The sequence below is a fragment of the Sardina pilchardus genome, chromosome 23 (assembly GCF_963854185.1).
Source record: "Sardina pilchardus chromosome 23, fSarPil1.1, whole genome shotgun sequence".
NCBI lineage: Eukaryota > Metazoa > Chordata > Actinopteri > Clupeiformes > Clupeidae > Sardina > Sardina pilchardus.
In genome coordinates, this window is record NC_085016.1 from 26,485,839 (window position 1) to 26,546,786 (window position 60,948).

Here is a 60,948-nt window from a genome sequence, read left to right on the forward strand (position 1 = left end):
GTGTATTATTGCAGTGAGGACTTTTATTTTGAAACAGTTGTGGACAGAGGAAACAGTTAACAGGATCTGTAGTCTTAATGAGATTGTATGCTTAAAGCCTGAGACAGAAGGTGCCTCTCATATAGCGTTTACGCGTCCTCTCTCGCTCCTCACTGATCTACATAAAGAATGATGGAGCGGCAACAATGGGATAGTCTAGCCCTTCTTCTATCTTTCTTTATGTAGATCATTGAGGAGCGAGGGAGGACATATAAACGCTGCTTGAGAGGTACCCAGAGTAAATACTTTAAAAGTTGTATGTAGATAGTCTAATTAATGTTGATAGACAGAATGTTTAATGGATGTTGATAGGCAGATTGTTTAATAGATATTGATTGACAGTTTAATGGTGGATGAGTGAATGGTCTGAAGAAGATGAATGGATAGAAGGTTGGATGGAATGTGCCTTATATTCTTGTTAAGAGAGACACTGATACAGCTCTCTGAGAGTAGTTGACACAGGTGTAATCAATTTAACTGGCTAGTCTTAAGAGAGCCAGAGTGTACTCTTAAAACCTGAGACAGAGTAAATAATTAAAAAGTTGAATGTAGATAGTCTAATTAATGTTGATAGACAGAGAGTTTAATGGATGTTGATAGACAGATTGTTTAATAGATGTTGATAGACAGTTTAATGGGTGGATGAGTGAATGGTCTGAAGAAGATGAATGGATAGAATGTTGGATGGAATGTGCCTTATATTCTTGTAGAATGGAGAGACACAGCTCTCTACTGAGAGTAGTGGATACAGATACAGGTGTAATCAATTTAACTGGCTAGTCTTAAGAGAGCCAGCCTGAGACAGAGTAGATTGTTTAAAAGTTGAATGTAGAACGTCTAATTGATGTTGATAGGCAGACTGTTTAGAATGGGTGGATGAGTGAATGGTTTGAAGAAGATGAATGGATATAAAGTTGGATGGAATTAGGAGGACTTATTTTGATACTGTTGTGCACAGAGGATACAGGGGAACAGAATATGTAGTCTTCAGAGAGATTGCCTGAGAGAAACTGACAGTTGGTGCCCAGGTGGCTGACCAGCTGGAGTAAGATTCTAATTGCTGCAGTGATGTCATAATGAGCAATGTTAAGTCTATGGGGGAAATTGTAATAGTTTTTAACTAATAGTTTAAAAAGTATAAAAGTTACAAAGTTGAAAAGTCATAGCACACATGTCCTAAGTAAGACCTACGTAACGCAGTTTGAATGAAGTTTCTACGTTAAACGGTTCTAGCTGATTTGCGTGCGTTAGAAGAAGAACTAGAAAAGCAATTCCAAGGAATTACCAGTGCATGAAAATGCAGAAATAGATAGATAATATAGATATGGTTACTAAGGTGTAGCTAGGGTAAACATGGTGGTTGCATAGTTTACAGAGAGTTGATAGTGTGAAGGTAGACTGTTTAAAGATGGAACATTCCAGTTCTAACTTAACTAATGATTTCTATTCATGTTAAAATGTTGATTAGCTAACTTAGCTAATGATTTCTAGCAGTTGTGCTAAAAATGCTAATTATGCTAGCAATGCTAACTTTACTAACAATGCTAACCAGGTTGATTAGCTAACTTAACCAATGATTTCTAGCAGTAATGCTAAAAATGCTAACTTTGCTAACAATGCTAAATTTGCTAACAATGCTAACCAAGTTGATTATCTAACTTAGTTGATGATTTTTTGTAGTTAGGCTAAAAATGCTAACTATGCTAACAATGCTAACTATGCTAACCATGCTAACTAGCTAACTTGCTAGTGAGGACTTTTATTTTGAAACATTTGTTGCTAGGGTATCCATGGTGGCCACTATCAGGAAACAAGAAGTTACTGCAGTATAATCATGTTGGTTGCTATGGAAACGGTCATAAACGCTTAATTTTAATGGTTGCTATGTTGGTTGCTAGGTACATGGAGGTTTCATGTAGTTGACTGGAGGTATAGTGGATGATAACTGACAGTTGGAATGGTTGAACAGTTAAATAGTTGAGTAGTTTCAATGGTTAAATGATTTAATTGTGTATTATTGCAGTGAGGACTTTTATTTTGAAACAGTTGTGGACAGAGGAAACAGTTAACAGGATATGTAGTCTTCTGAGAGACTGTATGCTTAAAGCCTGAGAGAAACTGACAGTTGGTGCCCAGGTGGCCGGCCACCTGGCCTAAGATTCTAATTGCTGCCGTGATGTCATAATGAGCAATGTTAAGTCTATGGGGGAAATTGTAATAGTTTTTAACTAATAGTTTAAAAAGTATAAAAGTTACAAAGTTGAAAAATACAAAGCAGGCATGGCATAAGCAAGACCTACGCAACAACGTTTGAATGAAGTTTCTACGTTAAACGGTTGAAGCTGAATTGGCTGCGTTAGAAGAAGAAGTTTAATAATAACTAGAAATGCAATTCCAAGGAATTACCAGTGCATGAAATGCAAAAATAGATAGATAATGTAGATATGGTTACTAAGGTGTAGCTAGGGTAAACATGGTGGTTACATAGTTTACAGAGTTGATAGTGTGAAGGTAGACAGTTTAAAGCTGAAACATTCCCAGTTCTAACTTAACTAATGATTACTATTCATGTTAAAATGTTAACTATGGTAACAATGATAACCAGGTTGATTGGTTAACTTAGCTACTGATTTCATGCAGTAATGGTAAAAATGTTAACTATGCTAACTATGATCACAGTGCTAACCAGGTTGATTAGCTAACTTAGCTAATGATTTCTAGCAGTTATGCTAAAAATGCTAACTATGGTAGCAATGCTAACTATGGTAACAATGCTAACTTAAACTAACAATGCTAACCAGGTTGATTAGCTAACTTAACTGATGATTTCTAGCAATAATGCTAAAAATGCTAACTATGCTAACAATGTTAAAATTGCTAACCATGCTAACTAGCTAACTTGCTAGTGAGGACTTTTATTTTGAAACATTTGTTGCTAGGGTATCCATGGTGGCCACTATCAGGAAACAAGAAGTTACTGCAGTATAATCATGTTGGTTGTTATGGAAACGGTCATAAACGCTTAATTGTAATGGTTGCTATGTTGGTTGCTAGGTACATGGAGTTTTCGTGTAGTTGACTGGAGGCATAGTTCATAACTGACAGTTGGAATGGTTGAACAGTTAAATAGTTGAGTAGTTACAATGGTTAAATGATTTAATAGTGTATTATTGCAGTGAGGACCTTTATTTTGAAACAGTTGTGGACAGAGGAAGTAGTGAAACAGGATCTGTAGTCTTAATGAGATTGTATGCTTAAAGCCTGAGACAGAAGGTGCCTCGCATATAGCGTTTACGCGTCCTCTCTCGCTCCTCAATCCTCACTGATCTACATAAAGAATGATGGAGCGGCAACAATGGGATAGTGTAGCCCTTCTTCTATCTTTCTTTATGTAGATCATTGAGGATCGAGGAGCGAGGGAGGACATATAAACGCTGCTTGAGAGGTACCCAGAGTAAATACTTTAAAAGTTGTATGTAGATAGTCTAATTAATGTTGATAGACAGAATGTTTAATGGATGTTGATAGGCAGATTGTTTAATAGATATTGATTGACAGTTTAATGGGTGGATGAGTGAATGGTCTGAAGAAGATGAATGGATAGAAGGTTGGATGGAATGTGCCTTATATTCTTGTTAAGAGAGACACTGATATAGCTCTCTGAGAGTAGTTGATACAGGTGTAATCAATTTAACTGGCTAGTCTTAAGAGAGCCATAGTATCTTAAAGCCTGAGACAGAGTAAATAATTTAAAAGTTGAATGTAGATAGTCTAATTAATGTTGATAGACAGAGAGTTTAATGGATGTTGATAGACAGATTGTTTAATAGATGTTGATAGACAGTTTAATGGGTGGATGAGTGAATGGTCTGAAGAAGATGAATGGATAGAATGTTGGATGGAATGTGCCTTATATTCTTGTAGAATGGAGAGACACAGCTCTCTACTGAGAGTAGTGGATACAGATACAGGTGTAATCAATTTAACTGGCTAGTCTTAAGAGAGCCAGCCTGAGACAGAGTAGATTGTTTAAAAGTTCAATGTAGAGCGTCTAATTGATGTTGTTGATAGGCAGACTGTTTAGAATGGGTGGATGAGTGAATGGTTTGAAGAAGATGAATGGATATAAAGTTGGATGGAATTAGGAGGACTTATTTTGATACTGTTGTGCGCAGAGGATACAGGGGAACAGAATATGTAGTCTTCAGAGAGGAGCCTGAGAGAAACTGACAGTTGGTGCCCAGGTGGCTGACCAGCTGGGGTAACATTCTAATTGCTGCCGTGATGTCATAATGAGCAATGTTAAGTCTATGGGGGAAATGGTGATAGTTTTTAACTAATAGTTTAAAAAGTATAAAAGTTACAAAGTTGAAAAATACAAAGCACATATGGCATAAGCAAGACCTACGCAACAAAGTTTGAATGAAGTTTCTACGTTAAACGGTTGAAGCTGAATTGCGAGCGTTAGAAGAAGAAGTTTAATAACTAGAAATGCAATTCCAAGGAATTACCAGTGCATGAAAATGCAAAAATAGATAGATAATGTAGATATGGTTACTAAGGTGTAGCTAGGGTAAACATGGTGGTTGCATAGTTTACAGAGTGTTGATAGTGTGAAGGTAGACAGTTTAAAGATGAAACATTCCAGTTCTAACTTAACTAATGATTTATATTCATGTTACAATGTTGATTAGCTAACTTAGCTAATGATTTCTAGCAGTTACGTTAAAAATGCTAATTATGCTAGCAATGCTAACTTTACTAACAATGCTAACCAGGTTGATTAGCTAACTTAACCGATGATTTCTAGCAGTAATGCTAAAAATGCTAACTATGCTAACAATGCTACATTTGCTAACAATGCTAACCAGGTTGATTAGCTAACTTAGGTGATGATTTTTTGCAGTTATGCTAAAAAATGCTAACTATGCTAACAATGCTAACTATGCTAAAAATGCTAATCAGGTTGATTAGCTAACTTAGCTAATCATTTCTAGCAGTTATGCTAAAAATGCTAACTATGCTAACAATGCTAACTATGCTAACCATGCTAACTAGCTAACTTGCTAGTGAGGACTTTTATTTTGAAACATTTGTTGCTAGGGTATCCATGGTGGCCACTATCAGGAAACAAGAAGTTACTGCAGTATAATGATGTTGGTTGCTATGGAAACGGTCATAAACGCTTAATTTTAATGGTTGCTATGTTGGTTGCTAGGTACATGGAGGTTTCATGTAGTTGACCGGAGGCATGGCTGATGATAACTGACAGTGGGAATGGTTGAACAGTTAAATAGATTAGTAGTTTCAATGGTTAAATGATTTAATAGTGTATTATTGCAGTGAGGACTTTTATTTTGAAACAGTTGTGGACAGAGGAAACAGTTTAACAGGTATATGTAGTCTTCATAGAGAATGTATGCTTAAAGCCTGAGAGAGAGAGAGAGAGCTGCTGCAGCTGGCCTGGCCACCTGGCAGAAGATTCTAATTGCCCTATTATGATGTCATAATCACAATGTTAAGTCTATGGGGAAATTGTCATTTTAATTAATTAATAGTTAAAAAAGTATAAAAGTTACAAAGTTGAAAAATACAAAGCCCGGATGGCCTAAGTAAGACCTACGCAGCGCAGTTTGAATGAAGTTTCTACGTTAAACGGTTGAAGCTCCATTAAGTGCGTTAGAAGAAGAATAATAATAAGAAGTTTTGGAATAACAGTACAGTGCATTTTCATGCACTGTAATCAGCTATTACAAGAGCTATGTATAACAGTGTATAATGGCTTCTCTATGTAAACATTGCCACACAAAATATAACAGATAATTGCAGAGGCAATGTAAAGTTTTGTTTTGTGATTTCCCAAATTTAAATGTGGGATAATGTCCCAATATCATCTCTGACTGGAATTTATTGGAAATTAGATGATTGCACAAAGAAGTGTGTCAAAAAACATAGAAAATCCCTGAATTTGGACTATGTAGTTTCCCATCGGTCACAATTGTGACGTCATCATGTTCACTCATGCTATGAGAACGCTGAACAAAGTCCACATATTTCAATTGCATCCCTCCATACTAGACACCTTAAAGATTATGTGTACCAAAACTCTTTGCCCTATGTTTACATAAACATAATTTTCTAAGCTTTAGTTTGGGAGCTTTTGGATGGAAATTTTCTGGTCAGGATGCAACCAAATGCACATAACCAGCTCTGATCATGTGACAGATTCCACTACACATTTGGCACTGCACATATTTAACTGAGACCCTTTCACATTTCTATTTTTGGGGAAAATGCATTGATAATTCATCCAGTGACATTTTTAAAGGCACAGGAGCAAGAATCTTTTTTTTTTTTTTTTTTCGTTCACAATTGCAACTATTGGGATTACATGCTCACCATGTTGTCTTTAAATTCATGATTCTGGAGCTTCTGCTCCAGGACCACAATTTCTTCAGTTGTTTGAAGGGGTAGACCCTCAACCTGGGTGACGGCAGTCCCCTCCCGGTGTTGCAGAAGCCGGAGGATGGTGGACTGCTGGTCCAGCACCATTTCTAATTTCGTTAGTACCTCTTTCAGTACTACTATGGAAAAATAGATTGACTGTATGTTAAAATAAAATACAAACACCTCAAACCCCTAGAACATATATTCATTTAGTTTTTTTTAGCAGACACTTTTTATTCAAATGACTTACAATAAATTAAATTATTGTCAACATTGTCCCCGGGTACAACTTGGGGTTGTAGTGGCGGAATAATATTGGGAGCACTTAGACTCTGCACAGTCATATCCTCACTCTAAAGTGAAACTGAAAGTGCAAGAGTGAGGATATTACTGCACCACACAATATAGTTATCCCTCTTACCTGCTTAGAAATGCACCACGTTTTATTTTGTCTCACCATACTTTGTGTGACTACTCGTGTAGGCCTAACTGTATTTTAAAGAGAAACAATGCAGGATTGCCAATTTCTTCTCCGGTTTCGGTTTCGGTTTCGTTTTTCGCTCGTTTTATGCTTGCATATTTCTCTGCAGAGCTTCCCCGACAGCTTTAGCGTGTATATTTATACATAGGCTATATATAAATAAATTGCAAGCGTGGTTCTTCTTGTTCCTTACGCGTCTCAGCCTTCCAGATGTAAACAAGGAGCGATTGCCTCCTGAACAAACTGCAAGGTTGCAATAGCGGATAAGGACACTGGGGGCGGGAGGAAATATTACTGTTTTTGATAAAACTGGTCAGTCAAGCAAACAACGATTTTTAAGCGATTATGACTATGAAAAAGTTGCATAGGGTCTCTTTAATAGGGAAAACATGGAGGTGTTTGGTCGCTTCTAACTTCATCTCTGTTTAGATCCTAATGAATGCATTAGGCTGGCTAAGTGCTATCAAAGTTGCGCCGCGCACCAGAGCCAGTGAGTGCACGCATTGAAGCGTGAGAGTATCAATCGTCTTAATTAGGGGAATAACGTAGTTTAATATGAAAAAAACGGTGAAGTGTTCCTTTAACCATAAACTTAACCATAGCCATGCTCCTTTCCTCTTATGTCCCCCTGACGTAGGGAGATTTCCCTCCTATATAATTCATTCATTCAATTCACTCTGCTCTCTGCTACCTACAGTACAGTACTGCCCTGCTATGGCAAAAGACCTTAACTGGCCAGAGTGTGAAACTGAGAAAAATGACTTTAAAGTTATCTTAATGTCCTGACAATTGAGCTATAGGTATAATATTGTAATTTTCACATGTTATGGTGTATACCTGTATTAATCTATCTACCAAAAAATATTGATCTCAAATTTGACCTTTGACCCTTTTTTGGCAGTTACTGTATTCTGCATTAGCATTGTCCACAAAATGACAATCATTCTAAGACAAAAGACCTTAACTTCTATTTTATAATAACAATGATAACTTTCACTCAAAAAATAAGCAGTATTAACCCTATTGTAATCACAGTGATACAATGGCTTCACATTTATTAACATAATGTGAAAATGATAGATCGATACATTTTGTTTCTGTATTTCATATTCACATTTGTACCACACAGGCAGTCACATGATTGATTCACAGACTTTCTCTGACGGGTGTCAGAGTTAATAATTAGAGTCTTGAAGTTTTAATGCATAAAGAGCATCTTCTGTTTGGATATCAGGCACTCACTTAGACTCATTGTCTTGTTTATTTGAATAACCCGTACACTAGAAGAGCAAATATATTTCAGAATCATCTCATTGTAACATCTTAATGTTGAAAGCCAGTCTGCTGAAAACATAGTAGGAATGAATATTTCTTGGGATTTTACTACTATTTGTGTTATTATCATATATACAGGAATACATTTGATTATGTGTGTAGGTCTTATTAGAAATTATGATGATGTATGTAGGTTTTAGGAAAATTCTGAATAAACACTGAATTGATACATTTTCCTGGATAGAATGGAAACTTGCTGTGGAATGGACATTTAGAACCATGCAGAAGTTCTCCCACACAAATGAGGTAAGATTAGGATGTGATTGATTGCCTTTATATGGCTGCAAAGGAAGAAAGGGAATAAAAGAGTCTGACAACAAAGTTGAATTGTTGCTATTTAATCAATTTATTAAAATGGATAATGGAAATTAACAAATGGTTAGAGGAGTTGAATGAAAATGGTGTGTGTGTGTGTGTGTGTGTGTGTGTGTGTGTGTGTGTGTGTGTGTGTGTGTGTGTGTGTGTGTGTGTGTGTGTGTGTGTGTGTGTGTGTGTGTGTGTGTGTGTGTGTGTGTGTGTGTGGTTAAAGAGCTGTGTGAGTCTGCAGAACGCATGAGGCCTGATTGTTCCCCTCCCTATTCTTCATCCTCATAGTTGTCTCGCACAGTTAATGACCTCCAGAAAATGCTCCTGGTAGCTGGCATCAGGGGAACAAGATTCTGCAGAATCCCCTTCTTTTTGACCTCCTTAACACCCAGGTCTTGAGATCTCAAAGTAAAGGGTATGCAGGTGTTGAACTTCCACCTCCATGAACTCCTCTGCCCTATGAGATGTCTTGACCCACATGGACCTTGACCCACGTCGTAGCTGAATCACTTTTAGGTCCGCCAGTCTGGGCATTTTCTTAAGCTTTGCTAAGGAATGGCCACTCACCCAGTCCCTGATGGCCTCGTTTTTGAGGTCTATGACCTCCATTTTCTTTGAATTTGAGTTTTTCACAACTGACGTGAAAAAAAGTACACCACTCCTCCTGGTCTACGTTTCATCTCTTGTTCCACGCCATGATGCACACTGCCAGCACTCAAGTGTGACCAGGCTCAAAGAACTTTAGGGTGACATCTTCAGTTGATGTAACATTGGAGTTGAACAAACACACAAGCGATGAAAGAAGGCACCAGTTCTTGTTTTGGGCACTGCAGTTGTCAACCCAGTAGATGATGTGTTTGCAGTCCCTCTCTTTTTCCAGCGCCACCACATATGCAGATGTGATCTCCTTTGCACTCCGCCCCGCAACTCCTTCATGCCAGACAACAGAATTTTTTTTCTTGCATCATTTATTTTCTTCTCTTCTTTCTCTATCTGTCTATCTACCCATCTACTGTATCTATCTGTCTATCTACATGTATCTATCTATCTAAAGAAAGACTGCAATGTTACTCTACTTGTATGTCTTTGCCTCTGTATATTAATTATGCTATGTAAATAAACCTGCTTTGTTGTCATTAGATGGTGTAATAGAAATTAACATAATTTATGGGTACAAATACCAGGAAACTGCAAACAAGTACAAATAAGTCAAAAGACTAGAAGGGTGGGGAACCATTCATTTGCCTTCAATTTCACGTAGAATTGGTGTTTGTAAATTTGTCAAACACACACAGACTTTTGTTCACATTTTTCTTGAACTGATGAGGAATGTGTTGTAGAATCTGAAACACCTTCAGCCTCTGAATAGACCGTTCCACGTGGATTCTTGCCCTGGAGATGAGTCTGTTGTTGTTTGTCTCTTCTTGGGTGAACTGCCCATTGACCAGGAAAGATGGTATGTTCAAAGAAACCTCTGGCAGAATGTCGTGGATTGTGAAGCCCTTATCAGCTATAACCATATCGCCTGGTTGCAGTTGTTGTAGAAGCCCACAGTCTGCAGTAATAGCCTTGTCTGAGGCTCGCCCTCCATACAGGTCACTGGCGAATGTTATCACTCCATTTGGAGCCACTCCAATCAGGGCCTTCAATGTAGTACGTCCTTTATACTGGCTGTACAAATGACTTTGTGTGTCTAGAGACTCTGAGTTGGTAACAGCAATCTCTGTACAGTCCAGAAGAAAAAGATGCCAAAAACAGGATGGTGGCTGCATCTGGCAGTCCCAGGCATGCAAACTGGTCAGGGGTGAAAAAGGTGAGACTCTTCTCCGAGGAAAAAAAAAAAGAATGAATATTTGTTGGACCAAACCAGGTAATCAATAAACTTGCTTGAGACACACACTATTTCAAACATTCAAATATTATTATATAAAATAGGGTAGATGGCTTTTAACTTTTCAAATTGTTTTTAAACGTTTTAATATGCAGCCTAGGCTACTACAGATTGTGGTTTAGGCTATATTGTGCTAGTGTGTTTAACCAACCAATAAAGTTATGTGAACTGTCTTCATATTACATGTTAAACTGTAGGCTACCTGTAGGCACAGACTGATCAGGGTCGTCCTGTAACTCGACAATCAAATGTAAATTTAATTTACGCATGGCTTACAAACTCGTAGTGATCCGGGTGTTAATGAAAATTGTTGCAAGTCACACACATCACTCAAACGGTTAGCCTACGTGCGTTACGTGTGTGGTCTGAAGCAGTCGCAACTTTTTGGCTACGTTACTATAGCGAATCATTGTTGCATATCTTTTGCGTAGGGTCTATGCTCAGTGTGCTTCGAGTAGGGCCACAGCATTATCATGTCAATCAACTACGTCTCTGGACAAAACAAACCAGCCCAGTTTATGAGCATTTAATTCAACTGTCACATTAGCCTTTGATATACTGATGAAGTTTGCCTACTGTATTTGCTTCACCTTTTGCCGATCTAGATGGTTATCAAACTGCACGCATTCTTCATCAAAAGAACTAGTTATGTCAACATGTTTGTCTAATTTCGCTAACTTTCATCGTTAGAAGAAAACAACTTATGCTACGTTGCTACACTAATCTCAGCGTCTTTTTCTAATAGAAGTTAAAAGTTTTAACTAGCCCACCTGTGAAATCCCTCGACCAAAGCCATCGATATCTCAAAGTTGGGAGAAACGGACAGGCGTCCACGAACTTGGAAGTGGGCGGGGTTGGACTGAGCCACCAATAGAAATCCACTCCTTCTTCTCGCGCACATGACGTTCAGTGTTCAAAAAACTTTTCAACCAAAACTAGTGTTTCAACCAAAACTAGTGTTTCAATCAAAACTTTTCGATCCGCAACCATAGCATTTTAATTAACAAAACAGTTCAGCCTTTTTTAGAATTGAATGGAACACACACACACACACACACACACACACACACACACACACACACACACACACACACACACACACACACACACACACACACACACACACGCTAGTGTGCGCGCACCTTTAAACATTCTAATAATAGAGCACCACAGTCCCGCCCACAGCCTTGCCCGGAAGTACAAATCCAATACAATTTCTCCATTGACAACTGGAGAATAAGCCATAAAATCGTAACCGTCCGTTCATTTTTTCACTCGAAATTATAAGTTATATGCTTATGAGTCACATCGTAGCTGGTTAGCCTAAGGCATGGTCTAAAACTCTTTATATCCGGATTTTTCCAGAAGTCAATGGGAGAAATGAATGAGAAATTTACTTCCGGGCAAGTACCTCTCTCGGAGGAGGGGCGGGACTATTGAGCTCTATAACGTCTCCTATCTCTTAGGAGTTTGTTACCAACCAACGGTCATATATATTCATACATCAATATATTAATTAATAACTTATATTATAATCCATAACATATATAAATACAATATCCTTATAGTAACACTACTAAAAAAACCAATAAAGTAAAAGTAAATCTCCGACTGGTTTTTAATAGCTCAGGGAGTCTAGCATGCTAATGTACTAGCAGCTAACGGTGCTAATCACTCGCTAGCAAAATGCTAGCGGAGTATTTCAACTCACTGGAGTTCGTTCGAGGGAAATATAAAAAAAGGTCAAGAGGTGTAGAAAAAGATGTGGAAGTAAAAAGGTAGTTGATCGAGTAGAAATTTATCAAGAAAAGAGTTAGAATAGAGACTAATATTTTTTCAGAAGAGAGTAATTCAAAAGGCGTCTAATCAAAGTTCGGTCATTCGTTCAAGTGAAGTCAAGAGAAGTAGGAAAACAAACCCGTCACGTAGGAGATGACTACAGCATGTCAGAATAAAAGTCTTTCAGAAGTCTTTCCAGTAGACCAAAAAGGGAATGAAACATACATAGATAAAATCATGTAAACTCAGCTATTTATCTTATAAATTAAATATTTATTATATTCATATATTTATTTAACTCAGACCAGTATAATACTGTGTGGTCTTCGTAACCAACTTTTAAGGTGGGTTACACCCTCCCCCCTTAAATCACCCTGAGTCCCTTCATGGGTGTCTACAGGTCTAACTTTCTGAAAGTTATATCCTCAGAAGTGAGTGGTTATCTAGCTCATTGAAAGAGATCATAGCTTTACTAAATCCCTCTAACAGTGTGTGAGCAAAGGAGATGAGGGGGTTCCCTAACTGGGAATACTGAAAACGGCTGGGAGCTCTCTGTGATCTCTCAGATCTCCTGGTGGGAGGATCTTCAGAAGGCACTTCATCATCTGGCATCTTCATGGAGTTCAGGTACTTCAGAAGGCTCATTCTCCAAGTTCCCAAAGAGGGGGTCATCTTGAGACTCGTTTGCCATATCTCTCCAACAGTCATCAACAAACTCAGGTAAGTAATTCTCACCGAACGCTGCTCTTTCAGCTTCCGTAGCAGCAGCAGAGGCAGGGCTTCCAGCGGCAGAGACAGGACTTCCAGCGGCAACAGCAGAGACAGGGCTTCCAGCAGCAAAGACAGGGCTTCCAGCGGCAACAGCAGAGACAGGACGTCCATGGACAGGACCCTCGGCAGCGACAGCATGGACACGACCTTCAGCAACGGCGGCACCACCACGGACAGGACCCTCGGCAGCGGTAACACCACAAACTGGACCCTCGGCAGCATAGACAAGACCTTCAGGCGCGGCAGCACCATGGACAGGTAAGGCATCATCCAGGGATCCCATAGGTAAGTATCCGTCTAGCATTTCAGGTCAAGCTGGGAGAACAGCTGAGGAGTCATGGCGGCCCTTGGAAATCTTGTAGATCCTTGAGAATCTTGTCTCGTGGAGAGTTCGGGGACTTTCCGAGCAGGATGAGTCATCACTCTCAGGGTCTGAAGCTTCAGTTTCAGACGGCTGAACAGGGTGGTTCCTTGTTCGGGGTCGTCGTGTCATTCGCTTCTCAGGCTGCTCTGGAGGTTCCTCATCAGTTAATGCTTCACAAGGCAACAGCAGGTCTCTGTGGAGAGTGCGCGTTGCACCGTCGGTCCCCTCAGGTTGGACTACATAGACAGCTAAGTCATCCACTTGCTTGATCACTCTATAGTAGGGATGTTAACCGGTGACTGTTTGACCGATGGTTGACCATATCCACGTTAACCGGTCAAAGTTGTCGCTAGTCGGTTAAAAAGAATAAAAGCGATCTCTAAATTAGGCTATTATAGCAGTGGACTAAACGCTACTACAGCTAGCCATCTCATTCCTAGATCTTTTTTGTGTGAAGATAAAAAAGTATCCCTCACACATATTTAATAACTCGCCTGCTTGTAGGCTAATAAACCAATAAAAACATTTGTCACGAAGTCACAGCGTTTGGGTTCGCGCGCTCTGCCTTGGCCGGTGCGTCTTTTGCAATCTGGAGGTGTTTGTTTTATCCATTGGTTTTATCGTGTTGCAGTCTATTAGGCAACTTCCTGGATAAGATGGGTTTAGATTTGGAAACACATTACATCTACATTTCAGGAAGGGTCATCAAGGATAACAGTCAGATAAGGTAATGATGATCATCTTTATTATTGTTAGCACTTCCTCAAACTTTCTCAAGCGGCATCTCTTCGGAGCTGTCATTTTCTGAAGTGAGCCATGGCAATTTCAGTTTCAAATGAGCTTCTAACGCTAGACAAACGCCTTCATTTGCAGCGCGATCACCTTGTAGGCCTACCCAATCCATTTTGAAACGAAGGAGCCACTTACTTACAAGCTCCTTGGTTTGCGGGACTCGTTTCGCGCTGTAGGGGATTTTTAAAAAGTGACGTGAGTGAACGGGCGGCACCGGGGCTGTGTGTGTGAGCGCGGGTCAGAGAGATGCCACAGAGTTGCGAAATTGCGTGGCTGTTATTTCAAATAGCGTAGCATATTTTAAACTAATCGGTTAACCGATTTCAACCGGCTAATGAGGCTCGGTGGTCGGTCAAGAATTTTTGTAGTTTTCGCCATCCCTACTCTATAGACACTGGATTCCCACCGATCTGCCAGTTTATGCTTGTTCTGTAGTCGCATGTTTCGAACCAAGACGCGGTCTCCCTCTTTCAGAGTAGACTCCCGGACAGACTTGTCAAAACGCTTATTGTTTCGGGCAGCAACTTTCTCTGCATTTTGTAATGCCAGTTCGTAACTCTCTTTGAGGTGAGACTTCAGCTTTCTCACATACTCAGAGTGGGAGGTTGATTGAACTCCACGAACAGGCAATCCAAATGTGATGTCGATGGGTAGGCAGAACATCAGCTCATATGGAGAGAAACCAGTGACTTCATTCTTTGTGCAGTTATAGGCATGAGTGAGAGGTTTCACAAAGTCACGCCATCTGCTCTTCTCCTTCCCCTTCAGTGTTCCCAGCATACTGAGGAGTGTTTGATTGTACCTCTCCACAGGGTTAGCTCTTGGATGGTTCGTACTGGTTCGCACTTTTCGAATTCCAGTAATGGCTCAGAGCTCCTTGATGGTGTGCGATTCGAAATCTCTGCCTTGGTCACTGTGGAGTCTCTCTGGAAATCCGTAATGGAGGAAGAACTGCTCCCAAAGACATCTGGCTACCATGCAGGCTTTCTGGTCTTTTGTTGGTATAGCCACTGCATACTTGGTGTAATGGTCAGTAATAACCAGGATGTCTTTTGTGTTCTTGCTGTCAGGTTCAAGAGACAAGAAGTCCATGCACACCAGCTCCATCGGCCGTGTGGTCTGAATGTTGACCAGAGGTGCGGCTTTCTCAGTCTGAGACTTACGTCTTACACATCTGCCACAAGACTTGATCTTCCTCTTGACCTCTGCAGCCATCTTCGGCCAATAGAAGCGGGATCTGACCAGGTCAAGAGTGCGCTCAATCCCAAGGTGCCCCATGTCATCGTGCAGGCTCTTGAGTACAGCTGGTCTCAACCATGGTCTCATCTCATGAGGTAGCACAAGCTGACAGACAGGGCGGGAGTCACACTGCCGGTTCCTGTACAAGATGCCATTCTTCAGTTCAAAGCGGCTCCACTCTTTCACCATCAACTTGAGCTCAGGAGAGTCGGCCATAAGATGAGGCGTGGCCTGTGCACCTGATTCCAGCAGGGAGATGACTTGTCCAATGACAGGATCTGCTCTCTGGTGGCGGCTCAGTTCATCCTCAGAGAACATGGTGACTTGTCCCTCCAAGCAGTCATCCTCTTCAAAAACATCAGGTACAGCCTCAGGATGGAGCGCAAGGGATTCAACCAGCGTCACTGGAGAGGAGTCAGGTTCAGTACTGAAGAGGAGGTGTTTGTGACAGGCAGCAGTGATCACATCAGCAGGTAAGTTGGTCTCAGCAGCTGAGGACAAGTGGTGGGAGGTGAACTGCTTTATCCTCTGATGCATTTCCAGCGAAGCCTGGTCATTTACCACCTCATCATGAGGACGTCTTGAGAGTCCGTCAGCATCCTGATTTTGTTTCCCAGCTCTGTACTTGATGTCGAAATTGAATGTCGAGAGGGCTGCCACCACGACGTCCGTTGGGATCAACGAATTCATAGATGAAATAAATGTCAAAAAGAAATACTACAAAATATTACAAAAGAGACTCGAAGTTAATATCTTTCGACTGGCTTTTAATAGCTCAGGGAGTCTAGCATGCTAACCATCCTAGCCCCATTCAATATAATGTACTAGCAGCTAACGGTGCTAATCACTCGCTAGCAAAATGCTAGCGGAGTATTTCAACTCACCGGAGTTTGTTCAAGGGAAATATCGAAAAAGGTCAAGAGGTGTAGAAAAAGATGTGGAAGTAAAAAGGTAGTTGATCGAGTAGAAATTTATCAAGAAAAGAGTTAGAATAGAGACTAATATTTTTTCAGAAGAGAGTAATTCAAAAGGCGTCTAATCAAAGTTCGGTCATTCGTTCAAGTGAAGTCAAGAGAAGTAGGAAAACAAACCCGTCACCTAGGAGATGACTACAGCATGTCAGAATAAAAGTCTTTCGGAAGTCTTTCCAGTAGACCAAAAAGGGAATGAAACATACATAGATAAAATCATGTAAACTCAGCTATTTATCTTATATATTAAATATTTATTATATTTATATATTTATTTAACCAGTATAATACTGTGTGGTCTTCGTAACCAACTTTTAAGGTGGGTTACAATATACACAAAGTTTGAACAAAATCTGAGACGGTGCAGCAACAACCTTATCTGATTTGACACGGAATGACCCAAGAGCAAGTTTAAAGAGGAATTATGCAGGATTGGCGATTTCATCTCTGGTTTCGGTTTCGTTTTTCGTTTTCGCTCGTTTTATGCTTGCATATTTCTCTGCAGAGCTTCCCCGACAGCTTTAGCGTGTATATTTATACATATATAGGCTATATATAAATATATAAATTGCAAGCGTGGTTCTTCTTGTTCCTTACGCGTCTCTGACTTCCAGATGTAAACTGAAGACGATCGCTCATCAGAAAGTTGCAAGGTTGCAATAGCGGATAGGGACACTGGGGGCGGGAGGAAATATTACTGTTTTCGATGAAACTGGTCAGTCAAGCAAAACAACGATCTCTGAGCGATTTTATGACTATGAAAAAGTTGCATAGGGTCTCTTTAACTAAAAAGTAAGTTTGTATGATGTTTACAACGAGTTAATTCACACTGGTATGCATACCAGTGTGAATTAACTCGATGTAAACATCATACACACTTACTTTTCGTCAATGACTCGCAACTCTGAATGTCAAAGACTGATTACTTAGGATAACTGCAGGCATTGTCAAAAGGTACATTAATTATCTCTGTTTTAGTGCACAGAAATATCGCGACAAATGCTGAATCACAGCAAACACACAAAAGTCCCGGCCTTTTCTACATAATCACTCAAACTATAATGAATTCTACATGCTAATACCTTATAGATGTAAACTTGTGCACATTCAAAGGATACACAACGGATACAAAAGCAGTATATACAAAAACGCAAAGCGAAAGTAAACAATAGGCCTAATCTCCGTACGTCTTCTAAAGACTTTAAACATGTTTCAGGCACGTTACAACATATGCTGAACAGTAAAATATATTTGTACTTGCCTCACTAAGTTCTGAGCTAGCTCAGCTATCCAGCAAGTTTACAATCGCTAGGCTAGGACTAACAAAGAATGTTGATGCAGGAAACCTTTCCTACATTTATGCTGTAAAACTGTGAATACAAAATAAACTATTTTCAGTCCATTTGTCTTGTCTATAGGCTATTACCAAAGTCTTTTTAAAGATAAGTGTCTCTGCTATTACACACACAATGGTAACCACGCACATAGCAAATTGCCGCCATTTCAAAAAACAAAGAAATCTTTCTCTTAAACATAGCTTATTTCCTGTACTTCTGTCTAAACACATATTTCACTAGAACAGGTATACTTACGGACATTGCCTTCGTATGGGTAAGAAATAATTATAGCAGGTGAAAAACATAAATTGTCCGGAGACACAACCAGTGTGAATCATCTCACTGACTTCTCTCATTTGATGAACGCTAAGCAGGAAGTATTTACTAGCCTACTACACTCCAAAGTAGATTCTGATTAAGGCCAGTAGATGGCGCTCTAACATAACAAATGACTGGTAAATACTGAGTACAAATAACATAAACGAAATCTTGGTCGGCTCAGACCATGACAATATTATTGACTAAATAATAAACATGTAGGAATGAGGTATCTCACTTTATGGTCAATTATGCACACGTACGCCAAAGATAGCACAATGTCTCTCTCGCTCAGAAAGTGCACAAACATAATGACTGGTGCATGCGTGCAGGAGCGGTCTTTCTAACAGAGAGTGATTTACCCAGAATGCTCCGGTCAATTATGGTAAATAGAAATAAAATAAAATTCCTCTCAAAATAACACAAAGATGTCAAATAATGTTCTATAATCATTACGATTATGTTTCTAAATAGTAATTCATTACGAAGAGAAACTGTTACAAATCGTCCAAAACACACCATTACTGTGAAAAGTCTTGTGAGTTCGACTATATATACAAAATGAACTTGCAATAATGCATTCAACAACTAGTGTGTCCACACTTGCCTCTCGAGATCGTGGCATTGATAAGATTCATGAAGTATTGGGAATAGGTTCCGTCGCAGTCAAGGCAGACTCATTCGCTATCGTTTGCGGACCATCTTTGAAATTTAACCGCCAATTAAATATACATTGACATGGCGTCGGATCGCAAGCACCCCCCCATCTCTCTCACACACACACTGGCCACCCCCCATCTCTCTCACACACACACACACACACACACTGGCCACCCCCTATCACACACACACACACACACAGGCCACCTCCCATCTCACACACACACACACACACACACACTGGCCACCACCCATCACACACACACACACACACACACACTGGCCACCCCCCATCACACACACACACACACTGGCCACCCCCCATCACACACACACACACACACACACATTGATTGGTGATATCTTGCTCTAGCATGGGAAGTTTACCTCAGCAGTAAGGATTGCCTTTTCTTGCCGTGGAAACAGCAAATGGGCGTCGGGCACATTCAGGCTTTTCTTGAATCAGCGCAAGAACCTTCGTGTCCCGCAGACCCTTCTTCATCTGTTTTATTTGTCGCAGTCTTCGCACAATGACCTGTGGAGGAAGGAAATTACAAATTCCAATTGTAGAGCCTATGCGGGAGACATGCTGAGGGCTTGTACAACAGAAATAATTTCATATCATGACATGTATTAGTTTATTATAGATATGGCCCGCCACACTTATCATTGATTGTTCGCTATTTCTTTCCAGCAACGACGTTGTGTTTAACATTACTGCAAACTGCTTTACACTCTTCTTAGAGAACGTTTGCAATGTCAATATCAAAACAGCATGTTACATAGAGATGATACCCTTTGAAATCTCTATTGCAGCAAATCTATCGTTATATTACATACTCATAATGTTGCTCAGAACGCAGGCTAATTGGGAACGCGTTTGAACGCACACGAAAGGGAGAGAGTGTGCCAGCTGGCTTGTCATTGTTGTGGGGGCCCTTTGGCCCTTGAGCCAAAAAGTTTGGACACCCCTGGTTTAAGACATCATGTATTACCTGGTCAAAAGTACGGAGCGCTTCGTCTTCAACTTAGACCTGCTGAGGAGGATCTCAGAGGGCGGGCAGGAGTGTACACTTCCAGGAGGTCAGTGAGGTAGGTAGGGGCGTTGTTGTTGAGGGACTTGTATGCCAGGAGCAGGACCTTGAAATTGATTCCGTAGGCAACTGGAAGCCAGTGCAACTGCATAAGCAATGGTGTTATAAGGTTGGTGGATTTGGAGCATGTTATAATCCTCGCTGCAGAATTCTGGATGAGTTGGAGCCGGTGGAGTAGCTTATTTGGGATTCCAGACAAGATTGAGTTACTGTAGTCAAGGCGGGAAGTCACATACGCATTGACTAGGACTTCTTCACTCTGCTGGGTGAGCGCTGGGCGGAGCCGTGCAATGTTCCTTAGATAGAAAAAGGCATTTCTTGATATGTTGTCCATAGATACCTCTGTAATATGCTTTTCATCTCTTATGTCAACAAAATGAGAAGAAACAACTTGGCTTTATCCAATGTTCAGATTTTATCTTTTTGAGTTTATGCAAATCAGCACATATTTAATGACATCATGTCTAATTTGCATATTCAAACATTAAATTACAGAAAACTTGTAATACATTTATTTTTCATATCGAACTAAGTAATCAACTGGAGAAGTTTCATAGTGATATCTTGTTCATTTTTTTACCCTATTCACCTGTAGTATCTCCGCCTTATATTCAACACTTTGGACAAGAAAGGCTTAATAAACGAAATTGCCCAAGGGATATCACTGGGTACCCTCCTAAATCTTAGAGAGGTACCCCTAGTCTACTAGATTCTGCAACAACAAAAAAAACTTTAACCGACAAAACCAGGTCTGACCCCATGGCTGCCTGGCTATTAATTGATTTTGTGAAGACAGTACAAAAAAAAAAAAAAAAGTCTTTCAGATTTAGGATCTGGCTACGAATAACGAAAATGGCCCAATTCGAGGGGCGGCACCAAGCATGCATTTGACAAATATCACTGCACGCAAATAACACTACGACCAATGTTTACTCTGACTGATTCTGGACTTCGACGCAATTGGATAACACTACAACCAAAAACGAAAATTGTAGCGCTGTCATCATCAGTTTACTGTAGCTCGCCCACTCATTTCTGGTTTCCCCCGATGCCTGGGGTAAAAGTAACATGCATCATTGCTCATTGCAAGAGTATCTTGCGGACACAATTCAAATTGTGCTCTTGCGAGAACTATGGATTTCCAGGGTACTCCTAACCTACTGAGTTGGAAGCAATGAAATGGAAATTAAACACATCAATCATCTGTGGAACGATGAGGACTCCAGACAATTACATTCAAAACCACCTATCAGCACGTGAGAGTACGTTCGTCAATCAGACGGTCATACTGTAACTCCAAAAAGCATCAGTGTTTAAGAATTTCTGAACAAAAGGGGCGGCAATTACTATACTGTATATTTAAAATCATGCGCCTTTGGGCATTTGTGGAACTGTTAACTACAACCCTTTTGGAGGTGAATAAAGAATGCATAACTAGCTAACTAACTAACCTGCTTGGGAAGGAAGCTGATGTGAGCGATTGTACAGTATGTATGGAGAGTAGAGCTCGTATAGTGCTGTACAGACGCCACGACTGGCTTATAATTTTTTACAGCTCTACCCCTGTTAAGAGTGCCTAGCCTGGTTTGCTCTGGCGCATCTGAATTTTCGCTTGTGCATGATTGTGCGTCCATGATCTTCAAATGGGTGGAGTTAGGGCCAGCGAGGGTAGGACTATTGGAGTTGTGTATTTTCTGTGTAAATCTGCCGGCCGTTTTGCTAATCCCACCCACCCTTAAAAACACTTATTTCTTTATGAGATTAACGCGTATGTACCTAGTGGCTCATAATCCGTCCATGGCCAGCAGGTACAGTAAGTAGCTGTGCAGTATGTACACCAGGGCTCTTCAATTAGCGGCCCGCGGGCCGGATCCGGCCCCCGAGATACTTTGTAGTGGCCCTTGAAGTGTTAGCTGATGTTATTATGAGCAAATCCTTATGATCGGTAGAGACGTAAATAGCTGGTGGAAAACACGATAATGGAGGTGCAGTGATAGGCTACACTGCGAGTAGCGCCTATAAATAATGTTCTGTGAGGTGCGTTGCCGTTGTAGGCTACTTTGTTACTGGATATTATACAAAGAGGTGCCTTGCTTCGTTTTTACGCAGCGTCACCAACATGTTGACGTGCGCCAAATCCAAGCTGTTTTCCTCAAAGCATGAAGCATTTTTTGGTGCATGAAATCTCACCGGTAGTGTGCCTCTCGATCCAGTCCAAGCAGATCCTCGCGAAAACATTCGTCACTCGTAATGTAGCTATTGGAGCAAATAGGAGTCGGTTTAAAAGTTTAACTTTGGTGGCATCAGCTCTGTTGCATGCTCTCACTCGCTCTGAAGTCCTGCAGCCACTGCACCTCAGCCAATTGTACGTAACGTTTTGACCGAGTTGAACATAATATAAGTTCCATCTTAGCTTAGTTTCAACGTAAATTGCCACTACGTTGGAGTATTATAAGCTACTAACATTTTAACGGGTTGCACCACGCAAATAGTTTCAGCGTGAAACTAATACACATCCATCGCCTTGATGTCAAGTCCACTGTAAGTAATTGATTTGTGAACACGTTCATCCAATTTAAATGGTGGGAACGTTAAATGTATGTTGAGAAGAGTTACATATGCGATCGATTACGCACATTTAATACATTTAAATACTGTTTGAAACCTGTTTGTGCCCATTGGAAATTGTATGGACCTAGCAGTTACTGCGCAAAGCTCAGATTCCATTGCTGTTAATGTTATCACAGATTTCATATTAGCCATAGCAATGCAGATCCAGTGTCACCTTCCCAATGCCTACCACTGTGGTAGTCTGTGGCAGAAATATTCCCAAAACACAAATACAACAAAATAACCACAAAATAATTATGCTTTTACAAAATGCAACATATTAGCAATATAGATTCAGTGTCACCTTCCCAATGTTGGCCTACCATTGTGGTAGTCTGGGCCTGTGGCAGAAATATTCCCAAAACACAAATAACCACCAAAAAATTATATTATCAGAGAATGTCTAGTAAGGGACGGGCTCTGATATTAAGCATTACAAAATGCAACATTTGAACACCCATATTGGTGCTGTTTCTAGTTTATTGTATCTACATTTGTACGTAATTACTCATATTTCAAGCGGTATTTCTCCGGCCCCTCAGTTGTGATACTTTTCATGAACTGGCCCCTATTACAAACTAATTGAATAGCCCTGATGTACACTATATTGCCAAATGTATTGGGTCACTTGCCGTGATCTCACTGATGACTTAATTGACATCCCATTCTTAATCCATAGGGCTTAATATGACGTTAGTCCTCCCTTTGCAGCTATAATAGCTCGACTTTTCTGGGAAGGCTTTCCATAAGGTTTAGGAGTGTGTTTATGGGAACTTTTGGCCATTCTTCCAGAAGCTTATTTGTGAGGTCACACACACTGATGTTAGATGAGGAGACTGGCTCTCAGTATCTGCTCTAATTCATCCCAAAGGTGTTCTATCGGGTTGAGGTCAGCACTCTGTGCAGGCCAGTCAAGAAGAAAAAGGTGGTCACTATTGTGACCTGTGGGATTAAATTGAGTAATTGTATGACAACGTGGTTTATTTAAACCAAAGATCCTTCATTACTGACAAGATAGAGCAACGTAATGCATCTCTATGGAAGCAAAATTCGAACAGTTCCTGTCTGCTTAAAGAGGCGTGTTGCAAAGACGTCATAGTGGGATCGATCTCTGTCAGATCCGGTCAGATCGGCAAGCAGTTCAGTTCGAATGTAGCCCCCCTCCCCCTTGTGAAGACAGAACGAAGAATGATCGAACGTTTGCGCCTCTCGCTCCGCTTTAACCCTCTCTGTTTAAACTACATGGATCCAGGGTATTATGCATCCTGATAAAGTTCCCTTGGCCGTTGGAATTAAAATAGCCCCACATCATCACATACCCTTCACCATAGCTAGAGATTGGCATGGTGCTTTTTCCAGTAGGCCTATTAGCCTGTTTGATGCAAATCCATGAAATAGCTGGCATTTAAAAATAAAAATCTGCCCCTATTAAGATCAATTGTCAAATGATGATTTTATATTACTGTTTTAGCATGGTATCAAATACATGTGCTCCCCACTGTATACATATGGACACTCACTCACACACACACACACACACACACACACACACACAGAAAAACAAACAACACATACTGTATTACCTTCAATGGAGGGAGAATCATCAGTGCTTCTCTCAGTCTGAACAATGATCTACAACCAAATGATTTACAACCAAAATTCAGGTTATTATAGAGGTATTGTTGAGTGTTCATACTGTATACAGCTTGTATTCTTTGGTTGGATTTTTTACATAGCCTGCAACATGGTATACAGTAAAACCAGTGGTAGAGATGAGACAGTGCTTTATCATTCTATTACAATGATGATTAGCTTTCATTTACAAATGCTGAAATGATTTGTGGAAATGTTTTTACCTGCTGCAGAACTCATGACACACACAGAGAGGAGTAAAATGGATGTCACAGTCTTCATGGTGTCGACCGCCTTGGAAAAGTAGTTAGTAGTTCAAGTTTGGAGTGGAGTGGGTTACCTGCTAGAGTATAAGAGTCTTATTTATACAGTGTTGGGTGGGCGGCCTACATCATAAACTGATATGAACTGAATAACTGATCTGATACGGACTGATAACTTATCGGTTGATGCTGTAAACAGAATGGTAGTATTATTATGGTTCCAAGGAAATCTGGCATGTGTGCTTCCTGAAGACTATGTGATGTTATTCACATCTACCGTCACTGTTTGTGGACTGAGCAGTATTTACCAGCAGGTGGCAATTAGGCAGAGAAGCCCTAACTATGACATGTATATCAGGCCAAATCAGGTCAAAATCACTTACTTGGTCTATGAGTGTATGGCCAGTTGGAATGTATGATTGTTGATTGATATTTGATAAAGGTTGTCAGTCATTCCTTATCTGTCTGGTTTTATTTCTTTTCCTGTTCGTGCATTTGGACATCTGGAGAAATCTGGCGTGTGCGCTTCCTGAAGGCTAAGTGACGTTATTGACCTTATTCACGGAGCGCTCATTGTGTAACCCAAAAGAATGCCGGGGGTATTACTGACTTTATCATAAATGCATTTTTGCCACCTATTGGCGAATTCATAGAACACAACAATCCTATGGTACTGTATGTGTATCCTGTAGTCTCGTTCTGGTGTAAAATGGCCGTTGCGTGAACAAGGCAAATTCACCACTGCTCTCCCTGTTTGTGGACTGAGCAGTATTTACCAACTGGATCAAAATCATCACTTGAAGATGGTCTATGAATATATGGCCAGATAAATATGAATACAGAGGCCAAAAGGGATTGTATGACATTACTTATGATTCATAAAGTGGATTAATCATATCAGATGCAGAAAACCTCATCTTCATTTCCATGAGTTGCAACTTGCCACTGATGTGATGAAGTTGTGAACACACATGACTGAGGGGTTGCGGTGCAACTGTACTACAGTACGTTTGTAACACATTCTTGGGCCAAGAGGGACCAGGTTCAAATTCAACCACCAGTTATTTCCCGATCCCACCCCATCTCTTTTCCACTTGATTCCTATCACTTTTCATAATGAAGGCAAATGACTAAAAGAATATACTTAAAAATATATACTTAAAAACACACAAGTGTATCGAAGATTGAACAAACAGTTTAGGCCTCATTTCATGTTTATAACTATTTTAGAAAGGTACAACTGACTTCTGAATTATGGTAATCCGTATTTAGCACCAAAACATAAAACAGCACACTCTGATCTTTTTTTCTGTTTTAATAATGAGTCTGAGATGAGTATCTCAGTCCCTGCCTTTCTTTGGCCCTGCTCTCTCTCTCTCAGCCTGTGTGACGGGTGCTAATAGGTCTTTTTCCTACGGAAGCAGAAGCACCTGAAACAGCTGAGCCATCCAAAGCATCCCTGAGGTCAAACAAATGTCACAGATTAATACAGCCAGACAAGACGGCAGATATTTTCAAACATGTTAGGTCAGTGTTTCTGTGAGAAATGCATACCTTGTTCCTCTTTTTCTGAGGTTTGGTCTCTTGGTTGCGAGAGATGGTGTCAGGGTCAGACTGATGGTCAGGAGAGGAGATGGCAGTGCCAGACTGGAGACCAGCAGCGGTGGTGGCAGTGCCAGACTGGTCAGGAGATGAGGTGGTGGCAGTGTCAGAGTCAGTCTGGGGACCAGCTGCGGTGGTGGCAGTGTCAGACTGGTCATCAGAGGACTGGTCATCAGATGAGGTGGTGGCAGTGCCAGACTGGTCATCAGAGGACTGGTCAGGAGATGAGGTGGTGGTGGCAGTGCCAGACTGATGGCCAGGAGAGGTGGAGGCCGTGTCAGGCTGCTCTGTGGCCACTTTAGCCTTTACAGCCCTGACCTTCATAGGTGCCCTGATGATAACACACCCGTGCTGTTTCTCCAGAAGGATCTTCTCTGCCATCTCCCTGAGGACGTCCATCCATTTGGGCGCAACAAAGTCCCGCTGGCTGCTGTGGAATTCGGAGCAAAGCTGCAACACATTCACACACAAACCCATGTCAACCACAGTGACAATATTAAAACACCAGGAACAACACCACAGACAGGCAATACACAAAGTGCAGATGGCCTGCTCAGAAAAGCGCAACGATGAGAAAAGACAGCACACCCTTACCTTCACAAAGTCCTCCAGAAATCCATGGTTGACCTCCTCAGAGTACAACAGTGTTGTTCCCGCTGACTCACAGAAATGCAGCGCTTGCTGGATGTAGCCAGCTCGCAACAGCATTCTGGAGTACACTGTTCTGTAATTCTGAGAACAATGAGAGAAGGTAAACCTGGACCATTTGGGCTACTTCCTTCTATCTGTATTATTGTTTGCAAGTTTGCATTTTGGCTGGTAAATAGTCCATAGTGTAAGCATGACATGAATACAAAAGAGACATTTATTTCATAAGAAAGGAGAACAAACCTGATACTTTGAGATGAACGGCTGGTCTGTTCTTAGGTCCAGCACGTACTTATAGACCTCCCCCCTCTCGACTTCTGCCCTGGTCAGGAGTGGTCCACTATGGTGATTACATGGCCATACAAGAAATACTTATATCAAAAACAATTCTGTTATAGTTACTTTGGATAAAGTTTGTTGAGGTTTGTCTTACCTCTTGATCCACAAGGTACAATGGCGTTTGGTTATGGTTACTGTAAGTCAACTGTGTGTCACATGTATTTGTTTCAAGTTCTGATTTTACAGATCGTGTGTTTCTTGTATTTGTCTTACCTGCTGTTTTCCCTAATGCTGGATTCGGATACCTCCAGAAACATGCCACAATGCAAATGCATTATTATATCACAGAGAAATGCCGAGTTGGGCCTTCCATGTGATTCTGAAGTTGGCATGGAAAAGATAAACAATATTAATTTAAACTTTTTCAGATTAAGGTTTTTCTGACGGTGAGCATGATATAATTTATAATTATAATTATCTTTGATTCGTGTCATCTTACTCAAGGATGCTGTCATTGCTGCCATGATCTCCTTCTTCTGGTCGTTTTGGTTCAGATGGCAAAGAACCATGGCCAGATGAGGGCGCCAGTCACCCCAGCTGTTATTGCCCCACTCCTGTAAAAAGGGGTATTTCATTGAAATGTCCAATTCTCAATGTATCATATATGCTCTTATGTCAAAATGATGCACAAATGTATGGGTACAGATAATATTGTCTGCACCATACAGCAAGGCAGCCAGATTCAGCATAATTTTGCCAGTTGTTTCTTTCTAATAAAGTTTAAGTTGAGCAAACTTTAGCAGACACTTTGATGACTAGCAGCTGTGGGTTTACAAATCACACCTAGGTCCACCGACTGACAGGTGGAGACTATCCATTCACAATATTCGCCCGCAACATACACACTTACACACACATGCACACAAGCAACACTTACACAAGAAGCTGCTGGAACTGTCCCCGCCAAGATTTGAAAATAGGTCTTCATGGGGTCACTTGGTTTGAGGTGTTTAATAAGCCTAATGGAATGAATGGATGTAACAAAGACATCATGTTTAGGGAGGTTTGTCTAACTGGCAACAGGCTTTTTGCTTGATTTTTATCATTCATGGTCAGGGCTCTCTTAAAAGCACCAGCATTTTTACCTCATAATAATGGCATCGCATTCGCCTTTGGCAAAGCCCCTCAGGATGACCCAATGGTCCCAGAGAGCATCCCTCTTGGCTAATTGCTCAGCTTCCTATCAGAGGGCGAATAGTTTTCCACATCTTGACATGTTTCAATAACATTGCATGCAATTACACGTTACACCCAATCCAATATACACAAACCAGGGAACTGATTTTGCTTGTTCGTTTGCTTGTGTGTTAGTTTGACATGAAGATCTCTTTCATGTCTGTACTACCAATCACAGCTGTCGGTCTGAGAGCAAGTCTTACTTCTTTTTTGCCAAAGATGATGAGGTTGACAAGGGCCTGGTGTCCTTCGCCAGAGGAGAGAGGATTCTCATCTTTCTCAAAGGCCAGTGGATTTGACATGAGCAATTTGACAATGTCCTGCCCTGTCACACTCTAGAAACACATGAGGAATAAGTTAATGCACAATCTTTAATACATTTCTAAAAGAGACTGTAATGTGTAAAAAATCTCTCTCTCTCTGTCTCACACCCAACACGCACACACACTCGATTGCAGCCATTTCTGGTGCGGAGCAACACTTACTCTGGTCTCTCGGTACACAAGTGCCAGGAGTCCCCAGACATGGCCAGCTGCCTCCTTGTCCATCAGCCACGCGGTTCTCAGGCACCTTTGCCATTTTTTCATGGCAAAGTGATAAACACTGATGGCGTAAGTCACGCCCCTAGAACAGGACACACATTGAATCAAACTGAAGCTGCTCAATGGTTATGTATTGAATGTGATTGTGCTCTGCTGTGTAACTTACATGTCAAAAGGCCCAAGGTAGTCCTCCCAATTAGTCTTGTAGGAGAAATGCAGAGTAGGTGGAACCTGAATAGGCTGAAGAACCTAAGAAGAGTCCATCGTGTAAGTTTTTATTTCGGTGAAGATGCACAAGTGATGAAGCACAAATGCATGAATAAATACTGATGACATAAGGCCAAATGTAACAGAAAATACAAATAGGCTAATTACCTGATCTTTCTTCACAGCTCTTGGCAGCGTCTCAGGTGGAGTCTTGAAAACGCGGCTAGGGGCAACTCCAAGCCCCTGGTCACGGGGAAGGTCCACGTAATCGCAAGTCCTTAAATTCCGTAGCTGCCTGGGCACAACTTCTCCTCTTATTTTGGCCAAAATCAGCGTGTCGTTTGGAAGTTCAGGGAGTCTCGCCAGATCCAAAGAATCGAAGCGGCCCATCCTGTTTCTTCCGCAGTGTTCAAAATAGCCTACGAGTTAATTTCCTGACCAGTACAGGAACGTGGCTATTTCTTCATCAGTAGCCTATTTTGTAAATGAACATTTTTATTTGGATCCTGGTTTATATACTCTGGTGGCATTATGACGTATATGTAATGCATCGTCACAATGCATGGCAAAACAACCACCTGTTGATAAAAACAGAATGTTTCCAGGACGTTTCCAGGATATTGTTCTTGTTGTAGGCTAGCTGGATGAACTCTTATTACCAAGTGGGGCAAAACACCTGTTTTTTCATATTTCTGCTATAGAATATTTTAGTTTTGAAATCAACAGCCCTACCGACAAAACGGGGATACAGCTTTCAAACAATATATTGATTGTACAAGCAGTATGAAATAAAGTTGTGATCATGTACATTGATATACTTTGAACTTCTCTGATTGCTATTTAGTATGTTTCTCCACTAGCACTAGCTTATAGCCTGTTGCAAAGAAAACAGTTTTGATTGATCAAATAGTTTTATGTGCCTACTTACCAAAAAGGTGACCTTGAAACATAACACATCAGTCGGCTCTTTGTATCCTTGCACTTTCTGCAGTGGTGCACCAGAACGTTAACGCTAGATGCTATGTGTGAACTCGCCGGAATTTTCCGACCGCTGGGCATGGACCAACCGTAGGGACGTTCCTGTCACCTGGCCCTTGTGGCACAGTACACAGATAGCAAAATTTGTCCTGCCCACCAATGGCCCACTACCTTGCCTCAGGGTAGTGTGGGTGTAGGCCCACTTCTGGCTTGGTCCCCGGCCCAAAAGTGGCCCAATCACTGATAACTGACACAAAGAATTTGCTCTGGCCCAGGCATGGCCCACACACAGTAAAATTACTCTTATAGTTTATCTTGGCCCAGGCATGGCCCACACAGAGTAAAATGACTTATTGCTGAGTGTTGGCTCAGTGTCGGCTGGGTCCCCGGGCCTGTACTGGCCCACACACTAAATTACTGATATGCTGAGTGTTGGCTGAGTGTTGGCTGAGTCCACGGGCCTGTACTGGCCCACACACTAAATTACTGATATGCTGAGTGTTGGCTGAGTCCACGGGCCTGTACTGGCCCACACACTAAATTACTGATATGCTGAGTGTTGGCTGAGTGTCGGCTGAGTCCACGGGCCTGTACTGGCCCACACACTAAATTACTGATATGCTGAGCGTTGGCTGAGTGTCGGCTGAGTCCACGGGCCTGTACTGGCCCAGAAACTGCCAAAACGTACATAAGGCACAAATTCAAATTCATTCAATACAAAACAGCATTTTAATGATCAAATAACAACACAAAACTCACAAAACACAACAATAACAGACACAGCAACAAAGAAAAGGCATGAAGACAAAAAAACTAAAAGCAAAAAAAGAACAATAATTTTCAAACAAACACATTTCCCTTACTCACTCTCTTTCTCTCACGCACAGTCGCACACGCACGCATGCATACACAGCTATTTAACAAATTACACATTTAGAAATGATTGTAAACATATAAAATAACACACACACACACACACACACACACACACTCACACTATTTACACACTATGCCAACTCCTTGGCCAACAGCCTTCTTTTCCGGCCACCCTCCCGGTCAGCTGCCAGCTGCAGCCACCTCTTCATAACTCCCTCCACCTGGGCCTCGTCTGAACTGATGAACAGTGGATTCTTCCTCACTGCAGCTGTGGAAATATGGATAGGTGTTATGGGTGTTGTGCATGAACGAGTTCAAAAGAACGCGTTCATGGAACACGTTCATTTTTCTGTGAACGTTGAACTGAACGCAACACATTTGTAAATAATGAATTTGAACGTGAATGCGCTCAGATTACAGTATGTGAAATGAACGACGAACGTCACTGTTGAGGTCCAATTACTGTAAACGTTACGGAATTTGTTTTGTCCTGAGAAGTGACACTATATCTGCTGACATTTTATAAACAGCATGTCGTTGTCACACCGTGTCCTAATTGTAAGCGACTGTGTGACTGTCGGATAGTTTGTGTCCACATTCGTCCACACGTTCGGTCGCATCGCATTCAGTCAGGACATTCCAATTGAAAATACAGGGATGGAACTGATTTTGTCGCACGCATTCGGTCGTGTCGCTTGCAGTTAGGACACACTCGCTGCCCACGGGCGCCACTCCTAAACTACAGCTTTGCACTACGTTACTGTACATTAGGCTACTCATGATCACGTTACGCATGATGCAAAGGCCTACACATAATAAAACCGCTGCTACAGTAGGCCTATGTGAATGCAATCACGGAAAAATTCCGCACTTGTCAGTGATCGAGGGATGTATAACTTGTGGCAACGGGTTCACTCCGCTAGTTGTAGCGGAAGCCACGAAACTGTAACCAAGTCATTGCTAAAGACACATTGGGATAAGTTTATTTTCTTGTTTTGGCAAGTAGCCGTATAATAAGTGCGATAATAGGCTATAGAACGCCGGTCATTATCGGAAAATAATTTCCTTCAGGACGAAGCTAAACCCCTTCGCTGCGCGTCGGGGTTCTGTTCATCCTGTCGGGAATTATTTTTATAATAATGACCGGCGTTCTATACATTATCCCTTACTTAATGGATACAATGTGGACACAAACTATCCGACAGTCGCGCAGTCGCTTAGGACATGGCGTCGGTATCTGCGAAAACAGCCCAATTTACGGACATTCTAATTAGATGAGAACAGGTGGCTGTAGGCCTACCCTACATTCCGCATAATGCTTCATGTCTGAATGTCCGCTACCGCCAGAAACAGATTTTCATTCAAATGAACTGAACTTGAACTAGTTCAAAAATAAAAATGGTGAACTATGAACGTGAACAGTTCACTTTGCACATGTGTGAACTTAACTTTGAACTAGTTACTGAAAAGTGTGAACGTGGACAACATGGCAATGGGCACACACATGCATAATTTCAAATATTGTTTGACGTGAAAATTCTTTATTTGCCAAAATACACTTACCAATCACCACCTCTCTCACCCGGAGAGAGGCCAAGGAGGTCTTTCCATGGACTCCCCTCCAGTTCATTTGAATTGCGAGGTATTGCTGAACACCCGCTTCATTATCCGCCACACACAGTCCCGAGTGTCGGCACCCCCAATAATCCCAAGATAGTTGACCTAAAACAGATTTGAAAAGAAAAAAAACAAATTCAGCTAGTTATTCATCATAAACTATGTGACCAAAATGTATTTCTCTCCAGTCCATTAGAGATGCCAATGCTTCTCATAATCTTTATACTGCCACAGTTGTGCATGTTGTGTACTTTGCTGTTTACTTTGCATGTGTGGTGGTTGTGATAAAATGTAATTTAGTATAATCCATTGCTTTAGATACACAAACAAACAAACAAGCTCACCATCCTCTCCCTATAGTCTGGAGTCTTGAGGTTCTCCTCCAAACCTTGAAGCTGGTTGAGGTCCTGGATGGGAAGGCCTTCCAGGACCTCCACAGTCTGGCTCCCCTCTCGGTGCTGGAGCAGCCGCAAGATGGTGTTCTGCTGCTCCAGCACCATCTCTAGTTTTGTCAGTATCTCCCTCATCATACCTATGATGGAGAAATTAGCAATATGTTAACATTAGTTAGGCCTACTTGTTACGAGTTACTCATTGTGATGGATATGCTTTAACAGTACTTTAAAGGTAGCAGCAACAACTCAGCAACAAAATATGTTACATCTTTTAAAATGTTTCATTATGTAGTATATTACAAGTGAACCAGGGAGAGCACAGAGACAATTGGCTCCAGATTTATTGGTTTGACTGTAGTCCTAATCGTCAGAAAGAAATGACTTAACCTTACCAGGTTCTGATGGCCTGGACATTTGGGAGCCAGTCAATGCTAAGGAGTACAACGTATCCAGAATTAATGAAACAATAAAGAGAAATGATGAAAACATTAAATATTTAACCTTTGTGTCAGATGAGACTGCCATTGGTAGATTATTACAGTATTTGGCACAAATGCCTCTCACTCAATCAGAAAACAATTGTAGCTATGGCGAAGAATAGCTATATGTTAACACCACTAACCCCCATAAGACTTATAATCTTAAAAATACTGTCAAAACAGCAATGTGAGAGAAGGAGTTAGTGCTTCAAAGTAGGTAGCAGCAACAACTCAGCATAAACTTTAGGTTCATAAAAGTCATGGGACTTCTTGTACTTTTTCCAGCGTGCTAGACAAAATATGTTACATCTTTTAAAATGTTTCATTATGTAGTATATTACAAGTGAACCAGGGAGAGCACAGAGACAATTGGCTCCAGATTTAGTGGTTTGACTAATCGTCAGAGAGAAATGACTTAACCTTACCAGGTTCTGATGACTGCTGAGATGCCCACCTGGACATTTGGGAGCCAGTCAATGCTAAGGAGTACAATGTATCCAGAATTAATTTAATAATTAAGAGAAATTATGAAAACATTAAATATTTGTTTTTATTAAATATTAAATGTGTCAGATGAGACTGCCATTGGTAGATTATTACTATTTGGCACAAATGTCTCTCACTCAATCTGAAAACAATAGTTTTACCAAACAGTCTATTTATTCTTAGCAATGATTTTAATAGAGTGACTTGGTGCCTTGTGCAAGGGCACAACAGTGGTAGCCGGGAATCCTATGAACCCACAACTTTTCAGGGTACTGCATGCTAACAAATGGTATACATATACAGTCTATGAGGCAGTGAGAGAGCATAAGAATACACTCACAAGGCACTTCATGCACTGGCTCCCATGTCTGCAGCATGTCTGTGAAGGACATGCTGCTCGTTTGATTGGGGGAGGTGAGTTGGGGGAAATGAGGGGGGTTTTCAGGGGAAGGATTAAATGTCAGAGGAACGTGTGGGGCAGGGGGGATTTTTGGGGTGGACATCGCTGAGGGTGAGTCATCCTCTGACTCCCCTCCCTCCCCTGGGGCAACAAGCTGGACGCTTCTCCTATTTTCAGAAATAAACACAGACTTGATCTAAATTAAATGGAAACTTGTATAATGTCACAATAATAATGAGACTTCCTATACCAATTCAATGCAATGTAACACATTAAAATGTTTATGCAGACGAGATTTAATGGTTTAAGCGACATCAGGCAAAGAAAACATTACAATGTAAACTGACATACATTCTCTTTCTGAGGGGCCTCCCACACCCCTCAGCCTCAGACTGGAGGTCGGACAGATTTTCGGCCTCAACGGTCTTCGTCCGCCCTTCCTCATAGCTTTCTGTAAAATATTATATATTTGGAAAATAGTTGATTAAAGGTTTCTAATGGTGTCACTTGTATGTTTCTAGGACAAAAACTAGCAGAGATTGAGATGTGTGTTTGGAACAGTTTTTCAAATCCCCAGGGGGTTAACATTCAAACACTTCATTAGAAAGGTGGAAGCAAAAACTATTTTAAAACCTACCGGTCTCATAAAACTGGCGGATAACCCACTTCTCCCAGCTGGGGTCAGGGGCAGCCTGGTGCTTTATGGCCTGGTGGAGGGCCATGCCACGTAACGCTCTGGGCCAGTAACATTGGCCATTCTGGACCCAGAGCGAAGGCACCAACTCCACTTCATGAGTCTCGACGAACTCGACAACAGCATACATCTTTGGGAGGGGGAAAAAGCACATTAACAGTTAACATGCAAAACACATACTGTAGTTGCCACATACAATAGTCTAAATGACTAAAAAATAATAACGACACATTTAGTTAAAATCCCACTCACCACGTCAAGGTACAGGCCCATGAGTGAGATGTGAGATGGACAAGACAGTAGACAAGGTTCATGAAAAACAAACTATTTAAAAACGTCAGTGTTTGGAAGGTTGAAAAAAGTCAATGTAGTATCAAAAACAACCCACCACCTACTTTACAGTGAGGATGGATTGATATACAAGGTGTACTATATGATATGAAACATTGTAATTTTTGTATTTATTTATGTAGCTATTTTGGCCCACCACCACCCCCCCTCTTCGGAGGACAACTTTATTTTCATTAAAACAATGTATATTTTTGTGTAGCTACACAATATTTTACATAGCCTACAGACTTAGATTTATATTTTGCATTAACTATTGTCCTACCGTGACCATTCAGCCTGTAAAGCGAGAAGGATCCACAGCACAAGGGGAGTTTCATGCCTTATTGCAGAGCGCTCTGAGAGCACGAGAACCTATACATGCTGGCTGGATAAAGCCCTAATTACTACTATTACACTCATTTTACATTCAACATTCCCTGAGAGATGCTTCATTTAGTCTATCAATATAAACATAATGGGCAAGAGAAAGGAGACACCTGGGAGATACATAGGTTACATGGTGTGGTTAAAATAATATGTGATTTTGACAAGGCATGGCTTATGTGGTGGGTATGCTACAGCACAGATACATTATACCACCATTGTATTCAAACATTTTTTCAACTGTCTCTACTTATATTATAGCGGAACAGAGTAATAAACAACCACATAGCCTTGTGGCTACCAAATCCCTCTGTAATCTAGCCTATGTTTTATGATTTCCCGAAACACCAAACTGCACTGGTAGAATGTAATTGTGCTAACGCTAACTACGAACTACGATAAGTAAGAAAATGTAACACTAATGCACTAAACAATTAACAATTAACGTTTAAATATATTATACAAGAACTACAGCAACTCTACGAATCAAATTTGATCATAACACTACTACTAAACTCGAAATATGTCGATAAAAAATCCCTAAATAATAAAAAAGGCCCTGAAGCACGAGCCCCTTGTAGGTTGTAGGTTAAGTGAATTAGAAATATTAGTCCAGTAGCCTATTCAAATTCATTGAATGGTCACTAAGTCATAACAGTTCCCATTCAGGAGGCCCTGAAGCACAAGCATTAAGTCTTCTAGAACAACCCATATAATATCGTAGTCGGCCCACTCAGTCAAGTACCACTAATATGTTGGCCAGTGTATGGAGAAAGGGGTCCCAATTAATCTAAAAGTGAAAATATGGTTCTGTTTACCAGGGAGCTTAATTCGTATAAAGTGTCAAAGGGTTGCACCCCTATTTGTGATCCCAATTTTACATAGTGCAGTCCCAGGCATTTCAGACAGGCATTGGCAATGAGGTCAAAGGTCATGGTCCAGGGCTTTAGGTTTTCAGGCATTGTGCCTAGTTTCAGGTGTGGGCCAGGCTATTTATGATGGAAAAATAAATTGTTACAAATAATGGCTTCAAAAGTTTCAGAGCACTTCAGGTATGGAAATGTCATGTTTTAAGTTCTACATGGTCACACAGAACAGGAGGGAAAGCAGGACGATGACACTACATGGATTAAAGTTCTCCGTCGCTACGACGGATTTCCGTCAACCAGAGGCGCTAGAGGTCAATCATGAGATTGATGCAGATCCGGGGAGATAATAATTGGGGGGGCGTCTTGTTATACTTATGTATTTGCGGCCCGTCATGTATACATTTCTGTAGCCTAACATCATTGCTATGTATAATAGTCCGCTGACAATGACGGCGGGTTTGGTGCCTCGCTTCATCACTCAACAAGCCTAGGAAGTGTTGTCCGTTCTCTAGTGGATTTAATTGAAAGTGAAAGCAGCTGGGTTGATCTGGGTGAAAAATGCTAACATCTGTGTTAATACCTGTTTTAAAAGAACTGTTTCAGTTCATAAATGATATTTGAGTAAAAACACAAAGTACTATTACAAATATTCAGTACATCAATAACAACATTGTAATTCATTTAGACAAGCTGAGTAGCAGAAGATATAGATTACAATTAAATCCCATTTTTTAAAGGAAGTTAACACATTCATATTAAATGATATTATTGATATCTACCGTCAAAATCTTCCAAACTATTTAGATATTATTTTTTGCCCATCCTTAACTTCAACTGAACAGATAACACAGGAGGTCTGTTCCCAAAATGCAACAGCCCCAGTCAACATATTCTCAAAGATATCACATATAAAGCCTTACTGAAATGTAATCTTGGAATAAAATACAACTAAATGACAGTGGCACTAAAGGCCATACTGTTGTGGTCATGTTGCCATTTAATTGTTTATTGGTGCCATAAACCATCAAATAGATAGCTATCAACAACACATTAATCCTATGCATAGATTCTAACCCTGTGCAGAATGCATGCTCTAATTTCAGCATTCCAGTACTGATGGCATACAGTCTGCAAAAGGAAGTATTATTTTATTTATTTATATAATTTTTTGTGTACAATCCTGGTTGTGCAATGAGGTCATTGTGAAGTAAGGGATAATGTATAGAACGCTGGTCATTATCGGGAAAATAAGTACCGACAGGGCGAACAGGGCCCTGACGCGAAGCGGAGGTCCTCTATCAAGAAATGACCGGTAGAACTTTCGGAAATCCCATTCAAGTCAATGGAGCATTCTACTTGCATTGTGAAGAGCTGTATAATACTGTAGCGCCGAGGAGAAGTTAGGAGACAGGGAGGCTGAATGTCGTTCCAAAAACTCCGGTAATTTATTCTCTCAATAAATTACAGGCTAGTACACGGGCAGCAGGAGGTGTCCACTCAAAAACAACAAAGTGCTCACTGCTAATCCCTAATTTGCTAACTCAGTCACTCACTCAATCACTCAACACAACTCACTCGCACGTAATTTACTTCAACTCTGATAAAACTTAGTAAACGTCTTAGAATCCCTTATTCTAATCCCTCCCCTATCAATAACTAACCTATCTGATCCCCTAAATATTCCTCCCTGGACACCTCCCCCCAATCACAACACATCAGAACTGATTGACACATTCTATGACACAGGAGGGAGAGGGAGACACAGACGCACACACACACACACGCGCACAGACCGGGAAACAGGAGACACAGGGGAAACAAACAGAGCAGTCCAACAAGGGGCCTATAGCCTTGGCGCTACAATACTATAATATAATCTTCCGTTTTACGTCTATCAGTCCAGTTGCTACAGCATCAGCATGTTCTAATTGTCCAGCACTGACATTGGGCCCCAGACAGCCCCCGCCCCAATAATACTGTATATTATAAGGGGGCCCAGAATTACTGTCGGTCAAAGGGCCCAAATTCTCCAGTAGCGCCCCTTCAGACACACAATGCAGGAAAGCATTGAGTACCCAACTTTGTGACACCGCAAAAGGGGCAGATGAATGCTAATTGAGAAAGTAGTCAATTTTGCACCCAAGCCATGTTTTACAATGTTTACAATGATACAGCATAGAGCTCCTCAGTCCCGCCCACAGCCTTGCCCGGCAGTAAAAATCCAATGCAATTTCTCCATTGACAACTGGAGAATAAGCCATAAAATCGTAACCGTCCATGGTAGACTTAAAACCAGCAACGATGTGACTAAGCGATTATACCTGCTCATATAGATGTCAAAAGTTAACGGGGCATCAACCTTGTTTTGAGAAAACAATGTTTTATTCACGATTTAACGAGAGAGTACCACACTACCCAACACCCTACCGTGTAAAACTCTAGCCATCCAGCCTGCCACTGAAAACACTCCACAGAACACCTGAAACAAATAAATTATAATGTCAGACTATCGATGCACATGCCTGTGTTGATAGAACAATGTTAGAAATAAAACTAACCTTGCATCGCATTGCAATAGCCTACTTTGTTCCCTGTATGGCAGTGGCGGATTGATATTGAGAAACTAGTCCCTCAAAATGTAATAAATCATTGAGTTGCAAGGTTAGTTTTATTTCTAAAATTATTCTATCAACACGGACATGTATATCGATAGTCTGACGTTTTAATTGACTTGTCTCGGGTGTGCTGTGGAGTGAGTAAGACTGTTGTTAATGTCAGACTGATGTTACCGTAGCAAAGGGGAACGCTGCAACTGAAGCAAGGGGTTAAACGCGATAAAAAACGGTCTCCACCGACCTATATCACCTCGGTAAAGTTGGAAATGAGGTCCTATGTCCAAAACTCCAAACTATTCCTTTAATGTCCTGACAATTGAGCTATAGGTATAATATTGTAATTTTCACATGTTATAGTGCATACCCGTATTAATCTATCTACCAAAAACTATTGATCTCAAATTTGACCTTTGACCCTTTTTTGGAAGTTACTGTATTCTGCATTAGCATTGTCCACAAAATGACAATCGGTCATTCTAAGACAAAAGACCTTAACTTCTATTTTATAATAACAATGATAACTTTCACTTAAAAAATAAGCAGTATTAATGCCTTAATTCAAAAAATGAGTAAAAATCAAACCGCCAAGGACACCAATTTTCTTTGTGATTGAAGAATGTATCGTAAATAAATAAATGTTTTTCTTATATGCTAGGGGAAGCAAGTATTTGACCCCCTACCCCTATGTAACCCTATGGGAATTTAACACATAGGGTTGACATAGGGGCAGGCAGATTTTTTTGTGTTTCATTGCGTCAGCCAAGTAACAAGGGCAAAGGTCTGTGCAAACCCAAGCAGGCGAAGCAGGTCTTTCATCTATAGGCTGAAAGATGCAGATGGAAACCCACAGCAAGTTTGCAAACTTTTTTTCCTCTCTACCCTAGGCTATCATCCAACAAATGATAGTGCTGTCAGTGATGGGCAAAGAACTAACATCAGCCCTAGCCCCGAGTCTTTCAATCCCACCATCAGCCACTATAGGAGGGAGCATGCACCCTGCCGCCGGTATCTCCCCAGTGACACCTACCGAAAAGCTGTAAGGTCGAAGAACATCAGATTTGCCAAACTCGGAGAGGAGGAGTGTGAGATCTGTTTGCTGCAGGACCAGCACACAAAGGAAATGCATCAGAAGGACGCCACGGAAAGCTGTCCACAGTGTGACAAGTGGCAAAAACATAAGGCCGAAGCTGTTGATACCAGGCTGCACTACCATGCCGATGCAGATCAAGAATGGCCTGATAGTACGTCAGTCAGAGAATGCCTGGTGTGAAATCTGCGCTCTTCACCAGGCGCATCTGTGTTTACCACGAGACCTTTGCATCGGCGGGAGCAAAAGCCAACAAAAAGAAAAACATTTCTGTTGTCTGGCATGAAGGAGTTGCGGGGCGGAGTGCAAAGGACATCACATCTGCATATGTGGTGGCGCTGGAAAAAGAGAGGGACTGCAAACACATCATCTACTGGGTTGACAACTGCAGTGCCCAAAACAAGAACTGGTGCCTTCTTTCATCGCTTGTGTGTCAACTCCAATGTTACATCAACTGAAGATGTCACCCTAAAGTTCTTTGAGCCTGGTCACACTTTCATGAGTGCTGGCAGTGTGCATCATGGCGTGGAACAAGAGATGAAATGTAGACCAGGAGGAGTGGTGTACGATTTTGAAGATTTCACGTCAGTTGTGAAAAACTCAAATTCAAAGAAGATGGAGGTCATAGACCTTAAAAACGAGGCCATCAGGGACTGGGTGAGTGGCCATTCCTTAGCAAAGCTCGTTATTGACTGACGTCTGCCAGATCTCCTCCCAACAAACAAGATAACGTCCCGGCGATGATTCAGAGCATTTTAAAGAACGTCTTTTGTTGTCACCGCGACGTTAAAAAAGGAACAATCGAATTACCACGAGATTTTCCCTACTAGGTTTTGCGCCGTTTAGCTTTCCTCAAGTTTTTTCCTCACGAACTGTGTGACGTTTGGTTATTGAGTTATGGGATTTTAGGAGTGAAACACCTGTTTTTGTTAAGCGGTAATCAGCATACAACAATTGTTTTCAATAATGAACTTTTGAAATTATAGCATATTCATACCTATAGTTGCAACTTGTAGATTGATGATCACGTCCAGATGAATAAGCATAGTTTGAATTAGCCGGCTATTTATAGCGGGTAAGGTCTAATACTTTCACGACTATGGTGTCTTTTTCCCCTAATAAATTACTAAGTCAGTGGTCATATCTGGTAATTTGTTTCTTGTGTGTAGTACGGGTCCGCTTCTTGTGTGTGGTATGGATCTGCAATACGGGTCCATTTATGGTGTGTGGCACGGGTCTGCTTATTCTGTGTTGTACGGATCTGCAATATGGGTCCGCTTATTGTGTGTGGGCCACACCTGGCCCACAGTCAGCTACCGTAGGTCCGCTACATGCGGATCTAAAGGCTTTTATGCGGATCCGGCCCAAAGGAAATTGCTATCTGGGGAGGTTTGCTAATATTACAAGCAAACAAACAAAAAATCTGCTCACTGTCTTCTTTCTAAAAGTGCCCTCCTGCAGACGGTGGCACAACTGGTCCAAACCCTCTACTGTCTCCAGTGGCTGCTGGAAGACATCCAGGGGATCCTCCTCTACGCCCACTGGCCCCACCCGTCCACATTCGTTCAGAAGGTTCACCACCCTGGTGAGTTTATCCTCCATCATCTCCAGCTTCATCATCACCCTCCACTGTAGGCCCTCAAACAGTTTAACGACCTCTGTTAAGCATGTGTAATCACAATCTGGTGGTTACAAATGAATGCATACAAATAACCATTCCATTGCATATTGAAAGAAACACTAATTTAACAAATAGTAACACTGGGGGTATAGTCATATCCATTCAGCCATAGGCACAAGGCCAGGTGATGAAAGCACTCAGTTGTGCTTTTATTCAACAGCTTTGCTAGCAACTAATAGATGTTTAACATGTGAAATGTGTCTTTGTGTTACATGTGAAATCACACAATTACCCTTCACTAATTGCTTAATTTAGCCACTTCTGTCATTGTCAAGGACGTAAGGACAATGTAAAAGGAGTTGGGCTACTGTGCAATACATTTTTGCAGATTTACCTTCCGTTGTGATTGGCCTTTGTGTTTGGGCACTTGAGCCTGCCATTGGTTCTACTACAAAGGAGAAACAGGTGACATGACCAACCACTGTTAATTCTAAACAATGTCCTATCGAGGACTTATGTGAAACATTGCTGTCATATGCATATGCTACTGTTACCTGGCATGTTCAGAGGCTGTAGGACACTTGGAGTAACTGTCAAACAAAGACAATTAGGGAGTGACTTTCTTTAGGTCAGATGTAACATGTAGAGAGATTTCCTCTGATGTTGTTATCGTCATACTCACATGGTGGAGCCTCTTGTAACTCCAAGGGCCTTGACCTCTTATGGTGAGGGTGGGCAATATCATCATCTATGTTAAGAAACAATGGAACATTAGTTGCATTTGAAACAGGAATCGTGTGGGTAATATCATTGTGATAGTTTTAGTTACCTTCTGATGAATTGTCATGCAAATTAACTGCAAAGAGAGACAAAAAATGATGCGAACTGAAACATGTCATGGTAAGGCAGTGTACATATGCTACATGTATATATATATATATATATATATATATATATATATATACTGTATATATAAAGATGAGGTCTATTACTAGGACTGGTTGTTGGAAAAGTCCCCACCCATTGTGCATGACTACTCAGTCAAATGTGATTACTCACATGCAGGTGTCTGTGGCCTGTGTGCACTTTTTCCGCCATTGAGTGCTATAGAAACAATAATGATGACATGTCATTGACAATGCAAAAACAACACACAGCCATTCCAAAATGAGTCTTCATCCTCTTCTGCATCGTGTTCTGTTGAGTACTTACATTTATGTTTTCTTTTCTGTTTCCTTTTTGGAAGCTGGTCACCATTCTGTTTACCCACCATGGATTGTACTACAGTGCAGAAAAGGTCACATCACCAACTACTGGTAATTCTGAATGTCCTATTGCATGTTTATTGACAATATTGATGTCATATGCATGTTGCTGTTACAGGTGATGTGGGGTACTTGGAGTAACTTTGAAACAAAGACAATTTGGGAGTCAAGTGTTCTAAGTCAGATGTAATAACATGTAGAGAGATTTTCTCTGATGTTGTCGTCATACTTACATGGTGGAGGCCTTGGTAACTCCAAGGGCCTCAACCTCTTCCGGTGAGGGTGGGCGATATCATCATCTCTGTTAAGAAACAATTGAACATTAGTTGCATTTGAAACAGGAATTGTGTGGATAATATCATTGTGATAGTTTTAGTTACCTTCTGATGTATTGTCATGCAAGTTAACTGCAAAGAGAGACAAAAAAAGGATGTTAACTACAACATGTCATGGTAAAGCAGTGCACACAGTGAAAGTTTGCATTATCAATGACATGCCCCCCCATGTAATTGATAGACACTTAGCAAGTCAGAAAAAAAACATTGTCTTGTGCACCACGCTTTTTTGAGTACTTGCATTGCTGTTTTTTGCTCTGTTTTCTTATACGAGGGTCGTCACCATTGGTATAGAATGTGGTTTACATGTGTAAATAACTCACAAGGCTACAGTATTTGTACAACATTTATGATGATTATAAACTGACCTCTGAACCTCTGTGGTAACACTACCCGCCGGGAATCGTGGTCAGACTCCTGAAGCTGTGAGGTTTCTTGGGCTTTTCGGGCCCTATGGCGGGCCATAGCATATGTGTCTGCAGAAAAAAATTAACACAGAAAACCTGTGAAGCAACATTCACATTCATGCAGGCTGAAAAGTTGGGTAAACAGAAATGGATCAAGAATATTCCCCAGGTTAAGTTGCCTTACATGTCCTACACTGATGGAATCATTGAATAGCTACCCGCAAAACATTTGTGAAATGTGATTGTCTAGGGCTGCCATATTACACCACACTTTTAAACGTAAGTGTACATACCTGTTTGTGTATTATGGGCTTATCGGTGTCTAACCTCTTTTGGAGGAATAGGCCTAATATGGTCACTACGGTCAATGTAGGCGGTCATGATATACAGTACCTTTATCCTGTTTCAAAGTTGCTGCACAACCATCATCTTGGTAAACTATCCTACCTTGAGCATACACTGTATGCCATAGCCACTGTATTGCTGTTCTTACTGCATTGAAATGTCTTGAAAGTACACACAGTGTAACCCTCTTTTTGTCCAAAATAAATGGCAAAATCTCTCTAAACCGTTTAGATACTCAGTAGCCTATATGCCTTTTAAAGTTTTGGTGAATTATTGGCACACCAATAATAATGTAGACAAAACAATGACTGCTGCCAAGTACAAACAAATGCTGAGAATACCATTTTTAAATATAGGCAATTTAGTATGCCCAACTAGCTCTTATATAAGACGACAGCTCATGTCAACACATTATTTGTGTAGGCCTATATTTTAAGCTACTAGGCTACATGTATGATGGTATGATGTGTGGGTTTTTCTTTTTTTTTTTCTATCATTATTACTATTAATATATTGGTTCAATTAATTTACATGCCTACTGTAGCACTTCTGACAAGTACTATTGCCTAATAGATTCCTACAAGTTTTTTGTCAAGGCAAGTTGCTGCACTGCCAGCTACTAATCCAAACATAGAAGGCCAATAATAATAGGATCTATTCTAGTTGGTTGGTAATCCAAATGCAAAAAAAGTATAAAGGCTAAACCAAAATTATGCTAATTGCGATTAGCCACGTTGCTAATAACTACAATGAAAACGGTGCTGACAGCTACTGCAATAAGGCCATAATTTCCTATGGCCTACAACTACATAAACAACAGAACATTACTTGAAATTAACTTTACTCACGTAATTGTCTTGCCATAATGGCCAAAGTAGGCTAGTCATTGAAACTTCTGTTATGCTCCACACAGCAGACAGATGTGTAGCCTACTCTTTCCGACACTTTAAAGACAAGGCTATTTTTGGACATGTTGCGGGAGACATAACGAGCCGATTGATCTGACTATAATCTTGATTTTATTGATGATGTCAGCAGAGCCAGCTTCTATAAGCCATCGAGTGGTGTGCATGATGAACGAACCTTATCCATATGCCAAGCGGTGGACATGCGTAGGCCAAATGTGCAGTCAGACGCCTGCGTCCGCCAACGTATGCCTCATTTTGTCACATTTCCATAAACGCGAACTGATAGGTTTGTCAGTGTTCGAAAATTTGCATACACTGAATTTAATTGGCTGGCGCTTGCGCGATCCGTCAAAAGTTGAACATTTCTCAACTTTGTAGCGGAGGCAACGTATCTCAGGCAACGCATCGGACCCACAATTCAGTGCGGCATGAAATGAAGTCCAGCCAATGTAAAGTGAATGGGAAAACAACGGACGAACGTTGGCGGACGCAAGCGTCTGACTGCACCGTAACCCCGCGTTCACACTGTCTACATCCGTCAACGGATCTCATTCACTTTGCATGGGGCGGACTCGAAATGCATTGTGGGTCCGTCCGTTCCTTCAGCTCTGTTGCCTCCGTCAAGAAAGTTGAGAAATGTTGAACTTTTCAGGCAGCCACGGATCCGTCAGCCAATCAGACATGCAAATACACATACGGCAGACACAACCTCCGAGATCCGTCGACGGACATGGACAGTGTGAACGCAGGGTAAGGCGTGTGTAAAATATCCCTTTCAGTGCGAATGCAATACAGTAAGCAGTAGGCTATGGTGCGTGCGCGCTGCTCCATTGGCTTTGCGTGCGCAGCTTTCTCATATGTCTACACTACAGGTTACTGTCTCATAGATCGTACATTTACGTATTCAGTCATTTCCATACAGAATTATCTTTGATGAACTTATAATCAGACCGTCCAACGGACCCACCACCCCCCTAAAAAAAACCTCATCAGATCTACACGATTCACCCAAGTCCCCCAGACAGTCGTGAAAAGGGCGGCATCCGCCAAAAGGCGCGCCGTTTGCATCCCTAAAATGCCAATTTCACAAGACAACTCCGATGTAGAAGCCTCATTTCTGATGCACAGGTCGTGGCACGAAAGGCTCCGTAAATTCGGGAGTCACAGGGGGTCAACAAATAGGACTGCAAGTTGGTGTAAACCCTACACAAGACAGGCTCTGCATTGTCTGTAAGGGAAACAACCTCACAGCATTCTTCAGGACTCAGTATGAACACTGCCCCTTCTTTAACCATGTTCTCTGGCCTTGTTTTGGGTAATTTCATTGGAATTGTTTCCTCAAGTCGGTTGGCTATCTCCACAGAGGGTTTTTCCCCGATCTGACCGTGTTTTTAATGTGGTGGAGATGGCTCTCAAAAGGGAACGCACTGAAGTGATGTACACTTGTGCACATTCAGATACACAAAGGATACACAACGGATACAAAAGCAGTATACAAAAATGCAAAGCGAAAGTAAATAGGCCTAATTTCCGTACGTCTTCTAAAGACTTTAAACATGTTCCAGGCACGTTACAACATAATATGCTGAACAGTAAAATATATTTGTAGGCGTACTGGCCTCAATAAGTTCTGAGCTAGCTCAGCTATCCGGCAAGTTTACAATCGCTATAAGGTAGGGTCAGAGGTCCCTTAGGTTTTCCCCCTTACTTAGGCTGCTAAGGTCGTTTGTGCAACGGTTTAAGGGATTTCTTAAAAGATAAGTAGAAAACCTTAAATACTTAAGGGAAAATGTTAAGGAAAATACTTAAGGGTGTTTGTGCAACCGATCTTATCTTAAGGGGGCCTTAAGTCAGATTTTAAGGTAAAACCTTAACTTAAGGTGCTTTGTGCAACCGGCCCCTGGCTCTCAGTATCTGCTCTAATTCATCCCAAAGGTGTTCTATCGGGTTGAGGTCAGCACTCTGTGCAGGCCAGTCAAGAAGAAAAGGTGGTCACTATTGTGACCTGTGGGAGTAAATTGAGTAATTGTATGACAACATGGTTTATTTAAACTACAGCTATACAAAACTATATACAAACTAGTTATACAAACTACAACTATGAAGATAATACTTATTTCTTTATGTGAAATAAATGTGAACCTTACATGTGAAATCTAAGGTGCATTCAAATTTGGCAAACAGTGGCGAACAATAATGGTGAGCATGTGTTCTATGAACACTTCAATTTGGATGATTTGGTGTAAACATTCCATTGTAACGCTAACTCTTCATCCAGCTCACATCAATATATACTGTATGTGTGGAGAATTCCTCTTCAGTCTGCTTACGAGTGTTCTCAAAAAAACATCTCAAAATAAATGTTTGCATGTTTTTTTTAAAAAAGAAACACTTGTCCATATTCACCATTTTTTTTATTAAAGTAGTCTATGATTATTTACAGTATATGACAAAGACCACAATTGCCATGGGAAATACAGTGAAAATATGATCAAGTAAGTCTTCTTGCACAAACGGATGGAAGCGCATCATAACAGGACTCATCATTCCACTTCGTAGAACCTTCGGAAAAAGCATGAAATATGAAAAACATCACATGACAAAGGGACTTTTCTCAAAGCACAATACTGGGGTGATATGTGCAACTTTAAATAACTTGATGTGGTTTACCTGAAGTATATGTATAAAGACAGTGCTCGCCACGGACGTTGTTGGGTTCACCTTGCTCCCAGTAGCTGAATGTAAATCTGGACCCATCACTCCACAACCCAGTGTTTCCCACACATAGACAAATTTGTGGCGGTGCGCCACAGATTCAGCACCGGCCGCCACATATTGCGTTTCGTTATTCTTTTATTTATTTATTTTGAAACGCTATTGAAAAACACGCAGCATTCGTAAAGCTGAATTTCCTTTCCCTGCGCTCCCTCTCTATCAATCACGTGTCTGTCTCTCATACACACACACACACGCACACACACAGCCCCTCCCCTCCGTGCACACCGCGGCTGTCTGTCTCCATGAAAACCAACGAGATCATCCCTGGAAGCGTGGTCGGTGGTCGCACTGATGCACCTGACGCTGCTCGGGTAGAAGCATAAAGTTCTCCCGCAACTTTTGTAGACTATGCGCGCAACTTAATTACCAAACAGTAGAAGTAAACTCATTCTCCTTGGCCCGCTCTCGTGCGTGCTCAATGGACACCCGCCCTCCACATACACATTTAATCCAAATAAAACATTCACAATCGTGAGCGCATTGACGCACAGAAGACGGCTAGCTAAATTACTGTAATATTCAGTTAGCATCATTACAGTAGTAGGCTATGCTGCAGACATTTGATTAAAACTCTTGCATTCAAGTTGACTGACCAACAATGTTTTTCAACTCCAAGACTTAGGGCCTGTCCCAAGGAGAAAAAGTATTAGCTTACCTTGAAACTTACACACGTGGGGAAACTGAACAGTCCAACCAGTAGGCTAGAATATGATAAGCTTAGCCTGCTACTTTGTTTACAATATTTTGAGGCTTCAACCAGACAGCTGAATTTAAGAAGTGGAGTTGTAATATGAATTGTAGGCTTTAATCTGTATAAAGTTTGCTGTTATGAATATCAGAAATGTCAGTATACTGTATATAATGTAAATAATTACATAATGTGTGTGTGTTTCAAATAAAGACAAGCTTCACATCTTGGTAAAAAAAAAAAAAATTACATTATATCAAAGGAGAGCGATAAAAAGGCGATGCATTGAAAAATATGGGTGCACCCCCCCCCCCCCCCCCATCAGACATGGGGCGACCACCACACATTGCCTTCTAATCTGTGGGAAACACTGCAACCAGATTCCTTCCTGCAGAGATGGGGAAACCCAGAGGTCAGACCACCTCATAATCACCATCTGCTAGTGAAGCTCGTTTAGCTAGAAGTGATTCTGTGTGCCAAAGGAGGTCAATCGTCATGTACTCAGCCTAGTACGGTAAGGTCACTGATTGAAAACAAACATTAGCCTGACCTGCTCAGCATCCGAACCCCCAATCCAAGTGAAAGGTGAATCATTAGTGTGTGCCCGTATCAGTCCTTGAATAAAGTTATGTTCTGCAAAACTGTGCACAGAAGCCAGATTACCTCCCCGGCGTCAACAAGAGAGCTGGGGAGAAAAAAAGAAAAAAAATTTAAGCAAAATGCATATATCAGTACATAAATCACACATTGCCTATAAAAAGCACTCACCCCCTTGAATGTTTCCCCTTTTACTGCTTTTATGACCGAAATCTTGATCAAGTTTAATACATTTTTTTTACAATAATTTATCAAAAATACCCTCATCATTAAAGAGACCCTATGCAACTTTTTCATAGTCATAAAATCGCTTAGAAATCGTTGTTCTGCTTGACTGACCAGTTTTTATCGAAAACAGTCACATTTCCTCCCGCCCCTAGTGTCCCTATCCGCTATTACAACCTTGCAACTTTCTGATAAACGATCGTCTGCTGTTTACATCTGGAAGTCAGAGACGCGAAAGGAACAAGAAGAACCACGCTTGCAATTTATATATTTATATATAGCCTATATATGTATAAATATACACGCTAAAGCTGTCGGGGAAGCTCTGCAGAGAAATATGCAAGCATAAAACGAGCGAAAACGAAAAACGAAACCGAAACCAGAGATGAAATCGCCAATCCTGCATTATTCCTCTTTAATGTACCCTGGAAATCCAGAGTTCTTGAGAGCACAGTTCGAATCTTCTCAGCAAGTCACTCAACTCATTACCCATGTCCTTGGAGCTGACCTGCACCAATCACTTCGGAGTACCTGATATACTGTAGGTGGGCCAGAGGCAATTTCCATTAATGAAGAACCCATTTTCAATGTTTGCTATAAAGAAAAATTATGCTATAGATCTGAGTGTAATAATTGTAGGTGCTACAGTATGTAACTTAACTGTACTCTGTGTGTGCTGTGTGTGTGGCCAACTGTGTCTCTGTGTGTGTCTCTCTTTCTGTGTGTGTGTGTGTGTGTGTGTGTGTGTGTGTGTGTGTACACTGTAGGTGTCTGTAGGTTTCAGGCACTTGTATCTGTTCTGATTAAGTTCTAAGAAATAAGCATCAATAATGATAAAAAAAAAAATATTGTTTCTATTTCTATACTCCACCCATACCTTGTTTGTAATTGAATTTGCTACATTTCTCACAACAAAACAAACCAAAGAATCATTTATATGAGCATAAATGGCAATTTTTTTTTGCAAAAATTGTTTGGCTGTATGGATTTAAAAGCCTAATGATATGGTGGGTTCACCAAACCCCAGACATTGGCTGAGTAACAAAATATGAATATCTTACATGAGTTAAGACTCTGATGAAGACGTGGCAAACGTCGAAACGTTAGTCCTACAATGTTGGCACCTTAAATAAATATCTAAGAACTTCACATCTGAGTTGCTCCGGTGAACTTTGTTTTTTTTCACTACAGTTTGTCCTTTCCTGTTGACGCAGCAGATAGTGATTTCAGGAGCACAGAGGACTTTTTGTTTTTTCTATGAGTTAAGATGTCTCATCATGAAAACAAATCTGCCAATGCGTTAAGCAAATTTGACTTCTGATTTTTGACTTGATTGATGGATTTTAAAGTAAGTAAGTAATCATGTTGTTGAGAGCGTTAGGTAAATCTCTGCATATTAAAAACACATTTATTTGTTTCTTGTGAACCAACCTCTGCCTCTGCCCATCTCTGCCTAGTGCCAATGAATATGAAGCAGCGTTGATTGTACTGTTGCCAGCCCAGTGGACAAGTTCCTGAGAAAACAAGGTTAAAGATTTTCAATCTTCTTTGAGAAAACTATGTAACTTGTATCATCAGCAACCTTTTGCCCTTAGCCTTGTTTTCAGATAAAACGAGAATTTGCATCATCTTACCTTCATAGACATTATATGACAGTCATATGCACGCAAGCCCACGTGCACACACACACACACACACACACACACACACACACACACACACACACACACACACACACACACACACACACACACACACACACACACACACACACACACACACACACACACACACACACACGTGCAGTTCTAAGAAGCAAGGTGAAGCTAATCAAATAGTTTTTCTTACCCTTGATGGCTGGATAGTCATCAGTCCTGTTCTCAGACTGAATAACGGGCTCTGGAATTAGAGACAGTTCAAGTTAAAACATGTCACTAGTATGAGTCAGAATGGTAGAAAAACAGTTCTCAAACTGAAATGATCATATATAAATTATATAGTGTTCTGTTTATGAGGGGTCCCTTGTGCTCAAATGTTTGAGAGCTTTTATCAGCTGACAAAATTAAGCAGCAGGGTCTAGGTCTAGGACATACAGTGGGGAGAAAATGTATTTGATAAAGATGCCTAAAAAGATAAATATAAAATCATCATTAGACAATTGATCTTAATGTCTTAATTCAAAAAATGAGTACAAATAAAACCGCTGAGTACACCAATTTTCTTCGTGATTGAAGAATGTATCGTAAATAAATAAATGTTCTTCCTAAATGCTAGGGGAAAGGAAGTATTTGACCCCCTATGTAACCCTATGGGAATTTAACACATAGGATTAACATAGGGGCAGGCAGATTTTTATTTTTTAAGGCCAGCTATTTCATGGATCCAGGATATTATGCATCCTGATAAAGTTCCCTTGGCCGTTGGAATTAAAATAGCCCCACATCATCACATACCCTTCACCATAGCTAGAGATTGGCATGGTGCTTTTTCCAGTAGGCCTATTAGCCTGTTTGATGCAAATCCATGAAATAGCAGGCCTTTGAAAATAAAAATCTGCCCCTATTAAGATCAATTGTCAAATGATGATTTTATATTACTGTTTTAGCATGGTATCAAATACATGTGCTCCCCACTGTATGGACACTCACTCACACACACACACACACACACAAACAAACAAACACATATTACCTTCAACGGAGGGAGAATCATCAGTGCTTCTCTCAGTCTGAACAATGATCCCTATTTACAACCAAAATTCAGGTTATTATAGAGGTATTACTGAGTGTTTTGATCATACTGTATACAGCTTGTATTCTTTGGTTGGATTTTTTACATAGCCTGCAACATGCTATACAGTAAAACCAGTGGTAGAGATGAGACAGTGCTTTATCATTCTATTACAATGATGATTAGCTTTCATTTACAAATGCTGAAATGATTTGTGGAAATGTTTTACCTGCTGCAGAACTCATGACACACACAGAGAGGAGTAAAATGGATGTCACAGTCTTCATGGTGCCGACCGCCTTGGAAAGTAGTTAGTAGTTCAAGTTTGGAGTGGAGTGGGTTACCTGCTAGAGTCTAAGAGTCTTATTTATACAGTGTTGGGTGGGCGGCCTACATCATAAACTGATATGAACTGAATAACTTATCTGATACGGACTGATAACTTATTGGTTGATGCTGTAAACAGAATGGTAGTATTATTATTTTTACCTATTCTCATCCAAGTTCCTGTTCAACATCACAAGAACCTACTTTACAGTGCAGCATAATAGATCTTTGGACTCTTTAGGATGTTTTTTTTTTGTCTTCATTCATAAAAAAAACTAGCCTGGGTTTTCCCATACTGCCTTGCGCGGTGATTTCAATCCCGCTGCTAAGCCAGTCTGAAAACTAACGCCCAAATGTTCGCCTGATGTTGGCGAACCAATCACAGAACATCCGAGAAGTTTCCGTTGCCTTCTTGCGTCTACATTCGACGACAAAGGATTTACGGCAGCCCTTGGCGTTGCATACGAACGAGTTGGGTGAGCTATGCGTATTTGATAGACATCCGTGGCGCCCAATGAACGGATCTGGCCATTTTTTCAAATACGAGAAAATGAACGTCTGGTTGCCAGACCACGTCTCATTTGAGAAGTGGTAGGCGTTAGCCAGGCTAAAAAAAAACAATGTCGACAGCCTTTTTCGGACCTGTTATTTCTCAGCTCACACCAACATGGACTATGGTTGAGGCACATCATCATCGTTTCTTGTAAATTTCAAACTTTCTCTCAAACATTCAATAACAAAGCTCATTGGTGGGAGGACTATCTCAGCTCCTCATTGGGAACATTGGGGTTGTCACTATGTAAACATTGTATTTAATGAGAAAAGATTACTCTCTTTTTCTGATATACTGTACTACATGCATTCAACCTGCCAGGTTCCTCCTTTTTCTTTTATTAAAAGTTAAGATGAGCACTTTGGGCAAGGACCTTCATACACTCGCTCTGTTTTAAAAATGATTTACTATGAAGGCTAAAGCTGATGTGTGGTCTAACATCTGTGTGTATCATGCAACCCAGATCATCAACAAACCTCTCACTTTTTTTTGCACAGAATATATATTACTCCTGTTAACCTTCATGTGACAATCACCAAAGGCCCTTTATGTACCTTTTGTTCATCGAAGGCTTTCTTCAGTTTCTTCATATGATTGGTCGAGTGCTTTTCCAAGCCACTGTACAATAACTGTAATACACAATGAAAAACACATCTTTTGACAATTAATATTTAAATAATAATTGACAAGTCGATTACTTCTCAGTAAGTCACACAACAATTCAGGTGCATAAGCAATGGTGTTACATAGTGGATTTGGAACATGTTATAATCCTGGCTGCAGAATTCTGGATGAGTAGGAGCCGGTGGAGTAGCTTATTTGGGATTCCAGACAAGATGGAATTAATCAAGGCAGTATGTCACAAACGTATTGACAAGGACTGCTGCACTCTAGGTGAGCGCTGGGCGAAACCGTGCAATGTTCCAGTGGCAGTGGATTTTGTTGAAAAGTAGAGCTGGGTGTCGTCAGCATAGCAGTGAAATTGAATACCATGCTGCGAGTGCCAAGGGGGGGAGGTAGATGATGAGCAACAGAGGTCCCAAAACAGACCCCTGGGGCACCCCTCTTGTCACAGCAGTAAACTCAAACTTGTAACTCAGCATTTGTACATACTGTGTCTATTTATCTGGCCATACAGTACATCATTAGACTACAAGTGATGATTTTGACTCAGGTGATGGCCTGATATTCTTGTCATTAGTTAGGCCACAAACAGGAACGGTAGATGTGAATAACATCATGTAGCCTTCAGGAAGCACAAATGTCAGATTTCTCTGGAACCAAGATGTCCAAATGCACTAGCAGGAAATCAAATTAAGACAGACAGACAGGTAATGATTAACAACATTTATCAAATATTAGATCTAAACAACAACCAATACACTGTAAATCAACATCTATGTTCCGCTCTCCTCTCATTGTCCTCTGGTGACCCAGTCCTGGTGAACCTTTGAGCTTTCACTAGACTTACTGGACATCTGTTGGTTCCAAAGAAATCTGGCATGTGTGCTTCCTGAAGGCTACGTGATGTTATTCACATCTACCGTCACTGTTTGTGGACAGAGTAGTATTTACCAGCAGGTGGCAATTAGGCAGAGAAGGCCTAACTAATGACATGAATATCAGGCCAAATCAGGTCAAATCACTTACTTGGTCTATGAGTGTATGGCCAGTTGGAATGTATGGTTGTTGATTACATTTGATATTTGATAAAGGTTGTCAGTCATTCCTTATCTGTCTGGTTTTATTTATTTTCCTGTTCGTGCATTTGGACATCTGGAGAAATCTGGCGTGTGCACTTCCTGAAAGTGAAGTGACGTTATTGACCTTATTCACGGAGCGCTCATTGTGTAACCCAAAAGAATGCCGGGGGTATTACTGACTTTATCATAAATGCATTTTTGCCACCTATTGGCGAATGCATAGAACACAACAATCCTATGGTACTGTATGTGTACCCTGTAGCCTCGCTCTGGTTTAAAATGGCCGTTGCGTGAATAAGGCAAATTCACCACTGCTCTCCCTGTTTATGGACTGAGCAGTATTTACCAACTGGATCAAAATCATCACTTGAAGATGGTCTATGAATATATGGCCAGATAAATATGAATACAGAGGCCAAAAGGGATTGTATGACATGACTTATGATTCATAAAGTGGATTAATCATATCAGAGATGCAGAAAACCTCATCTTTATTTCCATGAGTTGCAACTTGCCACTGATGTGATGAAGTTGTGAACACACATGACTGAGGGGCTGCGGTGCGACTGTACTACATTTGTAACACATTCTTGGGCCAAGAGGGACCAGGTTCAAATTCAACCACGTTAGTTCCCGATCCCACCTCTTCTCTTTTCCACTTGCCTATCACTTTTCATAATGAAGGCAAATGACTAAAAGAATATACTTAAAAATATATACTTAAAAACACACAAGTGTATCGAAGATTGAACAGTTTAGGCCTCAAATCATGTTTATAACTATTTTAGAAAGGTACAACTGACTTCTGGATTATGGTCATCCGTATTAGCACCAGGACATAAAACAGCACACTCTGATCTTTTTTTCTGTTTTAATAATGAGTGAGATGAGTATCTCAGTCCCTGCCTTTCTTTGGCCCTGCTCTCTCTCTCTCAGACTGTGTGACGGGTGCTAATAGGTCTTTTTCCTACGGAAGCAGAAGCACCTGAAACAGCTGAGCCATCCAAAGCATCCCTGATGTCAAACAAATGTCACAGATTAATACAGTCAGACAAGACGGCAGCTATTTTCAAACATGTTAGGTCAGTGTTTCTGTGAGAAATGCATACCTTGTTCCTCTTTTTCTGAGGTTTGGTCTCTTGGTTGCGAGAGATGGTGTCAGGATCAGACTGATGGTCAGGAGAGGAGATGGCAGTGCCAGTCTGGGGACCAGCAGCGGTGGTGGCAGGGCCAGACTGGTCATCAGATGAGGTGGTGGCAGTGCCAGACTGGAGACCAGCAGCGGTGGTGGCAGTGCCAGACTGGTCATCAGAGGACTGGTCATCAGATGAGGTGGTGGCAGTGCCAGACTGGTCATCAGAGGACTGGTCAGGAGATGAGGTGGTGGTGGTGGCAGTGCCAGACTGATGGCCAGGAGAGGTGGAGGCCGTGTCAGGCTGCTCTGTGGCCACTTTAGCCTTTACAGCCCTGACCTTCATAGGTGCCCTGATGATAACACACCCGTGCTGTTTCTCCAGAAGGATCTTCTCTGCCATCTCCCTGAGGACGTCCATCCATTTGGGCGCAACGAAGTCCCGCTGGCTGCTGTGGAATTCTGAGCAAAGCTGCAACACATTCACACAAACCCATGTCAACCACAGTGACAATTTGAAACACCAGGAACAACACCAAAGGCAGGCAAAGACATGGCCTGCTCAGAAAAGCGCAACAATGAGAAAAGACAGCACACCCTTACCTTCACAAAGTCCTCCAGAAATCCATGGTTGACCTCCTCAGAGTACAACAGTGCTGTTCCCGCTGACTCACAGAAATGCAGCGCTTGCTGGATGTAGCCAGCTCGCAACAGCATTCTGGAGTACACTGCTCTGTAATTCTGAGAACAATGAGAGAAGGTAAACCTGGACCATTTGGGCTACTTCCTTCTATCTGTATTATTGTTTGCAAGTTTGCATTTTGGCTGGTAAATAGTCCATAGTGTAAGCATGACATGAATACAAAAGAGACATTTATTTCATAAGAAAGGAGAACAAACCTGATACTTTGAGATGAACGGCTGGTCTGTTCTTAGGTCCAGCACGTACTTATAGACCTCCCCCCTCTCGACTTCTGCCCTGGTCAGGAGTGGTCCACTATGGTGATTACATGGCCATACAAGAAATACTTATATCAAAAACAGTTCTGTTATAGTTACTTTGGATAAAGTTTGTTGAGGTTTGTCTTACCTCTTGATCCACAAGGTACAATGCCGTTTGGTTATGGTTACTGTAAGTCAACTGTGTGTCACATGTATTTGTTTCAAGTGCTGATTTTACAGATTGTGTGTTTCTTGTATTTGTCTTACCTGCTGTTTTCCCTAATGCTGGATTCGGATACCTCCAGAAACATGCCACAATGCAAATGCATTATTATATCACAGAGAAATGCCGAGTTGGGCCTTCCATGTAATTCTGAAGTTGACATGGAAAAGATAAACAATATTAATTGAACCTTTTTCGGATTAAGGTTTTTCTGAGGGTGAGCATGATATAATTTATAATTATCTTTGATTCGTGTCATCTTACTCAAGGATGCTGTCATTGCTGCCATGATCTCCTTCTTCTGGTCGTTTTGGTTCAGATGGCAAAGAACCATGGCCAGGTGAGGGCGCCAGTCACCCCAGCTGTTATTGCCCCACTCCTGTAAAAAGGGGTATTTCATTGAAATGTCCAATTCTCAATGTATCATATATGCTCTTATGTCAAAATGATGCACAAATGTATGGGTACAGAGAATATTGTCTGCACCATACAGCAAGGCAGCCAGATTCAGCACAATATTGCCAGTTGTTTTTTTCTAATAAAGTTTAAGTTGAGCAAACTTTAGCAGACACTTTGATGACTAGCAGCTGTGGGTTTACAAATCACACCTAGGTCCACCGACTGACAGGTGGAGACTATCCATTCACAATATTCGCCCGCAACATACACACTTACACATGCACACAAGCAACACTTACACAAGAAGCTGCTGGAACTGTCCCTGCCAAGATTTGAAAATAGGTCTTCATGGGGTCACTTGGTTTGAGGTGTTTAATAAGCCTAATGGAATGAATGGATGTAACAAAGACATCATGTTAAGGCAGGTTTGTCTAACTGGCAACAGGCTTTTTGCTTGATTTTTATAATTCATGGTCAGGGCTCTCTTAAAAGCACCAGCATTTTTACCTCATAATAATGGCATCACATTCGCCTTTGGCAAAGCCCCTCAGGATGACCCAATGGTCCCAGAGAGCATCCCTCTTGGCTAATTGCTCAGCTTCCTATCAGAGGGCAAATAGTTTTCCACATCTTGACATGTTTCAATAACATTGCATGCAATTACACCCAATCCAATATGAATATACACAAACCAGGGAACTGATTTTGCTTGTTTGTTTGCTTGTGTGTTAGTTTTTTAACATGAAGATCTCTTTCATGTCTGTACTACCATCAATCACAGCTGTGGGTCTGAGAGCAAGTCTTACTTCTTTTTTGCCAAAGATGATGAGGTTGACAAGGGCCTGGTGTCCTTCGCCAGAGGAGAGAGGATTCTCATCTTTCTCAAAGGCCAGTGGATTTGACATGAGCAATTTGACAATGTCCTGCCCTGTCACACTCTAGAAACACATTATGAGGAAGAGGTTAACGCACAATCTTTAATACATTTCTAAAAGAGACACGTAGACACGTGTCATGTACAATAATCTCTCTCTCTCTGTTGTCTCTCTCTCTCTCTGTCTCGCACACACACGCACACACACGCACACACACTCAATTGCAGCCATTTCTGGTGCGGAGCAACACTTACTCTGGTCTCTCGGTACACAAGTGCCAGGAGTCCCCAGACATGGCCAGCTGCCTCCTTGTCCATCAGCCACGCGGTTCTCAGGCACCTTTGCCATTTTTTCATGGCAAAGTGATAAATACTGATGGCGTAAGTCACGCCCCTAGAACAGGACACACATTGAATCAAACTGAAGCTGCTCAATGGTTATGTATTGAATGTGATTGTGCTCTGCTGTGTAACTTACATGTCAAAAGGCCCAAGGTAGTCCTCCCAATTAGTCTTGTAGGAGAAATGCAGAGTAGGTGGAACCTGAATAGGCTGAAGAACCTAAGAAGAGTCCATAGTGTAAGTTTTTATTTCGGTGAAGATGCACAAAGTGATGAAGCACAAATGCATGACTAAATACTGATGACATAAGGCCAAATGTAACAGAAAATAAAGATAGGCTAATTACCTGATCTTTCTTCACAGCTCTTGGCAGCGTCTCAGGTGGAGTCTTGAAAACGCGGCTAGGGGCAACTCCAAGCCCCTGGTCACGGGGAAGGTCCACGTAATCACAAGTCCTTAAATTCCGTAGCTGCCTGGGCACAACTTCTCCTCTTATTTTGGCCAATATCAGCGTGTCGTTTGGAAGTTCAGGGAGTCTCGCCAGATCCAAAGAATCGAAGCGGCCCATCCTGTTTCTTCCCAGTGTTCAAAATAGCCTACGAGTTAATTTCCTGACCAGTACAGGAACGTGGCTATTTCTTCATCAGTATTTTGTAAATGAACATTTTTATTTGGATCCTGGTTTATATTCTCTGGTGGCATTATGACGTATATGTAATGCAACGTCACAATGCATGGCAAAACAACCACCTGTTGATAAAAAATAGAATGTTTTCAGGACGTTTCCAGGGTAGTTGTTCTTGTTGTAGGCTAGAACTAGACCTAGCTGGATGAACTCTTATTACCAAGGGGGGCAAAACACCCGTTTTTTTTTTTTTTTTTTACAGGAAAGCAGACATGGGCTGCTGTAAAATGCTGTCATATATAGATGAAATCTAAGCGTGTTACCCGCAAAGAAAAAGGGCTTAGAACTCTTGGTAGGCTAGTTCCGATCAGGCAGCTAACAGTTAGCCACGACCAAAATGCCATCATCCCTAACTGCTTTCATATTTCTGCTATAGAATATTTTAGTTTTGAAATCAACAGCCCTACCGACAAAACGTAGATACAGCTTTCAAACAATATATTGATTGTACAAGCAGTATGAAATAAAGTTGTGATCATGTACATTGATATACTTTGAACTTCTCTGATTGCTATTTAGTATGTTTCTCCACTAGCAGCACTAGCTTATAGCCTGTTGCAAAGAAAACAGTTTTGATTGATCAAATAGTTTTATGTGCCTACTTACCAAAAAGGTGACCTTGAAACATAACACATCAGTCGGCTCTTTCTATCCTTGCACTTTCTGCAGTGGTGCACCAGAACGTTAACGCTAGCTGCTATGTGTGAACTCGCCGGAATTTTCCTTTATTTAGACCGCTGGGCATGGACCATGGACCAACCGTAGATGGAATTGTGCATGTTCCTGTCACCTGGCCCTTGTGGCACAGTAGCTGTGGTATGCTACAGCACAGATACATTATACCACCATACCACCATTGTATTCAAACATTTTTTCAACTGTCTCTATATTATAGCGGAACAGAGTAATAAACAACCACATAGCCTTGTGGCTACCAAATCCCTCTGTAATCTAGCCTATGTTTTATTTCCCGAAACACCAAACTGCACTGGTAGAATTTAATTGTGCTAACGCTAACTACGAACTACGATAAGTAAGAAAATGTAACACTAATGCACTAAACAATTAACAATTAACGTTTAAATATATTATACAAGAACTACAGCAACACTACGAATCAAATTTGATCATAACACTACTGCTAAACTCGAAATATGTCGATAAAAATTCTCTCAAATCTTCTCTCGCCGTACTTTAGGCCTACCCCGCAAGCAGAAACCACTCTACAGGCCCTGAAGCACGAGCCCCTTGGCTTTGCTGGAAATGCGGGAACGTAAGTGTAAACATCTCTTAACTGTCATTAGTGGAGAACATAAGTTGAAGTTGATAAGTTGGCCGTTTTGTTAAGCTGTTTAAGCTATTGTCTATGAATTGTATGCACTGCAGTTTTCTACTTACACTTGCTACTCACATGCCCTTTATGTTAAGTGAATTAGAAATATTAGTCCAGTATAGCCTATTCAAATTCATTGAATGGTCACTCATAACAGTTCCCATTCAGGGGCCCCTGAAGCACAAGCATTAGAACAACCCATATAATATCGTAGTCGGCCCACTCAGTCAAGTACCACTATGTTGGCCAGTGTATGGAGAAAGGGGTCCCAATTAATCTAAAAGTGAAAATATGGTTCTGTTTTCCAGGGAGCTTAATTAGTATAAGTGTCAAAGGGTTGCACCCCTATTTGTGATCCCAATTTTAAATAGTGCAGTCCCAGGCATTTCAGATAGGCATTGGCAATGAGGTCAAAGGTCATGGTCCAGGGCTTTTTCAGGCATTGTGCCTAGTTTCAGGTGTGGGCCAGGCTATTTATGATGG

General features: G+C 41.1%; 2 protein-coding genes and 2 long non-coding RNA genes across 4 annotated transcripts; all 4 read right to left on the bottom strand.

Annotated features, from left to right (window-relative positions):
* Nucleotides 1–25,658: 25,658 nt before the first annotated feature.
* On the bottom strand, nt 25,659–29,274 carry LOC134071412 (protein transport protein Sec16A-like). Its single transcript, XM_062528120.1, has 12 exons — nt 29,012–29,274; nt 28,803–28,885; nt 28,580–28,718; nt 28,298–28,429; nt 28,004–28,098; nt 27,796–27,877; nt 27,358–27,472; nt 27,132–27,237; nt 26,823–26,919; nt 26,526–26,663; nt 25,884–26,381; nt 25,659–25,788 (listed from the first exon to the last, which is right to left on the bottom strand). The coding sequence occupies exons 1-12, from the start codon at nt 29,231–29,233 to the stop codon at nt 25,726–25,728; spliced, it is 1,770 nt and encodes a 589-aa protein (XP_062384104.1). The 5' UTR covers nt 29,234–29,274; the 3' UTR covers nt 25,659–25,725.
* Nucleotides 29,275–42,356: 13,082 nt separating this feature from the next.
* Nucleotides 42,357–43,240, bottom strand: LOC134070856 (uncharacterized). The gene is made up of 5 exons (XR_009936995.1): nt 43,173–43,240; nt 42,887–42,955; nt 42,734–42,778; nt 42,504–42,530; nt 42,357–42,422 (listed from the first exon to the last, which is right to left on the bottom strand). It is a non-coding gene; the product is annotated as an uncharacterized LOC134070856 (long non-coding RNA).
* Nucleotides 43,241–51,070: 7,830 nt separating this feature from the next.
* Nucleotides 51,071–53,463, bottom strand: LOC134070971 (uncharacterized). Its single transcript, XR_009937008.1, has 4 exons — nt 53,387–53,463; nt 52,182–52,296; nt 51,914–51,964; nt 51,071–51,121 (listed from the first exon to the last, which is right to left on the bottom strand). It is a non-coding gene; the product is annotated as an uncharacterized LOC134070971 (long non-coding RNA).
* Nucleotides 53,464–55,435: 1,972 nt separating this feature from the next.
* On the bottom strand, nt 55,436–59,083 carry LOC134071414 (protein transport protein Sec16A-like). Its single transcript, XM_062528123.1, has 12 exons — nt 58,794–59,083; nt 58,584–58,666; nt 58,361–58,499; nt 58,038–58,169; nt 57,739–57,833; nt 57,531–57,612; nt 57,097–57,211; nt 56,877–56,982; nt 56,568–56,664; nt 56,271–56,408; nt 55,645–56,139; nt 55,436–55,549 (listed from the first exon to the last, which is right to left on the bottom strand). The coding sequence occupies exons 1-12, from the start codon at nt 59,013–59,015 to the stop codon at nt 55,487–55,489; spliced, it is 1,767 nt and encodes a 588-aa protein (XP_062384107.1). The 5' UTR covers nt 59,016–59,083; the 3' UTR covers nt 55,436–55,486.
* Between the last annotated feature and the right edge of the window lie 1,865 nt (nt 59,084–60,948).

Excerpts from the sequence above, each read along its gene's own strand:
- LOC134071412 (XM_062528120.1), bottom strand. The coding sequence starts at position 29,233 with ATGGGCCGCTTCGATTCTTTGGATCTGGCGAGACTCCCTGAACTTCCA. Across the intron at positions 28,430-28,579 it reads TTGTGTACCGAGAGACCAGA|AGTGTGACAGGGCAGGACAT; the intron begins GTAAGTGTTGCT and ends ATGTGTTTCTAG. Across the intron at positions 25,789-25,883 it reads CTCAGAAAAAGAGGAACAAG|GGATGCTTTGGATGGCTCAG; the intron begins GTATGCATTTCT and ends GTTTGACCTCAG.
- LOC134071414 (XM_062528123.1), bottom strand. The coding sequence starts at position 59,015 with ATGGGCCGCTTCGATTCTTTGGATCTGGCGAGACTCCCTGAACTTCCA. Across the intron at positions 57,613-57,738 it reads TGTGATGCCATTATTATGAG|GCTTATTAAACACCTCAAAC; the intron begins GTAAAAATGCTG and ends TCATTCCATTAG. Across the intron at positions 57,212-57,530 it reads CAGTTCCAGCAGCTTCTTGT|GAGTGGGGCAATAACAGCTG; the intron begins GTAAGTGTTGCT and ends CCCTTTTTACAG.